Source organism: Malus domestica, chromosome 04, assembly GCF_042453785.1.
Source record: "Malus domestica chromosome 04, GDT2T_hap1".
Lineage (NCBI taxonomy): Eukaryota > Viridiplantae > Streptophyta > Magnoliopsida > Rosales > Rosaceae > Malus > Malus domestica.
The window spans coordinates 14,784,936-14,857,024 of record NC_091664.1 but is presented as its reverse complement, the minus strand read 5'-3'; the positions used below and the strand labels follow the sequence as shown (position 1 = coordinate 14,857,024).

Genomic DNA, 72,089 nt, shown 5'->3' with positions numbered 1-72,089 from the left:
ACTTCTCCCCCTTTTCACGCTGCTCCGCGTGTCACACTGCCTTTTCTTTCTGGCAGCAAGGCTGCCTTCTTTCCTTGTCAGTCCTCCTTCCTTTTTCACGTTTTTTTTTCTCTGGCCTGCGTCTCTGCGAGCTGCCAAGAGGCAGCTCCCTCTCTCCCCTCTGTCTTCGTCTCTACATACCTCCGATTTTCTTTTTATTTCCTCGGATCCCGTCTTTTCTTTCCTTCCGCTGCCCTAGCTGCCAGCTGCCATGTTTGGATTCCTTCCTTTTAATTATGCCGTGTCCCTCTTCCAGTTTTCTGCCTTCTTTTTCCTACTTTGACTCCCCCAGCGTGCTGTCCACTTTGACTTGCTGTCCTCCCCGCACTCCTCTCTTGGATTCCCTTTATTTTATTCTTCTTTCTTCTCTTCCTTTGCAAACATCATAATAATGAGAGGGACAAACATTGTTTATAAAATGTAAATTAGTATTATCATGTGACAATAAAGGGTAAATTTGCATAACAGATCCTATAAACACAAAAATAACGTAAATAGCTCAAAAATATAAGGAACTAACCAAGAAAAGACGAGTGAATTCGAAGTAAAAATATATATAAATATGATCCGATCAAATACCCCCACACTTAACTTTTGCTAGTCCTCGAGCAAAACAAAGAAAATAAGAACAAGAAGTAACAAGAAAAACATTAGCTTCCCCCTATGTGACCCTCATAGAATTTCATTTAAGAAAACAAATCATCAAGAACCATAGCTAGCATCAAGAAACTAATCCAAGTTTATATTCCTTATTCAAATATTAGCAGTAATCTTTGAATCATCCTTGAAGTGTAGTGTGTCAGATAGCCATGCTAATGCAATTTCAAGTTTTTATTTTTAAAATCATCATATGCAAACTAGTAACCTTCTCACGGGATATACACTCAATCACATATGTGTTTAGTTTTAATGTGTTTCGCTCAAAGAATCAAATGTGAAATTTCTACCATAAGCTTGCATAAAGATCTCATCTCCACAATCATAATTGCAAAACTTAAATCAAGAGGACTTTTATTGGACGTAATGAGGTTTAAGGAGAGGGTTATTGAAATGAAAGAATAGGTAAACACAAGTTCCAAGCTACAAGCAGTTCTTTTGTTTAGATTTATAAGAACTCAAGCTCTCCAACAATTCTTCTAACACCTCCAACCACACCCTTAAAACTGAAACTTTAAAAACTTTTATTTCATTTGTATACAATCTTTCTTTTTCTTCTCTTTTTTTTTTTTTTTTTTTTTTTCTTTCTTTTTTTTTTTTTTTTAAATACAAACATGAAATACCCCCACACTTATTCTTTTGCCAAACACCTTCAAAGTACTGCACAAACGTTTCTCATAAAACAATCTCACATTGTTCACTAGCTTGCTTGGAAAGGGTAAGGAAAAATGTTTCAGGTATAAGGGTAGACATATCTGGTGATAAGAAATAAAAGGTTCAACAAACACGGCTCAAATTGGCAAACTAATGATATCATTTTTCTTTGGGAAACATGGTTATTTGGGCCATAGTGGTAAACCTAATGCCTCTATCATTTCCAAGTTCATGCAATCAATGACAAACAATTCGAAAGATCGTTACGCAAGTTCTAGAGATGTATCTCACATAAGTTCATCACACATAAAAAAAAATAGGAGTGTATGAAAAATGCACACACTTTCAATAGGCTCAAAAACTCACATAGGATGTATATGGTCACTAAATTCACATATGAAGCTTTAAGTCATACTTTAGTTTCACATTAACAAGGCTATGTGCATTTGGTTTTTCAAAGATGGTCAAACATGTACAAAACTAACAAGAGAATTAGGAATTTCACCAAACACATGTTAACTAAGTTCTTGATGATCATGGTTCAAATTTTTGATCCAATTATATCATTGGGTCGGGAAACTAACAAAAATCTGATTCAGAACAATAAGGGAAACAAGACAATATTTTTGGATTTTTAAATTTTCCGATTTTTTTTTATTTTTATTTTTTATTTTTTATTTTTATTTTATTTTATTTTTTTTAAGAAAACAAAAACTAACAACACAGAAACAAATGAAATTCTAGAGATTTCTACCCCCACACTTAAACTTGACATTGTCCCCAATGTCAGAAAACACTATAACGCAAAATAAAAATAAAATAAAATAAATAAATAATAAGAAACAAAATAAAGCAATTGGACTGAAAACTTCCCTAGTTTGCAGTAAAATCAAGCGATGACCCCCAAGCTAAAATTCTGCAATCAACTTCAAGGGTGGAAATAACCAAAAGTTCCTGCAAAGAAAAGAATTAATTCAGTTAAGTACGCAAGAAAATTAATTAAAAAAAAAATTGCAAACGAAAAATTGAAAATTACGATAAAAGATAATGAATAAAACTAATAAGTAATCATTGGTCGTGCTTGTTGACTTTCCACAGCTTTCCTCTTGAACAGGGTGACACTTAGCTTTTCACTTGCAAGTGATGATTTTATGATATTGTACGGCGAAGCTTTGCTCTTTGGTTATGTTGCAGTTCCTTATTTGTTCTCCAAGCAGATGTGGCAGCTTCTCTAGTTCTTCAGTTCGGACTCCTTGTGCTGGGTTGATTGTACGAGCTGCATTCTTCTCTGCTTGTTTCTTCAGCACGGCGGGCAGGCACGAGGCAAAGGTGTTGGTCCTTATTTCTTTCTTCAATCTTTCCAAGTGCCCACCTCTTGCTTTCTTTCTCCTTGTCCCTAGCTGAATTGTCTCCACATGCTTCGAGGTATCATTTTCACTTCCCTTACTGTCCCCCAGGCAGATGTGGTAGACGAAGAGAAAGCATAAAATGATGAAGATGAGTACTCGAGAGCAAGGCTAGGTAAGCAATCAGGAAGGGGTTCCAGGCAGTTGGCTCCAGATCGGAAGATTGATACCAAATGCTGGCTGATTGCTCTCTTTCTCCTTGTCGGAAAACAAAGACAAGGAGAAGGACATGGAGAAAGCATGATATGAGATACTCTTGCTTTCAACCTTTATGATATGAAATACTTTTGCTTTGAATGGGTTGTTCGCAGGAGTATCCCAAGGAATGAGGAACACAGAGTGACTCGAGAGGATTCTTTGGGAATGCATTTTCGGAGATGAAGAGGTGTTGAGAGGGTGTGCTGAGAGAGTGTGCTTTTGCTGTGGAAGGCGAAGGTAGAAACTTATAGGACTTGCCTTCACAACCGGAACTGTTCTCTCACTCATTGTCGGCAGCCGGTGGATGGATGAATAGTACAAATTACGCGCTTTCTGACAAAGTTGCCCGTAATTTCCGCAAAGCAGATTCCTCATTGATATCTGGAATCGGCGCTTCGAGCTCTGAGCATCGTCGATTGTAGAGGTAGCATGTGACACGTGCGGATAAATCTGGAAAAGAAGATTTGCCCGTGGGTTGAAGCCCAGCTTTTGAGAAAGCTAGCGTGTCTTTAACTGTTGAATTTCCCTCTTCGATTTCTGAATTGGTGCTTCGACAAACTGCCCGAGATTTCCGCAAAGCAATTTGCGTGTGACAAGTGACGACACGTCTGGACAATTGATCCTTTGAAATCCGGGGTTCGGCTCGTGGTTTCTGAGCAAGCCCAGCCTTTAAGAAATGAAACGCCTCTTTTGAGAAAAGAATCCGGCTTTTGAGAAAGGAAACTCCTCTTTTGAGAAAAGAATCAGACGTTTGAGAACGGAGCCCCGACTCTTCGATTTGCGAGAGGACGCTTCTCTGAGGAGCGCCTCTTTGATTTCTTCTTTTTATAGAGGCGTTAATTTTGTTCCACAACACACTTGAGCTCCCTCCTGTAAACACTCCCTTCTTGCACTTGTTTAATCTTGATTTGTCCAACTCTCTTCTTTCTTCACCACCTCTGAAAAATGTCTGGCCCTTCCGATCGTCGTTTTGACTTGAACCGTGGTGAAGAGGCAGCTCCGCCTTCACCAGACAACATATGGCGCCCATCTTTCATATCCCCTACCGGTCCTCTTACCGTTGGGGATTCGGTGATGAAAAATGACATGACCGCTGCGGTGGTGGCCCGAAACCTTGTCACCCCCAGAGATAACAGACTGCTCGCTAGACGATCTGATGAATTGGCGGTTAAGGAGTCTCTGGCTCTTAGCGTGCAGTGTGCCGGTTCCGTGTCCAACATGGCCCAACGCCTATTTGCCAGAACCCGTCACGTTGAATCCTTGGTGGCTGAAATACAGAGTCTCAAGCAAGAGATTAAAGGGCTCAAGCATGAGAATAAGGAATTGCACAAGCTCGCACACAGCTATGCCACCAGCATGAAGAGGAAGATTGACCAGATGCAGGACACCGATGGTCAAATTTTACTTGATCATCGGAGGTTTGTGGGTTTGTTCCAACCGCATCTGCCTTCGTCTTCTGGAGCGGCACCGCGTAGTGAAGCTCCAACTGATCAACCTCTGCTGCCTCCTCCTTCTGTGGCCCCGCCGACTGCTGAAGCCCCGCCTACTACCGAAGCACCACCCGACCAATGAATACTATTAGTTTACATTATTGTAAAATATTTGTACTTTTTTTTTTTTTTTAATTTTTTTTTTTTTTTTTTTTTAAATTTTTAAATTTTTTTTTTTTATGTATTTTTTTTTTTATCATTAATTTTAAATTTTATCTTTTTTTTTTTTTTTTATATAAGTAAATTAATGTAAAGAGACTTTGGTTATGTGACAGCCCGTCCCTAATTTTAAGAATTTTCAAAGTTTTAATAAAGGATTTTACAAAAATGCCCTTTGAGGCACGCACATCATTCGAGGTTAATCGTTGTGTCGGGCCATCTAAGATTTTTTTTCTTGACATATCCTCGTAGTACTCGTCGTTACGGACGCGTGGGCGCAGACGGTTCGTGATTTGGAGTTATATCGAAGAAGTTATTAACGTTTGAAATTTGGAATTTTAAGGAATTATAATTTTAGTAAAATATAGAAATTCTTTTATTAAAATTTGGATGGCCCAGATTAAAGGATTTTGAAATGGATGGCTGGGATGAGAAAAATGAAAGTTTTGTGTGGGTGTGTGCGTGGGAAGAACCAGAAAACAGAAAAGAGGAAGAGAGATTGGGCAAAAACTGCCCAATCGGAGAAGAAGGAGAGAGAGCGAATCAGAGGCAGAGAGGGGAAGAAACTGACCAATCGGAACAGGGAAAGGAGGAAGGGAGAGAGGGTGAGAAGCGGAGGAAAAGAGGAAATGGGTTGGGGAGAACCCGTGGGTCGTTTCGACCCGGCGGTGCCCACGCCCAAATTCGATGGATTTCGTCCAAATTTCCGACGAATTGAGTCAAGGTACCACTCCTAATCATCATCTAGGCCTTCCCTCTTTACGTTTCACCCCAAGAATCATTGAATTTCGTTGTGATTTCGCGAAGAACACCCCTACGGGTGCCGCGACCCTTTTGTTTAAATTCTCCAAATTTTGAAATGTTTTCTTTCAATTACTAACACCTTTAGCATTCCTTTAGGACCTAGAACAAAGCCCAAGAGGTAATTGAGGCGTTGGAACAAGTTTGAAGGTCGAATTGGAAACACCCAAATTCTAGGGTTCTTCACGGTTTTGGTGAAATTGAAGCACTTCCAGGCCAAATTGGCCTTGGTCTCAGGTATGAAAGTTGTTCTACTCATTGAGATCTTCAAATCTGCAAATTTTGGTAATTTTTGGAAATAGTTGAATTTTCCGGCGAGCCGGGGGCGGCCAACCGCCACCCGCGGCGGCCCGCGCGGCGGCGCGTGGCCAATGGCCCGCCAATGTCATTATTAGCTTGTGATTAAGGTTCTAGGTTCTGTTTTGATAATTGATGGACGTAAATTGAATAATTGAACCTAAGTTGGTTACGATTCGTGGTTAGATGAAAATGTGAATTGACGATCCGACCGTTGGATCGTCATCAAACTTTGATACGTTGTAATACGTAATATCTGAGGATTATAGGAACTTACGGATTGGGAATCCGATTTACGGATCTTCTGGAATTGAAGTTGTAAGTTCATAAAATAGAATGTTAACCGTCACTTAGTTTTGGAAATTGACGAAGATCCGACCGTTGGATGGTAATGAAATTTTAGGATGTTGTCCTAGAGGTATATTGTGGACCTCTGGAAGTTACGGATTTGAAATCTGAATTGCAGATCATCCGGATCAAACTACGTAGTGACGTGTCTTATATAAGTTATGTATTCTATCGGCAGAATTTCTGAGGTTGGATTTGATTGTTGTTCTAGGCGCTAATCGTCATGACGCCTTGATGTACGGTGCTAGGGAGTTGTGGGCGAACTCCAGGTGAGTGGGCAGTTTTGTTTTCGTATTACCTATATACTATTGTTTTTCCCAGAAAAAAATGCTTTTATGCGAAATTATGTTTTGAAAATGCCATGCATAGAATTATTTGGAAAATGTGAATTTCATATGAGTTATATGATTGATATATGATGCATACATGTTGCATGGTGCTGTGGAGGCACAGGTAAGTCAGGTGAGTTCGTTTATTCATTGAATTGTTGTTGTTGAGATGTTTGAGCTCATAATCTGCACCCTAAGTGTTAGTGCTTATATTATTCACCACACCGCACGCTCGCCTTGGATCCAAGTAGGTGGATGTCGTACAGACCATGTGAGGGTTCCGACATGCCAGTCGTACAGACCATTAGAGGGGTTCCGACTGGTGGGTGACCTTAGATATGCGCGCTGATGATATGATGAGAGAAGCACTAGAGCGTATTTTACACCTTTCATCGTATAGACTACCTTACGTAGTTCCGAGTGATGTGCAGAGTAGGGCCGTATAGGTCACTGTGGTGACTCCGGCTTAGTGAGATATTGAGCTATTGAATTAATCGTATAGGACCAACTGCAGGGTCTCCGATTGATTCCTTATTTCACCTGATTTATATTTTGATTTATGGCATGGCATGTTTTTCTTGAAAAATGTTAAAGATTTGGGATTCAAGCTTTGAGATTTCATATGGTTATATATCTATATATATATATATATATATATATATATATATATATATATTTCTGAAAAGTGTTAAAGGTTTGAGATTTGAGCTTTTTGCTTATATATATGTTATATATATGCTATTTTCTGGGAAAGTATACAGGTTTTACGGTGAGGGGTTATAAATGTTTTAAATGAAAAGTCTTCGAAAAACTTTGTTTTACTGACCCACTCAATTTTGTTTTGCGCCCCTCCAGGTTCAAGTTAGCAGAGCTTTGGTGGCCACGAGGAATCCAACGGTGTTCTGACAGAATTCACAAAAGTAGGACTCACCCTCGGGTGTGTTATCTTAGTAATTGGAATTTTTTTTAAAGCTTCCGAACTGTGTAAATGGTTACGTCACTCTCACGTGACGGCCAGCACGCCCTCCTTCGGGACGGGGTGTGTCAGGTTAACCTTCCCCCACACTTAAACTAAATAACACAAACTCACAGAAATCAACCAAATAACACAACTAACTAAACAAAACAAAATGAAAGCAGTAAAGATAAGGGTGGAAGAATGCAAAGCTGATTGGGTTAGTGATTCCAAAGTCTCCCTTCGTTGAATGCTTGGGTTGCCTCCCAAGAAGCGCTTGATTTAACGTCTTTAGCCGGACGCATCTTTCCTTTAAATTTCCCTCGGCTCCATTTGAACCTAAAATCAAAGAAAGAAAAATAAATCAAATATCAAAAGTAAAATACACAAACACCAATATAAACATAAACAAAAACAAAAATAAAAGGATTAGCAAAGTTGCTAATCCCCGGCAACGGCGCCAAAATTTGGTGTGAGAATTTCTTGACACACAAATTAAACCCTCTTTTTGACAATTGTAGTATAGATGTAAGTAGGGTATCGTTCTAGGCCGGGGATTAGGAGGGATTGCTAATCTATTAAATTAACTTAAAAATATTAAACAAGACTCAATGATACAAAACTAGGCTAAAAACTCTAATAACTCGAAACACACTTAGGATGACTCAAAATAATGAAAATGATCTGATTAGACACTAGGAATTGAAATGGACGGAAATTGAATTAAAAGACTAACAACAATGAAAACTAACTAAATAATATAATTTAATAATGGATGGGTGTTTGGTTTTGATGAAAAGTAAATTAAACTTAATTAAATTACAGAATTGACAAAAACATAAAATTAAGGTAAAATGATAAATGACGGATTAGCTAGAGGGTTCTTCTCCACACATGACACATATGCAACCTAAATTGATTTTCAGTTGTTCTTTCAATAAATTGTGAATCTCAATACTCCAGATTAACCGTGAACAGCACTTTTTTAATCTTCAAGTTTTCCTTAAGTTATTGAATTGGACGGAAAAACGCATACAACAATTCAAAACATTCTTCAAAAGTCCCCTACGTGAAAAGCACAATAGCGATACAATCAAAGATCATTAAACTTTGTGAAAACTATAAGCATTGACGAGGCATTCGTAACTATGAAAAGCATGATACTCTTGCCAAGAATTTACTTAACGTGATTGTGACTAGCAACCTTTACTACTTGTGAAAATAAGTTCATAACGATTAGGTGAAATTCACTTATATTCTAGCATCAAATTCATGCATGTAAATTAAGCGTGCACTCTCAACCAACATACACAAATCAGTTTTTATACGAACGGATAAGTAAATTGAAATCACAACTTATGAAATCACAACCGAAGGTAATCAATTCATATTACAAATATATTCATGGTTTCGAATTAACCTCTAACCAACATAAATTTAATTACACATTATTAAAAACAGAAATAAAATAGAAGTTGGAAAGATTAAACCGAAAGAAGGGATCTGCTGCGTTCGTGCCCTCTGTAACCACTTCAGCCCTGCCTGACTTTCTTCCTGATGCTGTCTGCGAGCCGCCCAAAGGCAGCTCCCCCTCGCGTCACTCCTTCGCGTCTCACTCCTTCTTCTCGTCAGGCAAGGCTGCCCAAAGGGCAGCTCTCTGCCTTCTCACTATGCCGCTTCCTGCTTTCTGCTGCCAAATGGCAGCCTCTGCCTCCTCTTCCGTCCGTCTCCGCACCAAATCTCTCTTATCTCTCTTCCACGCTGCCCACGCTGCCCAAGGGCAACCCTCCTCACTGACCTCTCTCACGTGTCCAGCTCCCACACCTTTCACACTTCTCCCCCTTTTCACGCTGCTCCGCGTGTCACACTGCCTTTTCTTTCTGGCAGCAAGGCTGCCTTCTTTCCTTGTCAGTCCTCCTTCCTTTTTCACGTTTTTTTTTCTCTGGCCTGCGTCTCTGCGAGCTGCCAAGAGGCAGCTCCCTCTCTCCCCTCTGTCTTCGTCTCTACATACCTCCGATTTTCTTTTTATTTCCTCGGATCCCGTCTTTTCTTTCCTTCCGCTGCCCTAGCTGCCAGCTGCCATGTTTGGATTCCTTCCTTTTAATTATGCCGTGTCCCTCTTCCAGTTTTCTGCCTTCTTTTTCCTACTTTGACTCCCCCAGCGTGCTGTCCACTTTGACTTGCTGTCCTCCCCGCACTCCTCTCTTGGATTCCCTTTATTTTATTCTTCTTTCTTCTCTTCCTTTGCAAACATCATAATAATGAGAGGGACAAACATTGTTTATAAAATGTAAATTAGTATTATCATGTGACAATAAAGGGTAAATTTGCATAACAGATCCTATAAACACAAAAATAACGTAAATAGCTCAAAAATATAAGGAACTAACCAAGAAAAGACGAGTGAATTCGAAGTAAAAATATATATAAATATGATCCGATCAGGGAGACCCTCAATGCCGTGGGATTTGGGCAACCATACCAACAAAGAAATGATCCATTTTCTAATACATACAATCCTGAATGGAGGGATCATCCAAATTTCAAATGGCGAGAACCCTAACAAGGCCAACAACAAAGCACATTTAGGCAACAACCCCCGGGTTTCTATCAAAAGCCGTTTGCACCAACTCAACCCCAAGCACCACCTGCCCAAAACAAATCAGGTTCGTCCATTGATAATGATCAAAATTTTCAATTACTAACTTCTGTGGCGCAGAGTATGCAAATTAAAGACAATAAAGTGGACGAGTTGGAGAAGCAAGTAGGGCAGATTGCGGAGTTTGTGGGCCAATTCCGAGAGCAGGGTAAGTTGCCTAGCTCAACCGTTGTGAATCCGAAAGGCGGCTTTGAATCTGCCAAGGCAATCATGCTAAGGAATGGAAAACAAGTGGGAACAGCCCTTCAACCATCCAAATCAGCCCCAAATGAGGTGGAAGAGTTAATAATTGAGGAGGAGGAGCAAAGCATGCCCACGGCAAGGGAGGAACTCCCATTGCCGCAAGTCCCCATGGCTCCTAAGCCATCCAATATGTCCAATAAAGGTAAGAACGTGTCCAATTCCATTCCTACTAATGATTTTCCTTTGAATGTCCCTTTTCCTAGTAGGTTTAAGCAAACAAAGAAAGAGGAAGCTGAAAAGGACATTCTAGAGACATTTAGGAAAGTTCAAGTCAATATCCCTCTTTTGGATGCAATTAAGCAAGTACCAAGGTATGCTAAATTTTTGACAGAGCTTTACACCACTAGGAAGAGGATTTCGACCAAGGAGGTTGTAAAGGTAAGTGAAAATGTCTCAGCCATCTTGCAACGCAAACTACCCCCTAAATGCAAAGATCCGGGTAGTTTTACAATTCCTTGTGTCATTGGTAATACTAGGTTTGAATCTGCCATGTTAGACTTAGGTGCATCCATAAATGTCATGCCATATTCGATTTATGCATCTATGAACCTAGGAGAGTTGAAAAATGATGGTGTGATAATACAATTAGCCGATAGATCTAATGCTTATCCGAAGGGAGTTTTGGAAGATGTTTTAGTGCAGGTTAATCATTTGATCTTTCCGGTGGATTTCTAGGTGCTTGAGATGGATGAATCAGACCATGCCCTGTCATTGCCCATCCTCCTTGGAAGGCCATTCATGAAAACGGCTCAAACAAAGATTGATGTGTTTAATGGAACATTGACGATGAAGTTTGATGGGGAAGTTATTAATTTCAATCTTTCTAATTCTATGAAATATCCTAGTGAGAATCATTCATGTTTTGCTATTGATGTAATTGACTTTTTGGCGCAGGACCATTTTGACAAATTGAACGACGATGCACTGATAGGAGCATATTTATGCACCTTAGTTAGCTTGTTCTTGTGCATTTAAGTTGTTTTTCCTTAGTTAAAGTAGTCTTTTAAGCTAGTTTTATGTGTTTTCAGGTTTTAAGGGCAAAGTATGCAAAAGGGTGCATTTTGGAGCCTGTTTGAGCAAATTAGAGCTTGGAATGAAGATCATATGCTTGGAGCCATGAGGATGGACGAAAATGAAGATTTGAAGATGATGATTCCTACTTGAGCAAGGATTCCTAGTTGAAGTAAGAAAGTCCCTAATTGAAGATGGAATCCTAGTTGAATTAGGATTCCTAGTTGAAATAGGTTTCCTAGTGAAATTGGGATTCTTAGAAGATGAAGTTCCCTACTCAAACAAGGTTTCCTACTTGAAGTAGGAAAGTTAAATCCAAATGGCATCAAGTTTCAGCAACAAAGAAGTTTTCCAAGTCCAAGAAGGAAAAGGAATCCAAGATGAAGAAGGATTGACAAAGACAAACTTTCCTAATCCTAATGTACAAAGATTTCAGCTGCAAAGAGGAGTCCTAAACACTTTAGGACGCCTTATCCCTTCACAATCAGCCTTATCCCTTAGTGCCGCACCTATTCCCTTCTAGAAATCTGATTTCCTTGCCTTGCAAGGCTTTCTAGAAGCCTTATCCACCTTATCTCTTACCTGCCGCACCTAGGAGGCCTTTTCCTTTGCAAAATCTGATTGTTTAAACCTATTTCCTTGTGGATTTGGGTTATCCAAGTCCATATCTGATTACCCTAGGGTTTTAAGTGCCTATATATACTCATATTAACTCCTAGATCAGATCACCACCTCTCATACACATCAATTCACGCCAGAAATCATTCCTTGCTCTCTGCCGCACCTTTTCATCACCATAGTCCATAATTTCTGCCCAAAAACAACCCTAGCCGCACCACCCATCAACCCTAAACACCATCACACATCCCCCATCCATTCTACACCACAAATAACCCCAAAAAACCTGTCTAAAGTTCTCTGCCGCAGCAAGGAGGAAGGAGGATTCTTGGATGCACTCGCTGCCACGTTGGAGCATTCTAGGTGTTTTCTTTCCTTTGATTTTAATGTCTAAAATTTATGTATCTTTGCTTTGCGAGTATGAGGAACTAAACCCCCCCTTGGCTAGGGGGGATTCGAAATACATGTTTATGCTTGCGATATGATTTGATTACTTCTAATTGCGTTTCATAAGTTGTGAATTCAATTTACTTATCTATGTGAATTACATTGATTTGTGTGTGTTGGTTGAGAGTGCACGCTTAATTATCATGCATAAATTGAATGCTAGGATATAAGGAAATTTCACCTAATCGTTATGGACTTATATTCACAAGTAGTAAAGGTTGATGATCTCAATCGCGTTAAGTAAATTCTTGGCATAAGTTGCATGCAATCATAGTAACAAGTGCTTCGTCAATGCTTATGGTTTTCATAGAACTTAATGATTCTTGCTTGTATCTCTATTATGCAATCATGTAGGGGACTTGTGGGGAATGCTTTGGGTTGTCGTATGCAATCATCCAATTCAATAACGTTAGGAAAATCTGAAGGTTAATTTAAGCGGACCTAATTAACTTGGGGCGTTGAGAATTCATGGTTTATTGATAAGCAATTGGGAATCGTTTTGTATGCAAGTATAACATGTGTGGAGATGAACCCCTTAGCTAGCCTTCCATCCATTCATTTAAACCAAATTCGTTTTAAAATCTGTTCGTTTTACAAAGTTTTGTTTTGTTTTCAAATTCGTCCAAAATCAATCCCCCTTTTCTTTGTTGAGTCATATTAGTTAGAAGTCAAGTTAGTTTGTGTTTTTAAGTGTTTTGAGTCAAGTTAAAACCTAATTTCGTCCAAGTTTGTGTCTAGTGTTCAAAACTGCCCAGATTGTGTTTTTAAGGCAGTTTTGAGTGTTTTGGTGCTGTTTTGAGTCTTTTGGTTTGTTTTAGTGTTTTAAAGTTTAGTTTTGTATTCTTTGAGTCTAGTTTAGTGTTTTAAACTTGTTTTTACGTATTTGAGTCAGTTTTCAAGTGATTTTGCAATCCCTCCTAATCCCTGGTCTAGAACGATCCCTACTTACATACTTTGCTACAATTGATAAAAAGAGGGTTTAATTTGAGTGCTAGTTAATTTCAATCTTTCTAATTCTATGAAATATCCTAGTGAGAATCATTCATGTTTTGCTATTGATGTAATTGACTTTTTGGCGCAGGACCATTTTGACAAATTGAATGACGATGCACTTGAATTGGTCATTGCACGAGGAATGGACAAGCAAAACGTTGAAGCAACAACCATGGGAACCCACGGCATGCATGGACACTCTTTTGCCATGCCCCCTAGTGATGAGGTCATTGAGATGGTGGCTGCCTTTGAGTCATTGCCACCACAAACTGGTAAGTTTTTGGACCCAATTTTAAGTTCAGTTTCGGCTAATAAGATGCTTCCCTCAGTTGTGCAGCCACCTACACTTGAACTTAAGCCATTGCCTAGTCACTTGAAGTACGTTTACTTGGGAGAGGATGAGACATTGCCCGTTATCATCTCCACTTCACTCACGGCACAAGAAGAAGGTAAGTTAGTGAGGGTGCTAAAGGAGTACAAACAGCAATTGGATGGACGTTGGTCGACATCAAAGGAATTAGCCCCACAACTTGCATGCATCGCATACTTTTGAAGGAGGGGTCTAAAACATCTCGCGAGGCTCAACGCCGACTCAACCCTCATATGATGGAAGTTGTGAAGAAAGAAGTCATCAAGCTTTTAGATTGTAGAGTTATCTATCCAATCTCAGATAGTAGGTGGGTTTCACCCGTTCAATGCATTCCGAAGAAATCCGGAGTGACGGTGGTAGCAAATGCGGAGAATGAACTTGTGCCTACTTGCATTCAAACCGGTTGGCGAGTGTGTATCGACTATAGGAAGCTAAACGCCACTACAAGGAAGGATCACTTTCCCTTGCCATTCATTGATCAAATGCTTGAGAGGTTAGCCGGTTACGCTTTTTATTGTTTTCTTGATGGTTATTCTGGTTATAATCAAATTGTCATATCACCCGAGGACCAAGAAAAAACCACTTTTACATGCCCTTTTGGTACATTTGCTTATTGTCGCATGCCTTTTGGTTTATGTAATGCACCTGCCACATTTCAAAGATGCATGATGAGCATATTTTCTGATTATGTTGAGAAAATAATTGAGGTTTTTATGGATTATTTTAGCATCTTTGGTGATTCGTTTGATGGTTGTTTGCATAATCTTAGCTTAATTTTAAAACGTTGCGTTGAAACTAACCTTGTTCTTAATTGGGAGAAATGTCATTTCATGGTTAAACAAGGCATAGTTTTGGGCCATATTATCTCTGAAAATGGTATTGAGGTTAATAAGTCAAAGATAGATCTTGTGCGTCACTTACCCTCTCTTACTTCGGTTAAAGAGGTTCGTTCTTTTCTTGGCCATGCAGGCTTCTATCGTAGGTTCATCAAAGATTTCTCAAAGGTGGCACAACCTCTTTGCCGACTCCTACAAAAAGATGTGACGTTTGAGTTTAATGAGGCATGCACGGCATCATTCAACCAACTCAAGGAGTTGTTGACCACGACACCAATCATTGTCCCACCGGATTGGAGCCTACCTTTCGAGCTTATGTGTGATGCGTCCGATTATGCTTTAGGAGCTGTTTTGGGACAAAGGAAGGACAAGAGGCCGCATGTCATCTACTATGCCTCACGGACGTTGAATGATGCGCAGTTGAACTATTCCACTACGGAAAAAGAACTTCTTGCCATTGTTTTTTCTTTAGATAAGTTTAGATCATATTTAATTGGTACTAAAGTAATTGTTTTCACTGACCACACAGCTTTGAAGTACTTGCTCACTAAAAAGGAAGCCAAGCCGCGGCTAATTCGTTGGATGTTGCTACTTCAAGAGTTCGATATTGAGATTCGTGACAAGATGGGAAGTGAGAACGTGGTGGCTGGCCACCTAAGTCGCATGGTGCATAATGAGGAGTCCCTACCCATTGCCGAGACATTCCCCGATGAACAATTGCTGTCCATAAAGGTAAGTGAGCCTTGGTATGCCGATTTGGTTAATTTTTTGGTGTCAAAACGAATTCCTAGCACTTTCACTAGGCACCAATGTGATAAGTTAAAGCATGATGCACAGTTTTATGTGTGGGATGATCCATATTTATGGAAATTTTGCCCGAATCAGATTGTACGTCCATGTGTGCATAATTCTGAATTTCATTCTATTCTACGCTTTTGTCATACATATGCATGTGGTGGGCACTTTGGCACGCAAAGAACAGCCCTCAAGGTATTACAATGTGGATTCTATTGGCCTAGTATATTCAAGGATGCTAGAACTTTTTGCTTAACATGTGATAAATGCCAAAGAATGGGTAACATAGGTGCTAGGGATCAAATGCCACAAGTTTCTATCCTTAATGTTGAAATTTTTTATGTTTGGGGAATTGATTTTATGGGTCCCTTTCCTTCCTCGTATGGTTTCATGTATATTTTTCTTGCGGTTGATTATTGTCGAAGTGGGTGGAAGCTAAAGCCACCCGGACCAATGATTCTAAAGTGGTTGCAGATTTTATTAGAACTAACATTTTTGCAAGGTTTGGAATGCCACATGTCATCATAAGTGATGGAGGATCTCACTTTTGTAACTGCACCATTGAGGCGTTATTGAGGAAATACAATGTTAACCATAAGGTTTCTACACCTTACCATCCTCAAACAAATGGCCAAGCCGAGGTTTCCAACCGTGAGATCAAATAAATTCTAGAGAAGACCGTTGGGCCTACAAGGAAGGATTGGAGCTTACGGTTAGATGATACACTTTGGGCATATCGTACGGCGTACAAGACACCCTTTGGAATGTCCCCATTTAGCCTCATCTATGGCAAGCCATGCCATCTCCCCGTTGAATTGGAACACAAAGCTCATTGGGCCGTCAAGAAGTTCAATATGGACTTAAATGTCGTAGGAAGTCATAGGAAGTTTCAACTAAATGAACTTGATGAGATAAGGCATGAGGCGTATGAGAATGTTAGCATTTACAAGGAGAAGACCAAAGCTTTCCATGATAAGATGATTGGAGGCAAAACATTCTCCATAGGGCAGAAAGTGCTATTGTTCAATTCCCGTTTACGGTTGTTTCCCGGTAAGTTACGTTCTAAGTGGATTGGACCGTTTGTTATTACTAATGTTTTTGTTCATGGTGCAGTCCAAATCCAAAGCTTGAAAACGGGACATGAATTCAAGGTGAATGGGCACCGATTGAAGCCCTATTATGAGCACTTTGAGGAGCAGGCCGTGGAGGACATCTCCCTGCATGCCGTGGGCTCCAATGAGAAGTGAATGAGTTCTTCGTCCGGCTGCACGACGTTAAAGAAAGCGCTTCTTGGGAGGCAACCCATGCATTCAACAAAGGAAGACCAAGGAATCACTCCAATTCCAGATTTGCGTTCCTCAACCCTTCTCTTTGTTGTTTATTTCATTTCTGCCATGTTTATTATGTTAGTTACTGTTTGTTTGTTTACTTGTTATTTGTGTTAGTTTATGCTTGAAACATTGAGGACAATGTTTGATTTAAGTGTGGGGGGGGGGGAGGTAACCAAAGTGTTTTGATGCAAATTCATAGGGTTGTATCACCCATAATTTCCAATGTTGTTCCTTGCTGTTTTTAGGTTGTTTTGATGCATTTTAGTGTGTTTTACATAAAAATCCGAAAATCCCATAAAAAATTTGAAAAAACCAAAAAGAGTCGTTTTAAAGTTGTTTTGTGTAGTTGTTTGTGTCTTAGGGTACCTTCCAACACAATGATGAGGATTCGGTTTTTAATTGCATGATTGTTAAAGAGAGTTGTAAACATGGATGAAAGTTTGATTTACTCTTTGGTTTATGCTTGGTTGTGGTTATAACTTATGAATTCATATGTAATCACAAAGGAAAAATTAGTTTTTGTAACATGCTTGAAGGAAGGAACTCAAACTAACGCTACAACCTTGTGAGACTTGAGCCTAAACGTTTATTTGGAGAGTTAATAATCTGTGCATTGTTGTTTTCTAAAGTCGTTGCATGATCTCATTATTCTTTGCTTGGTTACTACTTAGAAGGCGTTTCATCATTTAGTTCCAAACACTAGAACTCATGCCCATTTCATTCAAAGCATGCTATTGATTTGCATAACACATATTCAAGATGAAGTTGTGTAGTGACCACCATTTAAGCCAAATTGTCGTGTCCCCCATGTTCATTTGTTTTGTAGGTTTTAACCCCGTTGAGCCTTATTTAGCCTATATTGTTTGTTAACCCACATTATCCTCACCTAGCCTAGATTAGGACCATCCATACCCTTGTTCTTGAAGCATAGTAAAGCATGACTCAATATGAATTCCTTTTGATCAATATTTTGCAGAAAACAAGTGTGGGGGAAGGGATGTATGTGAGTGCCTAAGTCTTTCATGTGGGACGGGTTAGAAAAGAAAAAAAAAAGAAATTTCATGGAAAATAGTATAGGGTGTGTAGTTAGAAAATCTGAGTGAAAATTGAGTGCATATCTTGTAAGGAATTGAGAAATTCTTTAAGGCATGTTACTACATTCAAAACATCGTTTTAATTGGTTAAATATGAACTAGTAAGTAGTGACTATGATTAAGTATGTGTTTAAGTGTGAAGATGACTAAAATCTATGGGAATGATGATTTTTAATTTGTCATGTGCATTGGAAATCCCTAAGGTAAACGTTGGAAGGTTCAAGTTTTGTTTGTTTGTTTTGTTTCGTTTTGTTTTTCTTTTGTTCTTTGTTTTGCTCGAGGACTAGCAAAAGCTAAGTGTGGGGGAATTTGATAGGAGCATATTTATGCGCCTTAGTTAGCTAGTTCTTCTGCATTTCCATGGTGTTTTCTTAGTTAAAGTAGTCTTTTAAGCTATTTTCATGTGTTTTCAGGTTTTAAGGACATATTATACAAAATGATGCAAATTGGAGCTTTTTGGAGCAAAAGTGAGCTTAGAGCGAATAGCACATGCTTGGAACAAAAGGTTTGGAAGAAATTGAAGATTTGAAGATTTGAGGATTCCTAGTCCAAGAAGGATTCCTAGTCCAAGAAAGAGTCCTAATTGAAGAAGGATTCCTAATCAACGAGGGATTCCTAGTTGAAGATGGATTCCTAGAAGAATGAAGATTCCTACTCAAACAAGGTTTCCTACTTCAAGTAGGAAAGTTAAGCCTAGAAGTTGCTATTTTGGGTTGATCTTTCCCAAACCTAAATGGCCTTAAGTTTCAGCAAAATTAGAAGATTCCTAAGCGTTGGAAGACACAAAGAAAGGTTGGAGAGCATTTCCTTATCCTTGTCGTGGGTTAGGGCCTGTTTCCTTTTGGTTTTGGGCTTCTAGAAGCCCTATCCTTATCCCTTATCTGCCGCACCTTTAGGCCTTTTCCCTTGAAAATTCTGATTGTTTAAACCTTTTTCCTTGTGGATTTCGGTTATCCAAGTCCATATCTGATTACCCTAGGGTTTTAAGTGCCTATATATACTCTCATTCACCCCTTGGCTGAATTACCACCTCTCATACACAACAATTCAGGCTAGAAATTCATCCCCTACCTTTGCCGCAACCTTCCACTACCATTGTCCCAAATTTCTGCCAAAAATCACCCCTTGCCGCACCACCCATCCATCCTAAACACCACCATACATCCCCCATCCATTCTACACCATTTAATAACCCAAAAACCTGTCCAAAGTCTCTGTGTCGCAGCAAGGAGGAAGGAGGAATCGTGGATGCACCTGCTGCGAAGTTGGAGCGTTTTAGGTGTTCTCTTTCCTTGGATTTCAATGTTTAAACTTATTTATCTTTGCTTTGTGCGTATGAGGAACTAGACTCCCCCTTGGCTAGGGGGGGGGATTCGAAACCATGTTTATGCTTGCTATATGATTTGATTACTTCTAATTGCATTTCATAAGTTGTGAATTCAATTTACTTATCTATATGAATTAAAACTGATTTGTGTGCGTTGGTTGAGAGTGCACGCTTAATTTTTATGCATAAGTTTGATGCTAGGATATAAGGGAATTTCACCTAATCGTTACGAACTTATATTCTAAAGTAGTAAAGGTTGTTGATCACAATCATGTTAAGTAAATTCTTGGCATAAGTTTCATGCAATTCATAGTAACGAGTGCCTCGCCAATGCTTATGATTTTCATAGAACTTAATGATCTTTGCTTCTATCTTTGTTATGCAATTCATGCAGGGAACTTGTGAGGAATGCTTTGGGTTATCGTATGCAATTCATCCAATTCGATAACTTTAGGAAAATCTGAGGGTTAATTAGTGCAATTCACGGTTAATCTGGGGTGTTGGGAATTCATGGTTTATTGAAAAGCAATTGGAAATTGTTTCGTATGCAAGTGTGACATGTGTGGAGAAGAACCCCTTAGCTAGGTTTCCATCCATTCAATTTAACCAAATTCGTTTTAGAATCTGTTCAAATTACAAAGTTTTGTTTTTGTTTTCAATTTTCATCAAAACTCAATCCCCATTTATTTTAAAGTGTTAGATTAGTTAGAAATCAATTTAGTTTGTGTTTTAAGTGTCTTGAGTCAAGTTATAACCTATTTTCGTCCAAATTGTGTTTTGTGTTCAAAACGGCCCAGAAAGTGTTTTTAAGGCAGTTTTGAGTGTTTCTGGGCTGTTTGGAGTCTTTTGGTTTGTTTTAGTGTTTTAGAGTTTAGTTTTGCATTCTTTGAGTCTAGTTTAGTGTTTTAAACTTTGTTTTTACGTTTTGAGTCAGTTTTGAAGTGATTTAGCAACCCCTCCTAATCCCCGGCCTAGAACGATCCCTACTTACATACTTTGCTACAATTGATAAAAAGAGGGTTTAATTTGTGTGCTTATATATTTCGCATCAGAAGCCAATGAGCTCCCAAAAGGCCTCACGCTAGGTAAAGATGAGAATATACATATAAGGCTTACATGATCCACACCCATGGGAGATGTGAGATGTTACAATCCACCCCCCTTAGGGGCCCGAAGTTCTCGTCGGCACACATTCGGCCAAGGATTGGCTATGATACCAAATTGTCACATCCCGGCCTGAGCCCCGACCACATCCCGGGCTCGACTCCATCGTAGCACGATATTGTCCGCTTTGGGCCTCGACCACGCCCTCACGATTTTGTTTTTGGGAACTCACATGAGAACTTCTCAGTGGGTCACCCATCATAGGATGGCTCTCTTGCGAACTCGCTGAATTTCGAAGTTCCGATGGAACCCGAAGCCAATGAGCTCCCAAAAGGCCTCGTGCTAGGTAGAGATGAGAATATACATATAAGGCTTACAAGATCCACACCTCTGGGCCATGTGAGATGTTACAAAGAAAACCTTAACAACAAATTTGTTGCTGTTGTAACTTAATTTAAAATTCTTGAATTCTCGTATTTGTTTGGTTAATTCTGTTGATACATAAGAGATAATCTTATCAACAGTCCATCACGTGTGACAAACATATGCTCAATGATTAAATAAGGTTGTAAGTACTATGTAGATAGGACAAAATTCTTTCCTATTTTGTTTCTTATTGTAAATAGGGTTGTAAGTAAATTTCTATATGTACGTAAATAATATTGCCTATCGTATATATTTATAACTATCTACATATTTTACACAATTCTAAAACATGCAGCATAGCATGGGCACTTCTTGCTAGTTACTTATATGCTCAAGTGGTTGGTTTGGAAGAGCTTAAATGTTGGCAAGTAAATGATAATTGCGCATATATGGCGCGTTGCCTCGAATGTTGGTTATCCAATTACTCCAACAACTTTTCCTATGTTTGTGAAGAATCTTTTGCATTTTTTTTTGGTGCACGAGTTTACAAGGATTTTAATATGAGCCGTTCAAATGCATCCAAGGGCTATTATGATGCCACGTATTAAATGAAATCAATTATATATATATATATTTTTTTTTTTAATCTCTAATCTTCAATTTTAGAGTATCTCGAATGTTTGTCCTCAAATGAGTCCCTACCACCATATTACCCTTTAAATGAGGAACAAAAGTCTCTAAGAGTATTTCCACCACTAAAAAGTCCCCTAGGCAATAGTCAATTCAATCCACCCAAATGAATAGTAACTGCCTATAATGAATTGTAATTGTCCAAGTGCATTTCCACTCCTAAACTGAATTGCTTAGGCAATTCATATTTAAATATTATTAATTTTTTTAATAAAATCATAAAAAATAATTTTATTTTTAAATTTCAAATAGGATTTTTAACCAATCTTGTCACACCATGTGTCATTATTCAAAAGTACAATTGTTGTGGATAGATTTCCGAAATTACATAAAGTACTAAAAATAAATACAAAATTACATAAAGTACTAAAATAATAAATACGAATTACAACGCAATGTAAATGGAAAATTATAGGTGTCGATTTAACAACAAATTTCCTAGTAATCACCATACCAATTTGTGGTTCTAGGATCTGTGTTGCTAGGACCCTCTCTATTTGTTTCCTCGTTTCTTGCACACCTCCTTCGCACCACGTCCTATTTTTCCGATGTCCAAAAATATTTAGAATTCGGAAACATTCCTTCTAGAGGCTTGTTCGTAGTGTCATTATCTTGTTGAGTCATCCTTTCTTCTTTAAGCATCTCCCTTTCTTGTTTAAGTGGTTCCCTTTGTCTCTAATTAGCCACATCATGTCTCTCAGTAGCCGTGATAGGAGCATATTTATGCGCCTTAGTTAGTTAGTTCTTATGCATTTATGTTGTGTTTTCTTAGTTAAGTTAGTCTTTTAAGTTATTTTCATGTGTTTTCAGGTTTTAAGGACAAAGTAAGCAAAAAGATGCAAATTGGAGCATTTTGGAGCAAAATTGAGCTAGAATGGAGCTTATGCATGTGGAGCACAAAGAATGGACGAATTTGAAGGATTGAAGAAGCTAGGAATGTGTTTCAAAGTTGAAGAATTGAAGATGCAAAGTTTCCTAATTGAAGTAGGAAAGTGCTTAATTGAAGATGAAATCCTAGTCAACAATGGATTCCTAGTTGAAGTTGGATTTCTAGAAAATTGAAGATTCCTACTCAAACAAGGTTTCCTACTTGAAGAAGGGAAGTTAAAGCCAAAGAATCAGCTCAAGTGAAGAAACCTTATCCAAAACATTATCCATAACCTTATCTTAGCTTATCTTATCCAAACAAACCTTATCCTATCCTATCTTATCCTAATCCTAATCCACCTATATTTCAGCTGCGAGGGAGGATTCCTAACTATATTAGGATGCTTAAAATCAGATTTCTAGAAGACCTAATCCTTTCCTACAAAGGTGGCGCCTAGAACCTTTCTAGAAGACCTTTGCCTTGCATTGCAATTCAGCCACTTTCCCTCCAATTCTTGCCGTGAGTTTTCACCCAATTCCCTTGGGATTTTGGTTTCTAGAAGCCCTTATCCTTTCCTAGTTTAGTGCCGCACCTTATCCTCCCATTCCCTTTGGATTTCTGATTTGTTTTCCTTCAAGGATTGTGTGTTATTTTCCTATGCAAATTAGGCCTTTAAATCCTTTTCCTTTGCTACCTAGGGGCTGTGATTTTCAGCCTATAAATACAACCCTTTGCCGCACCATTTAGTGACCACCCCTACCATATTTTCACTACACCATTCACCCAAACATCCCTCTTGTGCCGTGAGTTTGCAAAGGAGAAGGAAGGAGTGATAGGAGCATTTTTATGCGACTTAATTGGCTTGTTCTCATGCATTTATGTTATTTTTCCTTAGTTAGTTTAGTGTTTAAAGTCATTTTAGTGCAATTTCAGGTTTTATTGTCAAAGTATGCAAAAAGGAGCAATTTGGAACATTCTAGAGCATTTTTGGGCCAAGATTGGATTGTGCAAGCATGGAGGCATGAGGAGGGACGAATTTGAAGATAAAAGAGGCTATGAACATGCTAAAAATCTGGTGAAACAAATACAAGTTGCAAGAAGGGATAAATTTCTAGAAGGATTGACCAAAACTTCACTCAAAACCAAGAAATTCTTCAATGCCGTGGGCATTGATTCACTTTCACCAGAAATTTGAGTGATGATGCAATGCTTAAATCACCATGACATGTGAGTGGATGATGCAATGCTTAAATCACCATGACATGTGAGTGGATGATGCAATGCTTAACTCACCATGACATGTGAATGGATGACTCAATACCTAACCCACCAACAATTCCCACTCTTGCCGTGCTCACCTACTCAATTCCACCAGAATTTTGTGTTAAACAAGTCCATCCTTTTCCTATAAATACCATGGCAGCAACCTCATTCAAATCATCCAGAAATTAACCATTCTCCAAGCCTTGCCTTGCCTCTCCCTACATATCTAAACTCCTTCCCATCCATTCCTCCACATAACCAACCCTTCAAAACATCACTCCAACCTTGTGTTGCAACAAAGAAGAAGAGGAAAGTTCTTGTACGTGCTTGCTATCCAACATGGATCGTTGGAACGTTTAGGTGTTTTCTTTCTTTTGTTTTCAATGTATAATTCTATTTATCTTTGTTTTGTGAACATGAGGAACTAAACCCCTATTTAGTTAGGGGGAAGTTTGAAGCCATGAACATGCTTGTGATATGAATTGATTTCTTCCAATTGTGATTTGATAAGTTGTGATTGCAATTCAATTATCTATTTTCTTCATAACTGATTCTTGTTTGTTTATTAAGGATGCATACTTAGTTTTCATACATGAATTAGATGCTAGAATATAAATGAGTTTCACCTAATTGTTACAAGTTTATATTCATGAGTAGTGAAGGTTGCTTGTCACAATCGCGTTAATTGAATTCTTGACAAACGTATCATGCATTCATAGTTACAATTGCCTCGTCAACACTTATGATTTTCATTGAACGTAATGATCTCTGATTGTATCTCTATTATGCATTCATATAGGGGACTTTTAGAGAATAATTTGGATTGTCGCATGCATTCATCCAATTCAATAAGTAAAGGAAAATCTGAGGGTTAATTTGTGCATCACGGTCAATCTGGGGTGTTGAGCATCATAGTTTATTGAAAAGCAATTGGAAATCGATTCATGTACAAGTGTGTCATGTGTGAAGAACGGACCTCTAACTAATCCATCCATCATCTTATTTCTCAAATTCGTTTTATAATCTGCCTACTTAAAAATCTATTTAAGTTTTAGTTTATTTGTTTTACTTTCAACTTCACCAAACCCAAATCCCCCTTTTACTTTCTTGTTTTAAAAGTTTTTGGTTTACATTTTTAACTTTGTTTCTTTTTGTTTTTGAGTCAGTTTAGAGGTTTTAGCAAGCCCTCCTAATCCCCGGTTTAGAACAATACCCTACTTACACATATACTACAATTGTCAAAAAGAGGGTTTAATTTGTGTGCTTATAATATTTCGCATCAAGGAGACTCTTGGAGCCGTGCATGCCATTCAAGGAGCTTGGATTGTTGGAGCGTTTCTAGGTGTTTTCTATCTTTATGTCAATGTTTAAATTTATTTATCTTTGTTTATTTGCGAACATGAGGAACTAATTTCTTTATAGTTAGAGGGGAATTCAAAGCCATGATCATATGTTTTATATGACTTGATTTCCTCCAGTTATGATTTCATAAATCGTGAATGTGGTTTACTTATCTATTTGATTGATAACATGTTTATGTATGTTGATTGAGGGTCGACACTTAGTTTGCATGCATGAATTTGATGCTAGAGTATAAGGGAATTTCACCTAATCGTTATTAACTTATATTCATAAGTAGTGAAAGTCGCTAGTCACGATTGTGTTAAGTAAATCCTTGGCAAGAGTAACATGTGTATTCCATAGTTATGAATGCCTCGTCAATGCTTATGATTTCCATTGAACTTAATGATCTTTGATATGTGTCTCTATCATGCGTATTCCATAGTTAGGGTCCTTGATAAGAATAATTTGGTTGTAATGCGTATTCCATTCAATTCAATGAATCTAGGGAAATCTGAGAATTCATTGGTGCAATCTAGTTAATTTGGGGCATTGTCATTCATGGTTTGTTGAAAGAGTAACTGGAAATCGAGTCGTATGCATATGTTTCATGTGTGGAGAAGGAACCCTCTAACTAGCCTTTCACCATTCTTTTTCATCCAAAATCGTTTTTGTTAAGTTTGTTTTCAAAGTTTATGTTTTAACTTTCAATTTCACCAAAACAAAATCCCCATTCATTAAGTCTTGTTTTTAGAGTCAAAACCTGTTTTCTTTTGGTCTTTTGAGTCTTTTAAGTTCTATTTTCGTCCAAATCACTTATTAGGTCTAGAATTGAGTTTTTTTTTATTGTTTCTTGCTGTTTTGAGTGTTTTGAGTTAGTTTTGAGTCTATAGAGTCTAGTTTAGTGTTTTTGAGTCTTATTTGTGTTGATTAGCATCCCTAGTTAATCCCCGGTCTAGAACAATCCCTACTTGTATCATTACTACAATTGTCATCAATAGGGTTTAATTTGTGTGTCAAGTTAATTTTCACATCAAATTTTGGCGCCGTTGCCGGGGATTAGCAAACTTGCTAATCCCTTGGGTTTACCGTGTGTTTTGTGTGTCTTTTACTAGTTTTCTGATTTTATTTTGTTTTCTTTGTTTAGGTACTAGTTTATGACTCGGAGTACCCATCCGGTTCGTGAACATATCTTGAATTTTAACGACGATTTTGAACGAGATTTGAGAAGAAGAAAGAGGAGGCATCCGGAACCTAGTGAACCTAGTTCAAGTTCAGAGGCCGAATCTGAATTTGAAGAAGAATTTGAAGAAGAAGTCATGGCAGCGGACAATTGTACAATTAAGGAGCTCTCGGCCTCGGGGTTGGCAAATGCAACACCTCTTTGCATTCAATATCCCGTGGCTGCCCAAGGCAAGACCAATGAGTTTGAATTAAAGTCGAGCTTGTTACATTACATTCCTAAATACCATGGGCTTTCCATGGAAGATCCAAACAAGCATCTTAAAGAGTTCGAAGTAGTTTGTTCCAGTATGACACCCGTCAATGTTGATGAGAATATTCTGAAGATGAAGGCCTTTCCATTCTCTCTCTTGGAAAAGGCCAAAGATTGGCTTTACGAATTAGCGCCCGGAATGGTCACTTCTTGGGAAAGCATGAAGATGGCGTTTTTAGAGAAGTTCTTCCCCACTTCGAGAGTCATTCTCTTAAGGAAGAAGATTAGTGGCATTCAACAAAGCCAAGGAGAGTCCTTTCCGGCATACTATGATCGTTTCAAGGCTCTTGTCGCCTCATGTCCTCAACATCAAATGAAAGAAGAGCTTTTACTTCAATACTTTTACGAAGGACTTCTTCCAATTGAGCAACAAATGCTCGATGCTTCAGCGGGAGGTGCATTGGTTGACAAAACACCAATGGCTGCAAAGACTCTAATTGCCAACCGAGCGTTAAATGCACAACAATACAAAGGACTTGGGCAAAGAGACTTCCCACGGCAGCAAGTTAATGAGGTAAGTTCTCCATTCGACATTCAATCTCAATTACCCAACCTCACTTCCATTGTGTCTCAGATGGCCGAAGGGATGAAGCTACAAGGACCAAGTGTTTATGGCGTGTGTTCTATGCAAGGACACCTCAATGATCAATGTCCTCAACTAATAGAGAATTAAGGATGGGAGAGTGCTAATGCCGTGGGCTATCAAGGTCAAAATCAGCCACGCAACGATCCATACTCCAACACTTACAATCCAGGTTGGAGAGATCACCCAAACTTCAAGTTGAGGGAACCTCAGCAACCTCAACAACAAGGAGGATTTAGGCAGCAACCTCCGGGCTTTTATCAAAAGCCATTCGCACCAAATCAAACTCAAATACAATATGCCCCAACAAATTCAGGTACGTCCTTGGATAATGATACAATTCTTAAATTACTCACCACTTTGTCTCAGGGCAAAGAGAATCAAACCAAAGCAATGCAAAACCAAGACAAAAGGGTGGATCACTTGGAGAAGCAAATTGGGCAGATTGCGGAGTTTGTAGGACAGTTTCGAGACCAAGGAAGACTCCCTAGTTCAACCGTTGCAAATCGAAAGGGGGGATTCAAAACCGCCAAAGCAATCACATTGATGAGTGGCAAACAAGTTGGAACTGAACCCCAAGCATCCAAATCAAGTCATAAAGAGGATGAAAAGTTGTTGTTTGAGGAGGAAACACAAACCACACCCACGGCAAGGATGGAACAACCTTTGCCGCAGCCATCTTGCATTCCCAAACCATCTAATTCGACCAAGGTAAGTTCTAACCCGAATTCTTCTAGTTCTATTCCACTAAACGTGCCTTTTCCTAGCAAGTTGAGGCAATCCAAGAAGGAGGAGAACGAGAAAGACATTTTGGAGACGTTTCGGAAAGTGCAAGTCAATATACCTCTTCTTGACGCAATTAAGCAAGTACCAAGGTACGCCAAGTTTTTGAAGGAACTATGTACAACAAGAAGGAGAATTTCAAACAAAGAGGTTGTCTAGGTAAGTGAGAATGTTTCCGCTGTTTTGCAAAGAAAATTACCCCCTAAATGCAAAGATCCAGGTAGTTTTACAAATCCATGTGTTATAGGCAATACTAAGTTTGAACATGCTATGTTAGATCTAGGAGCTTCAATTAATGTCATGCCATACTCAATATATGCATCTATGAACTTAGGAGAGCTTAAAAACGATGGTGTTATAATTCAATTAGCCGATCGTTCTAATGCATATCCGAAAGGAGTTTTGGAAGATGTTTTGGTGCAGGTGGATAACTTGATATTCCCAGTGGATTTCTACGTTTTAGAGATGGAGGACTCACCAAATGTCACCCCATTGCCGATTTTACTTGGGAGGCCCTTCATGAAAACAGCACGCACCAAGATCGATGTGTTCAAAGGGACGTTAACAATGGAATTTGATGGGGAGATTATTAATTTTAACATTTCTGAAGCTATGAAATTTCCTAAAGATGATCATTCTTGTTTTTCTATTGATGTATTGGATGAATTGGCGCAGGATTATCTTGATATGTTGGAAGACGATCCCCTTGAAATAGCAATTGCACAAGGAATTGGAATGAAGCCCAATCTAGCCGTACCTAAGGAAGAACATGCCGAGCTTGTGGCTGCCTTTGAATCATTGCCACAACATCGTGGTAAGCCTTCTAACCCAATTCCAATTCCCGTTTCCACTAATACGTTGTTACCTTATGTGATTCAGGCCCCCGTTCTTGAGCTTAAACCATTGCCGGATCATTTAAAGTATGTATTTTTGGGAGATGAAGAGACGTTGCCCGTCATTGTCTCCTCATCACTCACGGCATTAGAGGAGGAAAAGTTGATTCGGGTGTTAAAAGAGCACAAAACAGCCATTGGATGGACATTGGCCGATATTAAGGGGATTAGCCCTACAACATGCATGCATCGCATATTTCTAGAGGAGGGGGCTAAACCAACTCGAGAGGCTCAATGCCGACTCAACCTTTCAATGATAGAAGTTGTGAAAAAGGAGATTATAAAGCTTCTCGATTGTGGAGTGATTTATCCAATTTCGGATAGCCGTTGGGTCTCACCGGTTCAAGTTGTCCCAAAGAAGTCCGTGAAGGAAAATTTTTGTCCTAGCTAAGAACAAGTATGAACATTTGAATACACATGCAAGCTATTAACACTTTAAAGTAGGCATGCATCCAAAAACAATTCATAAAACCCATGACTTTCAAAGCCTAGTATATGGTGAACCAAAATAAACTCTTTAACAACATTAAAGATAAGTAAAGATTTAGAGTTTCTTTACCCTTGAAGCTCATCCTTGTTTACACAAGGGATTCACCCAAGTGGAGGGCCTTCAAGTCACCTCCAAGATCCTTGAATCTTCCTTGTGTTTTCCTCCCTTTTAGTGCTCCTTTGAAGATTTGAGGAAATGAGGATATGTTCTCCAAAACATCAAAAGTTTGATGTCTCTAAGTCTCTTCACCAAGGATGTATCTTGTGAAGATGATATGGATGACTTAGGGAAGAAGAGATTGCTAGATGTCCCTCCCCTTAGTGGCCGGCCTCTTGGAAGAAAATGGAGAGAAAATGTTTCACCCAATTTCAACTAGAAAACCCTAAAGAGAAAATAGCTATAAAGTTGCTTTTATAACCTTTTCTTTGGTGAGTGGCAAACTTGCAATTAAGCAAGCTTTCACCATCCACCCTAATGGCCGGCCATCATATTGTTGTTGGGCTTGTTGCTCATTTTGTTTTAGTTGTCATACAACTTAAACATAATGGGCCTTTTGGACCAAAACGCTTTTGGGCCCCGAAACCCAAAACCAACATATAAGCCCAATACGAACCTTTCGTAAAATTAATTAACTAATTAATTAATCTTGACCATTCTTCAATTAAACCATTTAATTGCTTATCCATTTCATTTAATTTCTTCACATACATCCTTACTCGGTGTACGATCCATTAGGTTCCATTTAGCGAGGCAGTGGGCGATGTTACTCTTAACGATCGATTGTGAATTGAAACCACATTTCTATTCTCCCTTTGATGATTAGTGTTTGCTAATCATTAGGGCTTCCAAAAACCATGAGTGACGCCTAACAGAATATCATGGTTACCCAAGCTAAGTAGAATTGGTTGGAGAACCTATCCAGTTACAACTATAATGCAATAAGGTTCTTCTCTAATACAATACTCTTAATCACATTGTTTAAGTGATAGTTTGTTTCATGTCTACTATCCAATGTGATACTTTCCTATATGATTCCCTTGAATATGATTTGGAACAAACTTCCTAAGTCATATTCATTTGCTTTGGCCAAAGACTTTAGAATCATATCTTAAAGTATTCTCCTTCCACCTTGGAAGGTTAGAGATCCCTTGTTGTGCATTCATATGCCTACATGACTAGATAGCTTGACCCCAACAATGCCGTGGACATTCCGATGGAATGTCGTTTGACATGATCAAAGATCAAGGACCTAACCATTAGACATCTATGATGCCTCAGGTCAAAGGACTACTTTGCATATTGCAACTTTAGAGTTTATACATGACATGTATGTTCGAACTCTCTTTTGATTGTAGTTCAGTGTACTCGATTACTCTTTCGAGCACCTATGTGTTTGTCTCAGTGTCCAACAGCAAATGACTTGAGACTAGTCATACTCACGCTTGAGTCAAGACAACACATACTAACCTTAGCAGATTGTCAATGCCCAATTGGCAATCCTATGGCTAGGAACGTTTTAGGAATGAAGATAAGAGAAAGGTCTCGATAATCTAACTCACTTAGATCACTTATCTCTTAGAACAAATACATTCCTTGGATTCTCTTTTTGCTTAAACACATAATACAATAAATAGTGATTAACAATAAGATTTGCCCTCCATTAAACATATAAAAGTTTAATACATTAAGTATTCCAAAAAGCTATTACATTAAATGAGTGGCTTTGTGGGCATACTTCCAACAATCTCCCACTTGCACTCAAAGCCATCCTCCCATGTATCTAATACCCATCTTATCCATATGACGGTCAAGCTGGATTTGAGACATTGGCTTTGTTAGTGGATCTGCTACGTTATCTGCTGAAGCAACTTTGAGAATGTTGACTTTCCCCTCGGCAGCATATCTTCTAATGATATTAAAGCGTCTGTCAAAATGCTTGTTCTTTTGATGTGCCCTGGGTTCCTTGGCTTGAGCTATCACCCCACTATTATCACAGTACAAAGTTACTGGTGATGTAATGGTTGGAACCACCCCAAGTTCAGTGATGAACTTCTTCATCCAAGTCGCTTCTTTGCCGGCTTCAGCTGCAGCGACATATTCAGCCTCTGTTGTGGAATCAGCAATTACACTTTGTTTCTTGCTCTTCCAACTGACAGCCCCACCATTCAGAGTGAATACATATCCGGAGTTGGAACTTCTATCATCGACGTCAGATTGGAAATCTGTGTCTGTATAGCCTTCCACTCGTAACTCTGCCGCTCCTCCATATACGAGGAACATGTCCTTAGTTCTTCTTAAGTACTTAAGGACCGTCTTGATAGCTGCCCAGTGTTCTGATCCTGGGTTAGATTGATATCGACTAGTAACGCTCACAGCATATGCGATATTAGGCCTTGTGCATATCATGGCATACATGAGACTTCCTATGGCGGAAGCATAAGGAATACAACTCATTTGCCGTATCTCTTCAGGAGTCTTAGGTTCCATGGCCTTAGAAAGGTGAATTCCATGTCTCACAGGAAGAAAACCTTTCTTAGATTGTTCCATTTCGAACCTACTTAGCACCTTATCAATGTACATAGATTGGGATAATCCAATTAATCTTCTGGATCGATCACGATAGAGCTTTATCCCAAGTACATAAGATGCATCTCCTAAATCTTTCATGTGGAAGGTTTTGGACAACCACACTTTTACACAAGAAAGTATTGCAGTCTCATTCCCGAATAGTAATATGTCATCTACATATAACACTAGGAATACTACTGCTTCCCCAACGAGCTTTTGATAAACACAATTGTCGTCTTCGTTTTGAGTAAAACCAAACGTTTTGATTTCAGTGTCGAAACGAATGTTCCAGCTCCTGGAGGCTTGCTTAAGTCCATAAATGGACCTTTGAAGCTTGCATACCTTAGTCTTTTCAGACTTGGACATGAAACCTTCGGGTTAAGTCATATAGAGCTCTTCCTCTAGGTAGCCGTTCAGAAAGGCCGTCTTCACGTCCATTTGCCAGATCTCATAATCATGGTACGCAGCTATAGCAAGCAAAATCCGAATGGACTTAATCATGGCTACAGGAGAGAAAGTTTCTTCATAGTCAATCCCTTCTCTTTGCCTGTAACCCTTGGCTACTAGTCTAGCCTTATAAGTCTCCACGTTCCCATCAACGCCTATCTTCCTCTTGAAGACCCATTTGTTTCCAACAGGTACAATACCTTCTGGAGGGTCTACAAGAGTCCAGACCTGATTTTGATACATGGAATCCATCTCGGATATCATGGCCTCTTGCCATCTCTTTGAATCAATGTCGGACATTGCTTCAGTGTAGTCTCTAGGATCCTCCTTTGTTTCATTGTCACCTAGAAGGTACAATTCATCAAAGTCATTGTCTAAGCCATACCTCTTAGGTGGCTTACTAACCCGTTCAGATCTACGTGGAGCTAGGGGTTCAGGAACAGGGTTGTCAACTTGTCGAGTGCTTGTTTGTGGTTCATCATTAATCTCATTAATTTCCATCTCTTTGCTTATAGTTCCTTTGAGAACAAATTGTTCCTCTAGAAACATAGCAGTTATGGCGACAAAGACTTTCTAGTCGTCAGGATGGTAGAACTCATATCCCATAGTTTCTCTAGGATATCCCACAAAATAACATCTTACTGATCTCGCTTCAAGCTTAGTAGCTTCAAGCTTCTTGACATATGCTTCACAACCCCAAATCTTAATGTGTTTAAGACTTAACTTTCTTCCATGCCATATCTCATAGGGCGTTTGTGAAACTGATTTGAAAGGTACTCTATTAAGCAAGTAAGCTGCTGTGTATAGAGCGTATCCCCAGAATGTTACTGGTAGATCAGCAGAACTCATCATAGAATGAACCATGTTCATCAAGGTTCGATTTCTCCTTTCAGAAACTCCATTAAGTTGTGGAGTTCCCGGTGGAGTCCACTGTGATTTTATTCCACACTCTTTAAGATAATCTAGGAACTCATTACTCAGATATTCACCCCCTCGATCCGATCTTAGGATCTTTATCTGTTTCCCAGTTTGCTTCTCAACTTCATTCTTGAATTCTTTGAACCTTTCAAAGGATTCTGACTTGTACTTCATAAGATACACATAGCCAAACCGAGAGTGATCGTCGGTGAATGTGATATAGTAGGAGAAGCCTCCTCTCGACGTAGTAGACATAGGTCCACATACGTCAGTGTGGATTAACCCTAGAATTTCAGTGGCACGCTCTCCTTTTCCAGTAAATGGAGATTTGGTCATCTTCCCTTTCAAGCAACATTCACAAGTACCCATCTTGTCATTACCTAATGGGCGGATATATCCGTCTTTCGACATCTTGTGAATCTTATCAAGGTTCACATGTCCAAGTTTAAGATGCCACATCTTTTCTTGGTCAACTTCTTCTCTAGCCTTTTTGGGTTTTGAGGTATTCCCGCTTGCAATACAGTGCATCCCACTATTCGTCTCTAGGTGAAAAAGTCCCTCTATCATATTACCATGAGAGATAATACGACCGTTCAAGTATAAAGTGCAACTCATTTTGTCAAACAATACTGAGTGCCCATCTCGTAAAAGCTTAGAGATGGAAATCAAATTCTTTATACATGAAGGAAAATATAAACAATTTTTAAGTTCCAGGACTTCCCCAGAGGGTAGGTTAAGCATGTAGGTGCCTGTTGCTTTTGCAGAGATTTTAGTGCCATTCCTAACTCCCACAACCATCTCCCCATTGCTCAATGGCTTGCTTCCCACTAGTCCCTGCATCGTATTACAGATATGTTGACTAGCGCCTGAATCAAATATCCAGGAATTGGAGCTCACTGTAAAAGAACTCTCTATGATAGAAATAGTCTCTTCAAAAGTTCGTGTCATAAGGCTCGCAATGCGCACCCTGTATTTCTTCTTCCAACGTTCATCCTTTCCACAATGAAAGCATGTTCCTTTGGATTTCTTTGCCTTCTTCTTATGCAACCTTTTCCTTATCATTGCATTCTCACTCCCACTGTCCCTTTTGAAACCTTTTTCAAATTTACAGCACATGTCAATCATCTCTTTCAAAGAATGATCGAATCTATTCACTTTATAGTTTACAATAAACTTAGTGAAATCATCCGAGAGAGATGCAAGGAAAAAATCTTGGCCCATTTTCCCATCGATGGAAGTTCCTAAACTTTTAAGATCTTTAAATATCTTTTCCATCTTTTGTCCATGTTTATGGACCGATGCCCCCTTTGCCATTTTGGCATTCATTAGACTACAAACATTTGAGAATCGTACATTACTAGTCTCAATGTCATGCATCTTATGCAAACTTTCAACCATGGCACAAGAAGTGTCCATGTGCTTATGTAGCTTCATAAGCTCCTCACTAAGTGAAGTGAGGATTAAGCATTTGGCTTGTAAGTCATCCTCATAATGTCTAACATAATTTTGACACTCCTCCTTTAAAGCTAGTTTCGTAGGAGGTACATGAAGAGGGGATTGCTTAAGCACATACAATATGTCTTTCACCTTTGAGACATTCTCAATGTGGTGATACCAAGCAAGGAAACGTTGGCCCCTAAGGCCCTTTTTGTCAAGTATAATGGTGGGTATAATTTTAGGATTGTTGTTCACTACATAACATAACAGAAATCGTATTAGATTGTTTGTTTAAAACTATTTAATTGGGTCTTTGAACCAAATAGCACCACCCACTATTTTTGGCAAATTCCACATCCCTCAATAGAATTTGAGAGTTATATTGAACTCTTCGCGGGGTATGGGAGACTCACCATTACCAAGCCCACCTCACGATGATACGATATTGGTTAGCAAAAATAATGATGAGAGAATAACGCTTTATTCATTTACAACTCTTGTAATTACCCATCCGTTTGGCCTCTAGAGAATGTTGCCTCACGATGATACGATATCGGCTCCATTGCACTTAGTTAAGTTATTCCCACCATGCTTAGTTTGTGAAGGTGTTCAAGAATAGCCTCACAATGATATGATATCGGCTATCCTCGTTGCCTACACTCACCTCATCATATGTATATGGATTCCTCCTGGATGTAAGCACATGCTTTGTACTTCCCCATGATAGGGTGAAGCCGGTGCATGAGTCACAAATGCTTGGAGCCCACCACGGTGGAAGGCCTACGAAGAGATGTTCAAAACATCTCTCGCTTATCAACTTAATATTTGTTTTGAGGGAGTAGTTTTGGGCTACATCAAAACATTTTAATCACATTAAAAGAACTTGGGCCTATCACAACCATTGGTCCAAGTTAATATGAATTAGTAGTTTATAATACTCCCACTATTTCGAAGAAACAAGCGAGACTATATAGAACTACTAACGAATGCATTGCATCCTCATATGGACTATATAGTCATATTAGGTTTTAGGATGATTATGAACCGATTGATTTGATCCAACACGAGCCTTGTGTTGGACCTTGGGTTTAAGGTAGATAGTTGTTGATTTTAGTTACGCGTTTAATCCAATTAAACCGTTATTTCCTATTGGGCGTTGGACCCAACTATTCCATTTGCATACATATAAACAAAAGGAATACATGAAATAATAATAAGGGCTTATGCCCTTTTACAACACAAATCAAATGATGGACTTATGTCCATTTACAACAAATTGAATTAATCAAATTACATTCAAATCTATACTACTAAAACCCAAACATTCATAATGTAAAGCGGCCAATCACATAGCTCAATTATCGAGGCCTTTGGTTCATAATCACCCATTTTCTCAATTAATCACATTAACTAAGAAAACAGCTTAAACAATTGGTTTTTGGATCCATAGAATTGATTTAAATGGAACTATATGAAATGAAAATCCAATTCTCATTAAAGAGACAAAACAATTTTGTTCTCATTTTATTTGGGCTAAAAGGAAACTATGACCACAACAATTGGGCCATAATGCAAATACAAAAACTTTTGGGGTCACTTTGTAAAAACACAATAGTCCACAACTTCATGTAATTACAACTAGATCCCAAAATTTTATTAATGTAAAAACATCATTAAAGGATCAAAACAATTTGACCTTTAGAGTTTTTAGGCCTAAACGTAAAAACGTAAACTTTTGGGCCAAAATACAAAAACACAAAAGTATCAAAACTTTATGTAATTGCACAAAAGGGCCCAAAAGTACCCTACTTGTTAGGGTGGCCGGCCAAAGGGAGTGAACAAGTGAAAATTTTGAAATTTTTTAAAAAGTTTTTGCAAGTTGATTAAAGCACTTTAGCAAGTGGATTGGTTGGTGAAGAAAGTCTTTGCAAACTTTAAAGACTTGTAAGAAAATGTAAGAAAATGTTTTGTAAACATTAATGACATTTTCCTTTCTTCACCCTTAAGTTATAATACAAAATTAATAAACCAAAACTTTATGAAAAACATAAAACCTTTAAATCAAAACTTCAAAACTTTTTGTTCTTGGCAAGAACATGAAGAACAAACATGAAAAACTCATAAGAGCTCCATGAATGTTTTCACTCAACAAAAAAACAAATTTTCACTACACAAAAGATGGCTAATGTCCTAGGGTACTTAGGGGTTCCAAAAGTCACCTTAAAACCATTTTAACAAGACAAACATGAACCCAAAAGATCACCCTTTGGATTTGGCCGAATTTCCCAAAACACATGGCACCAAATTTTAGTTCCAATATTCATGCTTGAATGAAATACATCTACAACATTTGAGATGCTAAATTTTCTAGCAAAATTTATATATTCAAAAGCAAGAACAAAGCTTGTAACATTTACAACATTTAAATCACAAAATATGAATATCACAAAACCCAAAAGGAATCACCATACACTAGGCCTAGGCTCTGATACCACTTGAAGGAAAAATTTTGTCCTAGCTAAGAACAAGTATGAACATTTGAATACACATGCAAGCTATTTTGGAGACGTTTTGGAGACGTTTCGGAAAGTGCAAGTCAATATACCTCTTCTTGACGCAATTAAGCAAGTACCAAGGTACGCCAAGTTTTTGAAGGAACTATGTACAACAAGAAGGAGAATTTCAAACAAAGAGGTTGTCTAGGTAAGTGAGAATGTTTCCGCTGTTTTGCAAAGAAAATTACCCCCTAAATGCAAAGATCCAGGTAGTTTTACAAATCCATGTGTTATAGGCAATACTAAGTTTGAACATGCTATGTTAGATCTAGGAGCTTCAATTAATGTCATGCCATACTCAATATATGCATCTATGAACTTAGGAGAGCTTAAAAACGATGGTGTTATAATTCAATTAGCCGATCGTTCTAATGCATATCCGAAAGGAGTTTTGGAAGATGTTTTGGTGCAGGTGGATAACTTGATATTCCCAGCGGATTTCTACGTTTTAGAGATGGAGGACTCACCAAATGTCACCCCATTGCCGATTTTACTTGGGAGGCCCTTCATGAAAATAGCACGCACCAAGATCGATGTGTTCAAAGGGACGTTAACAATAGAATTTGATGGGGAGATTATTAATTTTAACATTTCTGAAGCTATGAAATTTCCTAAAGATGATCATTCTTGTTTTTCTATTGATGTATTGGATGAATTGGCGCATGATTATCTTGATATGTTGGAAGACGATCCCCTTGAAATAGCAATTGCACAAGGAATTGGAATGAAGCCCAATCTAGCCGTACCTAAGGAAGAACATGCCGAGCTTGTGGCTGCCTTTGAATCATTGCCACAACATCATGGTAAGCCTTCTAACCCAATTCCAATTCCCGTTTCCACTAATACGTTGTTACCTTATGTGATTCAGGCCTCCGTTCTTGAGCTTAAACCATTGCCGGATCATTTAAAGTATGTATTTTTGGGAGATGAAGAGACGTTGCCCGTCATTGTCTCCTTATCACTCACGACATTAGAGGAGGAAAAGTTGATTCGGGTGTTGAAAGAGCACAAAACAGCCATTGGATGGACATTGGCCGATATTAAGGGGATTAGCCCTACAACATGCATGCATCGCATATTTCTAGAGGAGGGGGCTAAACCAACTCGAGAGGCTCAATGCCGACTCAACCTTTCAATGATAGAAGTTGTGAAAAAGGAGATTATAAAGCTTCTCGATTGTGGAGTGATTTATCCAATTTCGGATAGCCGTTGGGTCTCACCGGTTCAAGTTGTCCCAAAGAAGTCCGTGAAGGAAAAATTTTGTCCTAGCTAAGAACAAGTATGAACATTTGAATACACATGCAAGCTATTAACACTTTAAAGTAGGCATGCATCCAAAAACAATTCATAAAACCCATGACTTTCAAAGCCTAGTATATGGTGAACCAAAATAAACTCTTTAACAACATTAAAAATAAGTAAAGATTTAGAGTTTCTTTACCCTTGAAGCTCATCCTTGTTTACACAAGGGATTCACCCAAGTGGAGGGCCTTCAAGTCACCTCCAAGATCCTTGAATCTTCCTTGTGTTTTCCTCCTTTTTAGTGCTCCTTTGAAGATTTGAGGAAATGAGGATATGTTCTCCAAAACATCAAAAGTTTGATGTCTCTAAGTCTCTTCACCAAGGATGTATCTTGTGAAGATGATATGGATGACTTAGGGAAGAAGAGATTGCTAGATGTCCCTCCCCTTAGTGGCCGGCCTCTTGGAAGAAAATGGAGAGAAAATGTTTCACCCAATTTCAACTAGAAAACCCTAAAGAGAAAATAGCTATAAAGTTGCTTTTATAACCTTTTCTTTGGTGAGTGGCAAACTTGCAATTAAGCAAGCTTTCACCATCCACCCTAATGGCCGGCCATCATATTGTTGTTGGGCTTGTTGTTCATTTTGTTTTAGTTGTCATACAACTTAAACATAATGGGCCTTTTGGACCAAAACGCTTTTGGGCCTCGAAACCCAAAACCAACATATAAGCCCAATACGAACCTTTCGTAAAATTAATTAACTAATTAATTAATCTTGACCATTCTTCAATTAAACCATTTAATTGCTTATCCATTTCATTTAATTTCTTCACATACATCCTTACTCGGTGTACGATCCATTAGGTTCCATTTAGCGAGGCAGTGGGCGATGTTACTCTTAACGATCGATTGTGAATTGAAACCACATTTCAATTCTTCCTTTGATGATTAGTGTTTGCTAATCATTAGGGCTTCCACAAACCATGAGTGACGCCTAGCAGAATATCATGGTTACCCAAGCTAAGTAGAATTGGTTGGAGAACCTATCCAGTTACAACTACAATGCAATACGGTCCTTCTCTAATACAATACTCTTAATCACATTGTTTAAGTGATAGTTTGTTTCATGTCTACTATCCAATGTGATACTTTCCTATATGATTCCCTTGAATATGATTTGGAACAAACTTCCTAAGTCATATTCATTTGCTTTGGCCAAAGACTTTAGAATCATATCTTAGAGTATTCTCCTTCCACCTTGGAAGGTTAGAGATCCCTTGTTGTGCATTCATATGCCTACATGACTAGATAGCTTGACCCCAACAATGCCGTGGACATTCTGATGGAATGCCGTTTGACATGATCAAAGATCAAGGACCTAACCATTAGACATCTATGATGCCTCAGGTCAAAGGACTACTTTGCATATTGCAACTTTAGAGTTTATACATGACATGTATGTTCGAACTCTCTTTTGATCGTAGTTCAGTGTACTCGATTAATCTTTCGAGCACCTATGTGTTTGTCTTAGTGTCCAACACCAAATGACTTGAGACTAGTTATACTCACTCTTGAGTCAACACAACACATACTAACCTTAGCGGATTGTCAATGCCCAATTGGCAATCCTATGGCTAGGAACGTTTTAGGAATGAACATAAGAGAAAGGTCTCGATAATCTAACTCACTTAGATCACTTATCTCTTAGAACAAATACATTCCTTGGATTCTCTTTTTGCTTAAACACATGATACAATAAATAGTGATTAACAATAAGATTTGCCCTCCATTAAACATATAAAAGTTTAATACATTAAGTATTCCAAAAAGCTATTACATCAAATGAGTGGCTTTGTGGGCATACTTCCAACAGTCCGGAGTCACTGTGGTGAAGAATGCCGAGGATGAGATCATGCCAACCCGTATCCAAATAGGTTGGAGAGTGTGCATTGACTATAGGAAGCTCAACAACACCACAAGGAAGGACCACTTTCCATTGCCATTCATTGATCAAATGCTTGAAAGGTTAGCCGGTCATTCTTTTTATTGTTTTCTTGACGGTTATTCAGGATATAATCAAATTGTCATAGCTCCAGACGACCAAGAAAAAACCACCTTCATATGCCCATTTGGTACTTTTGCTTACCGTCGCATGCCATTCGGTTTATGCAATGCACCGGCCACGTTCCAAAGATGCATGGTAAGTATCTTTTCAAATTTTATTGAGAAGATTATTGAGGTATTCATGGATGATTTTAGTGTCTTTGGCGATTTGTTTAATGGTTGCTTGGAAAATCTCACATTAATCTTAAAACGATGCGTTGAAACTAACCTTGTTTTAAATTGGGAAAAGTGTCACTTTATGGTAAAACAAGGCATAGTTTTAGGGCATATCATTTCTGAAAGGGGAATTGAGGTTGATAAATCGAAAATAGATCTTGTACGCTACTTACCCTCTCCAACTTCGGTTAGAGAGGTTCATTCTTTTCTTGGACATGCAGGATTTTATAGGCGATTCATCAAGGATTTTTCAAAGATTTCCACACCCTTATGCCGACTTCTCCAAAAGGACGTGTCCTTCGAATTCAACGAGGAGTGTGAAAAGGCGTTCAAACACCTCAAGGAGATGCTAACTTCGGCCCTCATCATTCGGCCACCAGATTGGAGCATTCCCTTCGAGCTTATGTGTGATGCGTCTGATTATGCTCTAGGCGCTGTTTTGGGACAAAGGAAGGACAAACAGCCACACGTCATATATTATGCCTCTCGGACCTTGAACGACGCTCAATTGAATTATTCCACAACGGAAAAAGAACTTCTTGCTGTTGTTTTTGCTTTAGATAAGTTTTGTTCTTATTTACTTGGTACTAAAGTAATAATTTACACTGATCATGCAGCGTTGAAGTACTTGCTCACGAAGAAGGAGGCTAAACCAAGGCTTATGCGATGGATGCTTCTTCTCCAAGAGTTGGATATCGAAATCCGAGACAAGAAAGGAAGTGAGAACGTGGTGGCTGATCACTTGAGCCGTTTGGTGCATGAAGAAGATGCCGTGCCTATCCCAGAGACATTCCCGGATGAGCAATTGATGTCCATTGAGGTTAGTGTGCCATGGTATGCAGATTTAGTTAATTATTTGGCGTCTAAAGTCATTCTAAGTGAGTTAAATAAAAACCAACGTGATAAACTCAAGTATGATGCACGAAATTATGTGTGGGATGATCCTTATTTATGGAAATATTGCTCTGATCAAATCATTCGTAGGTGTGTGCATGATTCTGAAATTCTGTCCATTTTAAACTTTTGTCACACTTATGCATATGGAGGTCACTTTGGCACTTAAAGGACTGCACGTAAAGTACTTGAATGTGGTTTTTATTGGCCTACTATCTTTAAGGATGCTAGAACGTTTTGCATAGCATGTGATCGTTGTCAGCGAACTGGAAATATAGGACCAAAGACCAAATGTCGCAAAGCCCCATCTTTCATGGGTCCTTTTCCTTCATCTCATGGTTTTGTTTATATTCTACTTGCGGTTGATTATGTTTCGAAATGGGTGGAAGCAAGAGCCACCAGTACTAATGATTCTAAGTGGTTGCAGATTTTGTTAAGACTAACATATTTGCAAGGTTTGGAATGCCGCGGGTACTTATAAGTGATGGGGGCTCCCATTTCTGCAATCGAACCATTGAGGCGCTACTCAAGAAATATAATGTCACGCATAAGGTGGCAACACCTTATCATCCTCAAACAAGTGGGCAAGCGGAGGTTTCAAATAGAGAAATCAAGCAGATTTTGGAGAAAACCGTAGGGCCAAACCAGAAATATTGGAGCTTGCGCTTGAAGGATGCATTGTGGGCGTATCGTACAACCTACAAAACACCAATTGGAATGTCCCCATTTCGGCTAATCTATGGGAAACCATGCCATCTTCCGGTTGAATTGGAGCACAAAGCACATTGGGCCATCAAAACATTCAATATGGACATTGATGCCGCAGGACTTCATAGAAAGCTTCAATTGAATGAGCTTGAGGAAGTTAGGAATGAAGCTTACGAGAATGCTCGCATTTACAAGGAGAAAATGAAGGCATTCCATGACAAGATGATTCATAGTAAGACGTTCTCTATCGGGCAGAAAGTGTTACTTTTCAATTCTCGCCTTCGGTTATTTCCTGGTAAGTTGCATTCTAAGTGGATTGGTCCTTTTATTGTTACTAATGTTTTTTCGCATGGTGCAGTTCAAATTCAAAGTTTGAAGACGCAACAAGAATTCAAAGTCAATGGACATCGTTTGAAGCCATATTTCACAACTTTTGAGGAGAAGGCCGTGGAGGAAGTATCCCTCCATGCCGTAGGCCCTATTCAAGCTTGATTGGAGGCATCGTCCGGCTGGAAGACGTTAAAGCAAGCACTTCGTGGGAGGCAACCCATGCGAATAAAGAAGACCTAGGAAGCTCGGGCATCACAACCAGATTTGCATTCCTAAACCCTATTCTTTCTTGCTTTTACTTTGCCATATTTGTCATGTTTGCTAGTTGTGTTATTTGCTTACATTTGTGTGCGTCTATGCTTGAAACATTGAGGACAATGTTTGGTTTAAGTGTGGGGGGGGTAAACAAATGTTTTTGTTGAAAAATTCGTAGGATTTTACCACCTAACTTTCAAAAGTTGTTTTTCACTGTTTTTAGTGTGTTGTGAAGCTTTTTAGTGTGTTTTGACATAAAAATCCGAAAATCCCATAAAAATTTGAAAAATTGTTTTGAAAAACCCAAAAAAGAGTCGTTTTTGTGTGTTTGTTTGTGTCTTAGAGTACCTTCCAACACAATGATGAAGATTTGGTTTTTAATTGCATGACGGTTAAAGGAAGTTACAAACATGGATGGAAGTTTGATATGCTCTTTTGTTTATGCTTGGTCATCGTTGTTGTTTACGAATTCACATGTAATCACAAAGAAAAAATCAGTTTTTGTAACATGCTTGAAGGAAGTAACTCAAACTAACGCTACAACCCTGTGAGACTTGAGCCTAAACATTCTTTGGAGAGTTAATAATCTGTGAATTTGTTGTTTTCTAAAGTCGTTGCATGATCTCATCATTCTTTGCTTGGTTGCTACTTAGAAGGCGTTTCATCATTATAGATCCAAATATTAGAACTCATACCCATTTCATTCAAAGCATAAAATTGATTAGCATAACATATAACAAGATGAAGTTGTTAGTAGTTACCACCAGAGCCAAAAAGCCTTCATACCATGCATTTGTTTTGTAGGTTTACCCTTTTGAGCCTTAGTTAGCCATTTTCTTTGTTAGCCACATTACCCTTACCTAGCCTAGATTTGGACTATCCATACCCTTGTTCTTAAAGGATAATAAAGCATGACTTAGAGGGAATTCCTTTTGATCAACATTGTGCAGAAAAATAAGTGTGGGGGAAGGGAAATTTTGTGTGCCAAAAGAAGTAGAAGGGCACGGGTTAAAAAAAAAAAAAAGGGAGCAAAATTCGTAGAAAAAGAAAAAATGAAGAAAAAAATGTGAAAAGAATGGAAAAAGAGTTGAAAAGAAGTGAGAATTACCTCACATGTGTTGGTTGTTGAAGAAAGGGTCCAGAAAATTGAATTTGACCCTAAGTATTGCATGAATCCTACCTTGTGTTTAAAAGTTGATTTCTGCGCTCTAAAGTGAATTCTAAGTGTCAATTTCATTACTTTGCTTATTATTCTTTAAGAATGTTTGTTTATCCTTACCTTTCTTTGTTAGCCAATACCTTAGCCCCGTTACAACCCTTTGCTTCTATCTTGATTGTTATGTGTTTCAATATGTGGAGTTTGGAATTGGTATGAGCATATGACATCCTTGGTTCTCACATCTAAGTAGTAGCATTCCATTCATGAGATCATATCTAAATGCTTATTAACTCCAGAAAATGCTTTCTTTGTTATACATATATGTGAGCGTTCGTTTTCATATTTACATCAATCTTCTCACATATAACTAGTAAAGGGTGTGTAGCTAGAAATTCTGTGTGAAAATTGAGTGCATATCTAGTAAGGAATTGAGCAAATTCTCTAAGGCATGTTACTACATTCAAAATCATGTTTTAATTGGTTAAATGTGAACTAGTACGTGGTGACTATGATTAAGTATGTGCTTAAGTGTGAAGATGACTAAAATTTGTGGGAATGATGATTTTTAATATGTCATGTGCATTAGGAATCCCTGAGGCAAACGTTGGAAGGTTTAGGTTATGTTTTGATTATTTTGTTTCGTTTCGTTTTTCTCTTGTTTCTTTGTTTTGCTCAAGGACTAGCAAAAGCTAAGTGTGGGGGAATTTGATAGGAGCATATTTATGCGCCTTAGTTAGTTAGTTCTTATGCATTTATGTTGTGTTTTCTTAGTTAAGTTAGTCTTTTAAGCTATTTTCATGTGTTTTCAGGTTTTAAGGACAAAGTAAGCAAAAAGATGCAAATTGGAGCATTTTGGAGCAAAATTGAGCTAGAATGGAGCTCATGCATGTGGAGCACAAAGAATGGACGAATTTGAAGGATTGAAGAAGCTAGGAATGTGTTTCAAAGTTGAAGAATTGAAGATGCAAAGTTTCCTAATTGAAGTAGGAAAGTGCTTAATTGAAGATGAAATCCTAGTCAACAATGGATTCCTAGTTGAAGTTGGATTTCTAGAAGATTGAAGATTCCTACTCAAACAAGGTTTCCTACTTGAAGAAGGGAAGTTAAAGCCAAAGAATCAGCTCAAGTGAAGAAACCTTATCCAAAACATTATCCATAACCTTATCTTAGCTTATCTTATCCAAACAAACCTTATCCTATCCTATCTTATCCTAATCCTAATCCACCTATATTTTAGCTGCGAGGGAGGATTCCTAACTATATTAGGATGCTTATAATCAGATTTCTAGAAGACCTAATCCTTTCCTACAAAGGTGGCGCCTAGAACCTTTCTAGAAGACCTTTGCCTTGCATTGCAATTCAGCCACTTTCCCTCCAATTCTTGCCGTGAGTTTTCACCCAATTCCCTTGGGATTTTGGTTTCTAGAAGCCCTTATCCTTTCCTAGTTTAATGCCGCACCTTATCCTCCTATTCCCTTTGGATTTCTGATTTGTTTTCCTTCAAGGATTGTGTGTTATTTTCCTATACAAATTAGGCCTTTAAATCCTTTTCCTTTGCTACCTAAGGGCTGTGATTTTCAGCCTATAAATACAACCCTTTGCCGCACCATTTAGTGACCACCCTCTACCATATTTTCACTACACCATTCACCCAAACATCCCTCTTGTGCCGTGAGTTTGCAAAGGAGAAGGAAGGAGACTCTTGGAGCCGTGCATGCCATTCAAGGAGCTTGGATTGTTGGAGCGTTTCTAGGTGTTTTCTATCTTTATGTCAATGTTTAAATTTATTTATCTTTGTTTATTTGCGAACATGAGGAACTAATTTCTTTATAGTTAGAGGGGAATTCAAAGCCATGATCATATGTTTTATATGACTTGATTTCCTCCAGTTATGATTTCATAAATCGTGAATGTGGTTTACTTGTCTATTTGATTGATAACATGTTATAAGGGAATTTCACCTAATCGTTATTAACTTATATTCGTAAGTAGTGAAAGTCGCTAGTCACGATTGTGTTAAGTAAATCCTTGGCAAGAGTAACATGCGTATTCCATAGTTATGAATGCCTCGTCAATGCTTATGATTTCCATTGAACTTAATGATCTCTGATATGTGTCTCTATCATGCGTATTCCATAGTTAGGGTTCTTGATAAGAATAATTTGGTTGTAATGTGTATTCCATTCAATTCAATGAATCTAGGGAAATCTGAGAATTAATTGGTGCAATCTAGTTAATTTGGGGCATTGTCATTCATGGTTTGTTGAAATAGTAACTGGAAATCGAGTCGTATGCATATGTTTCATGTGTGGAGAAGGAACCCTCTAACTAGCCTTTCACCATTCTTTTTCATCCAAAATCGTTTTTGTTAAGTTTGTTTTCAAAGTTTATGTTTTAACTTTCAATTTCGTCAAAACAAAATCCCCATTCATTAAGTCTTGTTTTTAGAGTCAAAACCTGTTTTCTTTTGGTCTTTTGAGTCTTTTAAGTTCTATTTTCGTCCAAATCACTTATTAGGTCTAGAATTGAGTTTTTTTTATTGTTTCTTGCTGTTTTGAGTGTTTTGAGTTAGTTTTGAGTCTATAGAGTCTAGTTTAGTGTTTTTGAGTCTTATTTGTGTTGATTAGCATCCCTAGTTAATCCCCGGTCTAGAACGATCCCTACTTGCATCATTACTACAATTGTCATCAATAGGGTTTAATTTGTGTGTCAAGTTAATTTTCACATCAAGCCGCTACATGGTTGAGCGCCCAACATTCCGTGCCATACAGCATCGTCGGCCTTATTGCCCTTTTATAAAATTTTCCCTTGAGCTTCAGTGGCATACGGCGGTCACACAACACGCCAAATGCACTCTTCCACTTCATCCATCCAGCTTGTAGTCTATGGTTGAGGTTTCCATCTAATTCTCTGTTCTTTTGCAAGATAAATCATAGGTAGCGAAAGCGGTCGCTCTTTTGTACTTCCTAATCTTTGATCTTCACCCTTAACTCATTTAGGCCTCCATTTGCACTGAACTTGCACTCCATATATTCTATCTTTGATCGGCTTAGGCGAAGACCTTTAGATTCCAACACTTCTCTCCAAAGGTTAAGTTTCGCATTTACCCCTTCCTGAGTTTCATCTATCAACACTATATCGTTTGCGAAAAGCATACACCAAGGAATATGATCTTGAATATGTCCCGTTAATTCATCCATTACCAATGAAAAAAGGTAAGGACTTAAGGATGAGCCTTGATGTAACCCTACAGTTATGGGGAAGCTTTCGGTTTGTTCTTCATGAGTTCTCATGGTAGTCTTTGCTCCATCATACATATTCTTTATAGCTTGGATATATGCTACTCGTACTATTTTCTTCTCTAAAATCCTTCAAAGAATATCTCTTGGGACCCTATTATACGCTTTTTCCAAATTTATAAAGACCATGTGTAAATCCTTTTTCCTATCTCTATATCTTTCCATCAATCTTCATAAGAGATAGATTGCCTCCATGGTTGAGCGCCTTGGCATGAACTCGAATTGGTTGTCTGAAACCCGTGTCTCTTGCCTCAATCTATGCTCAATGACACTCTCCCAGAGCTTCATTGTATGACTCATTAGCTTAATACCCCTACAGTTCATGCAATTTTGTATGTCACCCTTATTCTTGTAGATAGGCACCAGAGTGCTCTTCCACCACTCATTTGGCATCTTCTTCGTTTTCAAAATCCTATTGAAAAGGTCTGCGGGCCATGCTATATCCATCTATCCCAAGACTTTCCACACTTTGATCGGTATATCATCTGGGCCCATTGTTTTTCTATGCTTCATCTTTTTCAAAGCTACAACCACTTATTCCTTTCTGATTCGGTGGTAAAAGGAGTAGTTTTTACACTCTTCTAAGTTACTCAACTCCCCCAAAGGAGTACTCATTTCATGTCCTTCATTGAAAAGATTATGAAAATAACGTCTTCATTTGTTTTTTACCACATTCTCTGTAGCAAGAGCCTTTCCATCCTCATCCTTGATGCATCTCACTTGGTTTAGGTCATTTGTCTTCTTTTCCCTTGCTCTAGCTAGTTTATAGATTTCTAACTCTCCTTTTTTGGTATCTAGTCGCTTATACATATTGTCATAAGCCATTAGCTTAGCTTCTCTCACAGCTTTCTTCTTCTCCTGCTTCGCTATTCTATACCTTTCACCATTTTCATCGGTCATATCCTTGTATAAGGCTTTACAAGATTCCTTCTTAGCCTTCACCTTTATTTGTACCTCCTTATTCGACCACCAAGATTCCTTTTGGTGTGGAGCAAAGCCCTTGGACACTCCTAATACCTTTTTTGCTACTTTTCGGATACAACTAGCCATGGAATCCCACATTTGGCTAAGTTCCCCCTCTCTATCCCACACACATTGGGTGATTACTTTCTCGTTGAAAATGACTTGTTTTTTTCCTTTTAGGTTCCACCATCTAGTCCTTGGGCACTTCCAGTTCTTGTTCTTTTTTTTCTCTCTTTTGATATGTACATCCATCACCAACAAGTGATGTTGATTAGCCAAGCTCTCTCCTGGTATAACTTTGCAATCCTTACAAGTTATACGATCCCCTTTCCTCATTAGAAGAAAATCTATTTGTGTTTTTGACGACCCACTCTTGTAGGTGATCACATGTTCTTCTCTCTTCTTAAAAAAGGTGTTGGCTAAGAGGATATCATATGCCATTGTAAAATCCAAGATGGCTTCCCATCCTCGTTTCTTTCCCCAAAACCATGGCCACCATGAAAACCTCCATAGTTGCATGTCTCCTTGCTCACGTGTCCATTTAAATCTCCTTCTATAAATACCTTCTCCGTCTGAGCAATTCCTTGCACCAAGTCTCCAAGATCTTCCCAAAATTTCTCCCTCAAACTCGTATCCAACCCTACTTGAGGTGCATACGCACTAATCACATTGATGAGTTCTTGTCCTATTACAATCTTGACTGCCATAATTCTATCTCCTACTGATGTGAAAATTTCTTGACACACAAATTAAACCCTATTGATGACAATTGTAGCAAAGATGTAAGTAGGGATCGTTCTAAACCGGGGATTAACTAGGGCTACTAATCTACTTAAATTAAACTTCAAAGCACTAAACTAGACTTAAAAACACAAGAATAGACTCTAAACTGGCCTAAGACACTCAAATCTGCAAAAGTAGATGGAATTGACTCAATTCTAAACCTAACAAGTGATTTGGACGAAATTAAAACTTACTTTAACTCAAAAGACTAAAAGAAAACAGATTATGACTTAACTAACTCGAAACACACTTAAAAGACTCAAAACAGCACAATACTAACAATTAGACTCAAAAAAGATTCTAGGGATTAAATTGGACGAATTTAAGACTAAACTAAGACTCAACCAATGTTTATGGACTAATTTTAACCTATATTGACTCAAAACACTCTAAAGAACCTAATTAGGGCAGATTCTGACCTACACAAAATAGAAAAGGGGGTTTGGTTTCTGACGAAATTGAATTAAAACTAAACAAATTGCAAAACAAAGTAAACTAAAACGAAATTGAGATGAATTCAAGGGTGAAAGGCTAGTCAGAGGATCCTTCTCCACACATGAACATATGCAACATAAATTGATTTCCAGTATTGTTTCTTTAAACCATGAACGACAATGCCCCAAATTAATCGTGAATGCACAAATTAACTCTCAGATTTCCCTAAATTCATTATTGGATGAATGCATGCGACAACCCAAATCATTCTTCTCAAGTTCCCTATATGAACAGCATGATAGAGATACATTCAAAGATCATTAAGTTCCATGGAAATCATAAGCATTGACAAGGCAATTATAACTATGAACTGCATGATACTCTTGCCAAGAATCTACTTAACACGATTGTGACTAACAATCTTCACTACTTGTAATTATAAGTTGCTAACAATTAGGTGAAAGTCCCTTATAATTTAGCATCAGATTCAAGCATGCAAACTAAATAGGCCTCTTTAATCAACACACAAGAATAAGTTATAAATTAAATAGATAAGTAAATCGCAGTCATGTTTTACGAAACAATAACTGAAAGGAATCAATTCATATTAAATATATGTCCATGGCTTCGAATTCACCACTAACTAATAAGAATTTAGCTACACATGTTCATAGCAGTTGAAAGCAAATTGAAATAAACATCGAAACTAAAGCGAGGGAAGAAAGAACTCTTAGAACTCCTAAGGATGCAGGTGGCTTGTGCACAAGGTCCTCCTTCATCAATGGAATGCACGGCAAGGATCTCCTTCTTCTCCAAAGGGTGCGGCAGAGATGTATCTTGATGTAGAATGATGTTTTGTGATGTAGAATGGTGTTTAGGGTTGCGACACTAGTGTTTCTGAATGGTATGAGGGGTGGTGACGGATTTAAGCTTAAAACACATATATATAAGCAAGGCAAAACCATAGGGTTAATCAGATTTAGGTTATGAATCAGCACATTAAGAGAATTAGGGCCCTAGGGTGCGGCACAAGGGTTTAAATCCACTAAGGAAAGGGTTTGGCCCAATTAATTTCAGAAAAGAATTTGTATAACCCAAATCCACAAGGAATAAGGCCTAATAAAACAGAATCCACAAAGGAAAAGGGATAGAGGAGTGTGTCACTGATTTGGAGGGAATGGGAATTGCTTGCAAGGCAAGGCAAAAGCCTTCTAGAAGGGAAATAGGCGCCACTTTTGTAGGGATTATAGAAACAATGTGTTTTGTGGCTGATTTGGGATTTCTAGAAGAGAATGCTTCTAGAAATAGGTTCTAGAAATATATATTTAGGTCCCCTTGCAGCTAGGATTAAGGCATGATAAGATTAGGATAGGATAAGATAAGATAAGATAAGATAAGGTTGGATAAGGTTTTGGATAATGTTTCCTTTTTTGAGCTGATTCCTTATCTTCTTTGTCTTGAATTTAATTTCTTCATCTTCTTATCAGATTCCTAGCCTTTTGAACTCCAAATTCGTCCATCCATCTTGGCCCATACATGTGCTATCCAATTAGTGCCCAAAACTGCTCCAAAATGCTCCAAAATGCACTTTCTTGCTAACTTTGTCATTTGGACCTACAAACACACGAAAATAGCTTAAAACACTATAATAACCACAAACTAACTATAAAAGTGCAAGAAAACAAGCTAACTAAGTCGCATAAATATGCTCCTATCACCTACCCTCTTGACATCTACAACATCTTGGGTCAGAGTCTTGTCCACGATGATGCCAACACCGTTTCTCGTTCTATTTGTGCCCAAATACCAAAGTTTAAAACCTGAGTTTTCTAGATCTTTGCCTTAAGACCAAGCTACTTAGTTTGTTGTAGGCAGATAATACTTATCCTTCTCCTCACCATAACTTCCACTACTTCCATAGATTTTCCCGTTAAGGTTCCTATATTCCACGTTCCTAAACGCATTCTACTATCTTGAACTCTACCCTTCTCTCCTACCTTCTTCATCCTCCCCCGTCTAAAAGGATCAAAGTACTTCTTTTGTGCGTCCTGTGTAAAGTTGATAGGAGCATATGGTTCCAAACAACTTTGAGTGGAATCGTTCAAAAGGAAGTTTCTATGACCCCCTTGCTCATTTAACATTGCATCCGGATGCCGATAAAGATACAACGACCCTTGCTCACTTATCATTGTGCTCGGGCCACACAACGCGCCACTTATGGATGACACCCTAGCTTTAGCGCGATTTTATTTTGTATTCATTTTCATAAGGATTCATAACCTAGGAGTGCCGACTGTTGACTACCGCACCACCTAAAAATGCAGTAAAATTAAATCTGCAGTTTGAGATGGGCGATTGTACCACACCATCTTTGATATAAATAAACACTAAGTTAGTAATCAGGAGCTACACCAAACAAGAAATAAAAAATATAAGTAATTGTTATATTGAGAATTAGGAGCAGGCACGATACTAGTTGATCTTAGTGAGGGTACATTAAGCAGGTGAGGCAGAGAAGGAAGAAGAACAGAAAAATCCTTGGAGGAAGCATTTTTTTGGGCAAAGGGAAATAAGATCTGGTTAGGGTTAGAGAGTCGTACTGATAACGTGTTATAAATAGGCAAACATTAGAGAGGTAACCTTTGGTAAGGACAGGAGCGAAGCGGGTGCAATGTATCACGCTGTTTAGTTTCGTAACTCTAACACAAAAGGATTGCAGGTAAAGAGAGGAAAAGAGGGATACTGATATTATTGCTTTCACTTCTTTTCTTTTCTGTGTATTGTGATCACACGCAGAGTGCTCTTTATATAGAGTCACATCTGTGACAAACCAAAAAGTGAAATGATTGCGCTTTTGAAAACATCACACAACAACAATTACATTACTATTCTCAAGTCTTCCTCACTTTTAGTTAAAGAAAATGGGCATTCATTCCCACAACTTTTACAACAAAGGATTAGAAATAAGGTATTAACATCACCTAGTGCTACAGTGTAATACTGTTTTTCTTCCTTTTATAAGTTCAAATCTTGTAAATGACAAGCTTAATAAAATTTATTTTATTCGTCCTTATTGTGAATATATTGTCGGTGTTCCTTTCCAAAAAAAAAGGTATTATCAATTAACTACTCCACAGCATATGCTTGGCAGCTTGTGCAGTTTTGGATCAAGCATGTATATTACTTGTGAAAGCATCTTTCATACTCCCAAAGAATCCAAAAACACAAATTGGATCAAATGTTACAAAATCAATATCATCTCACGTATCTAGATTCGTATTATGTGTGCTCTTGTGTCACCATATTCCAACCGCCTTAATTGAAAGGAATGCACACACACTAAAACTCCATCTCATATTTTTCATCTAGATTTGGACACTCCAAAATTGCGATTCCAGCCTCCCTATTCACCTTGTCCAGTTCAGCTTGCCACTCCATGAGTTTGGCTTGCCAGAGGGATGGAAAAACACGGACGCAGTTCCCTCAAGAAACTTGTTTTGGAACTTCTTTGGTGCAGTTGCGAAGCTGCAGCAACCAGTTGAGCGGTTGCTCGAGACTCTCAAACCGAATCCGAGCTGCATATTGATATGAGCTTTTTGGAGCAAAATTGGGCTTGGAATGATTATCACATAATTGGAGCCAAGGTTTGGACGAATTTGAAGACTTGAAGATGATGATTCCTACTTGAACAAGGTTTCCTAGTTGAAGTAGGAAAGTGCTTACATGAAGGAGGATTCCTAATCAACGAAGGATTCCTAACCAACGAAGGATTCCTAATTGAAGATGGATTCCTAATCACATGAGGATTCCTAGAAGAACAAGGATTCCTCCTCCAACAAGGATTCCTACTTGAAATAGGAAAGTTAAGCCAAGGTTTCCTACTTTGGTTTGATTTTTCCTAATTGTCCCTAAAAGTTCCAGCAATTATGAAGACTTTCTAAGCATTCTAAGACACAAAACAAAAGCCTAGAACCCTTTTGAACCCTTGCCTCACCTCCCTTTGCATTTCCTCTTCCTTATTTCCTGTTTTTATGCTTTAAAACACCTTCCTTTTGTGTTTTAAACCCTAGCCGAATTTCCCTTGCCCTTTCCTTTAATTTTCTGATTTATTTCCTAATTCTAGAATCCTTAGACTTAATTTCTGATTTCCTAATCAACCTAGGGTTTTAATTTCTGTTTTCCTTTAAATAAACCTCCTTGTTGCAGCCACAAAACATTCCACACACATCCATACAACTCCATTCACGCCAGAAACCTTTCCCCTACCTCTGCCGTGCCCAACCTTCACCCAAATCCATATTTTCTGACCCCAAACCCCCCTAGCCGTGCCATACACCCATCCTAGACACTTTTCCACCACTCTACCTCATCCAAAACCATCCTAAACCATCTCCATACCTTGTGCCGCAGCAAGAAGGAAGAAGGAGTGCCCTTGAATGTGCTTGCTAGTCTATTGCAGATTGCTGGAACTTTTAGGTGTAATCTTTCTTATGTTTTCAATGTTTCAATTCAATAAACCTTGTGTTGTGAGTATGAGGAACTAAACCCTCTTAGTTGGGGGGTGATTCGAAACCATGTATATGCTTGCAATATGATTTGATTACATTCAGTTGTTATTTCATAAGTTGTGGATTCAATTCGTTCATCTACTTGATTGATAACTTATTTGTGTATGTTGATTGAGAGTGCACGCTTAGTTTTCATGCATGAATATGATGCTAGATTATGAGGGAGTTTCACCTAATAGTTACAATCTTATAATCATAAGTAGTGAAGGTCGCTTGAAAACGATCGCGTTGAATGAATTCTTGGCACTAGTTTCATGCTCATCATAGTAACGAATGCCTCGTCAACACTTATAGTTCTCATTGTGCTTCATGATTCTTGATTGTATCCTTATTGTGCTCATCACGTAAGGAACCTTTGAGGAATGCTTTGAATTGTTGTATGCGCTTTCCCATCCGATTCATTAACTTAAGGAGAACTTGAAGGTTAATTTAAGCGTATCTAATTAACTTGGGGTGTTGAGTTTCATAATTTATTGGAAGAACAACTGAAAATCGTTTTGTTTGCAAGTGTGTCATATGTGGAGAAGAACCTCCTAACTAGCCTTTTATCCATCCTTTTCATCCAAAAACGTTTTACAATCTGTTTTGTTTTAAAGTTTCTGTTTTGTTTTCAATTTTCGTCCAAAACAAATCCCCCTTTATTTTGAAGTCTTAGATTAGTTAGAAAGTGTTTTGATTTGTGTTTCTAAGTGTTTTGATTCAAGTTTTCATCCAACTTCGTCCAAGTTCTTGTTAGGTTCTCAAAACTGCCCAGAAAGTGGTTTTTAGGCAGTTTTGAGTCATTAGGTTGCTATTTTGAGTTTTATGTTTGTTTAAGTGTTTTAAACTTTAGTTTTGCATTCCTTGAGTCTATTTTAGTGTTTTAACCTTTGTTTTTATGTTTTTAAGTCAGTTTTCAAGTGTTTAGCAATCCCTCCTAATCCCCGGTCTAGAACGATCCCTACTTACATCTTTACTACAATTTGACAAAAAGAGGGTTTAATTTGTGTGCTTATCTATTTCGCATCACATATTAGGCGACAAATATCTGGCATGGACGGCTTACACTGCAAAAAAATTCGCAATACCAAGGCATTTGTTTGATGGGACTAGTTGCTTCACTCTCTTGTGCAATCATAATATACTAAAGTCCAAGGTCCTGGATAGAATTTCCGGATTGGAGGAACCTTTTTTGGTGCCGGGTTTGCGTGATGAGATCGAACTGACTCCATCCCAACTTCCGGGGCACTTGAATGCGGCTTCCCAAGGTTTCAGAAGTCTCTACCAAGAAATTGAGGAATCTGAAAAATGAGCCTTTGGGGTAGTTGTCAATACCTTTGAGGAGTTGGAATCAGAATATGTGAAAGAATATAGAAAGGTTGGTGGAGCTAAGGTTTGGAGCATCGGCCCTGTGTCGCTTTCCAACGCAACGGATTTGGACAAGGCTTAGAGAGGAAACACTGCCTCACTTGATGAAAACAAGTGCTCGACGTGGCTCAATTGATGCCTCACAGCACAGTGGTTTACGTATGCCTTGGAAGCCTCAGCCAAGTCGCAACCCTTCAATTGGTAGAGCTTGGTTTGGGATTAGAAGCGTCGAACCGGCCTTTCATTTGGGTGACTAGAAACAAAACTGAGGAATGGGAAAAATGGTTAGAAGAAGATGGATTTGAGGATAGGACAAAAGGGAGAGGCGTGTTGATCCATGGTTGGGCTTCACAAGTACTTATTTTGTCACACCCTGTAGTTGGGGCATTTTTGATGCATTGCGGTTGGAATTCAACGTTGGAAGGGATTTGTACTGGGATTCCAATGATATCTTGGCCTCTGTTTGCGGAGCAGTTCTACAACGAGAAGCTCATAGTGCAAGTGTTGAAGATCAGTGAGAGCGTAGGGGCGAAAGCTGTAATTCCACTAGGGGAACAAGGTAAATCCGAGATGTTGGTGAAGATGGGTGAGTTTAAGGAGGTCGTAGACAAAGTGATGGACAAGGAAGGAAAAGAAGCAGAAGTGAAAAGAGAAAGAGCAAGAGAGCTTGCAATTTTGGCTAACAAAGCTACAGAAGGGGGAGGATCTTCTTACCTTAACATGAAACTACTGATTGAAGATATAAGATCCTACAAAACTAGCAACGTTCATTTAGGCTAAGAGTAATGGAATCGTATTTTTTGGTTTGTAGTGCTCAAGCATGGCAATAATCATGTGCTTCATTACTTTGGTATTTTACGGTGTATTTTAGCCATTTTCTTGTGTGTCAGTCCCCTATTTTTTTTTTGAACAAACGATATTATGTACACTAAGAGGGTGTCGGTGACTTAGCCTGACAATGAGCTACCAATAAAGTGGTTTAAATTCGTTTTTAACGATAATTGAACTTAAAACTTCTCACTTACCATGTCTTTTAGCCATTTCCTTGTTTGTTAGTCCCGCATTTTCAGTTTTCATTGATTGCACTGGTGGACTTAAGGATTTCAATGTCGGTTGGGCTGAACTTACTACGAAACTTAGTAAAATAAAATATCCAAATTTAGGCAAAATTTCACCGGTTTCGTTTCGTTGATTAAGGGTGCACACTTAGTTTGCATGCATGAATTTGATGCTAGAATATAAGGGAGTTTCATTATCGTTATGAACGTATATTCATAAGTAGTGGAGATTGCTAGTCACAATCATGTTAAGTAGATTCCTGGCAGGAGTATCATGCTCATCATAGTTACGAATGCTTTGTCAATGCTTATGATTTTCACAAAGCTTAATGATCTTTGATTGGATCTCTATTATGCTGTTCATGTAGGGGATTATTGAAGAATAATTTGGTTGCCGATGCGTTATCCATCCAATTCAATGACTTAAGGAAAATCTGAGGGTTAATTAGTGCTGTTCAGGGTTAATCTAGGGCGTTGAGGTTCATGGTTTATTGGAAAAGCAACTGGAAATCGTTTTGTATGCAAGTGTGTCATGTGTGGAGAATGACCCTCTAGCTAGCCAATCACCCATACTTTTCCCCAATTTCGTGCAACTTTGTTTCAGTCTTTAAATTACTTGTTTTTACTTTAATTTCGTCCAAAACCCAATCCCCTTTACTTTAGTGTGTCAAATTAGTTAGAATCTGTCTTAGTTTGTGTTTTTAAGTTTTTTGAGTCAAGTTAAAATCAATTTTTGTCCAAAGTCATTCCTATTGTCCAGTTTGAGTCTATTTAGTTGTTTTAAGCTGTTTAGAGTCTTTTAAGTTTGTTTTGAGTCATTAGAGTCTAGTTAAGTATTTTTAAGTTTATTTTTGTATTTTTGAGTCAGTTTAGAGTAGATTAGCAATCCCTCATAATCCCGGGTTTAGAACGATCCCTACTTGCATCTTTACTACAATTATCAACAAGAGGGTTTAATTTGTGTGTGAGTTAATTTTCGCATCAATTTTTTTGCGCCGTTGTCGGGGATTAGCAACTTTGCTAATCCCTTGTTGTTTCTTTTTGTTTATTTTCGTGTGTTTTTATTTTAGTTTCTGACTTTGTTTTGTTTTCTTGTTTTTAGGTACTAGTTTATGACTCGGAGTTCTCAACCAGTTCATGAGCATATCTTTGACTCTGACGACGATTTTGAGCAGACTTTAAGAAGGAAGAGGAATCGGCAAGAATCTAATCCACCTAGCCCTGACCCCATGCTTGAAGAAGAAGAAGTAGAAGAGGAAGAAGAGGCCACGATTCAGGTATTGAAGGAAGCATAAGTCATGGTAACGGACAATTGAACAATCAAGGAACTTTCAGCTTCGGGATTGGACAATGCCGTGCCTCTATGCATTCAATATCCCATGGCAGCTCAAGGTAAGACCGAAGAGTTCGAGTTGAAGTCCAGTTTGTTGCACCACATTCCAAAGTACCATGGGCTGTCCATGGAGGATCCAAACAAGCATTTGAAGGAATTTGAAGTGGTTTGTTCAAGCATGACCCCAGTTAACGTCGATGAGAGCATATTGAAGATGAAAGCTTTTCCATTCTCACTAATGGACAAGGCTAAGGATTGGTTGTATGAATTAGCACCGAGAACCATCACATCTTGGGAGAGCATCAAAAGAGCATTCGTAGATAAGTTCTTTCCAACATCAAGAATCATTCTTTTGAGGAAGCGGATTAGTGGCATTCAACAAAATTAAGGAGAATCCTTTCTAGTGTACTACGAACGTTTCAAGGCTCTTGTTGCATCATGTCCTCAACATCAAATGAAAGAAGAGCTTCTCATTCAATATTTCTACGAAAGACTTCTTCCCATTGAACGACAAAAGCTAGACGCCTCAGCGCGTGGTGCTTTGGTGGACAAAACCTCAGTTGCTGCAAAGACTTTAATTGCCAACCACCCATTGAATGCACAACAATATGAAGAAGTTGGACAAAGGGAGCCCTCACGGCAGCAACCCCAAGTGAATGAGGTGAGTACAATTTCTGAAATTCAATCTCAGTTAGCTAACCTCCCTGTTCTTATGTCACAGGTTGTTGATGGATCTAAGATGCAAGGTGCTGCCATATGTGGAGTGTGCTCGATGCAAGGACATCTGAATGACCAATGCCCTCAATTGATTGAGAATGGAGGATGGGAGACTGCCCATGCCATGGGCTATCAAGGCCTAAATCAGCCACGCAATGACCCATACTCCAACACTTACAATCTGGGCTGGAGAGATCATCCAAACTTTAAATGAAGAGAGCCTCAACAACCTCAACAACAAGGAGGATTTAGACAGCCACCTTCCGGGCTCTATCAAATGCCATTCATTCCACCATAACCTCCAATACAATATGCCTAATCAAACCCAGGTTTGTCCTTAGATAATTATACACTCCTTCAAATACTAACCTTTTTTACTCAGGGACAACAAAATCAAGCTAAGGAGATGGGGGAAGTAAAGAAACAAATTGGGCAGATTTCAGAGTTCTTGGGGCAGTTTAGAGAAGAAGGGAAACTACCTAGCTCTACCATCGTCAATCCAAAAGGAGGCTTTAAATCTGCCAAGGCGATAACATTATTACGTGGAAAAGAGGTAGGAACTGATCCACAACCATCCAAATCAAGTAAAAAAGAGGACGAGAAGTTGCAATTTGAAAAGTAGGACCAAGATAAAGCCACGGCAAGAATTGCACAAACCTTGCCGCAGCCCCCTAAACCCTCTTTCCCTCAAGGTGGGAATCCACTTGATTAAAAATTAACATTTAACTGTTCGATTTAAATTCCTAAGTTTAACAGAATTAAAATTAACTTATAAAGATAGCATACACGTGAAATATGAATTGAAATTACGAAATACGTAATGAATAGTAAAATTCTGGGGATGGGATTTCACAGTACACGTCACGGAACGACGGTCAATGAAAGTTAAACATCTTCGCCTCTATGGGCATTTTTGAAAAATCACTCTTTTAAAGATTATAAAATCACAGAATTAGGGATGGGTTATCACAAGTAGAGATCGTTCTATTTCGGGGATTAGAAGGGATGCTAATCAACACAAATTAAACTCATGAAACTGAAAACTAAGTTAAACTAACAATAAAACAATGACTGGGGGGATTTTGGACGAATTTAATTAAAACAAAAGTAAATGGTAGCAAGTAAATTAAGTTGTGAATGAAATATGGATGAAAGAATAGCTAAAGGATTCTTCTCCACACATTAAACATATGAATACAAATTGATTTCTAGTTATTCTTCCTATAAACGAAGAATGACAATGCCCCAAATTAATTGTGAATACCACTAATTAACTCTCAGATTTTCCTAAGTTCAATGAATTGCACTCAACAGCGCAACCAAATTATTCTTCTCAAGTTCCCTAATTATGAAAAGCATGATAAAGATACATCTCAAAGATCATTAAGTTCTGTGAAAATCATAAGCATTGACAAAGCATTCGAAACTATGAAAAACATGATACTCCTGCCAAGAATTTACTTAACTCAATCATGACTAGTGACTTTTACTACTTACAAATATAAGTTCATAATGATTAGGTGAGATTCCTTTATATTCTATCACCAAATCCTTGCATGCAAACAAAGTATGCATCCTTAATAAACATACAAGAATAAGTTCTCTATAAAGCAGATAAGTAAATCACATTCATATTTTATGAAACAATAACTAAATGTAATCAATTTATATAAAACATATGATCATGGCTTTGAATTCACCTCTAACGAAAAAGAAATTTAGTTACACTTGTTCATCATAACTGAAAAGCAATCTAAAATAAACTGACACACCCCGAGAGATCGAGGCATGCTGGCCGTCACGTGAGGGTGACGTAGCCATGTGCACAGTGCGGAAGCAATAAGGATAAGAAATATACGAATAAATAAAAACCGAAAGCTATTAATGTGTGCTAATAAACAAAAAGTACTAGGAGTGAGATACAAGAGTAATTATTCCTAATCAGAGCATAGAAGGTCTAGGTGCAGTCCAGTAAGACAAGTGCTAGTTATATAGTACCAGAAGATATCCTACGAATAATTTATTCTGTCAGAACTGCCGAGATCCTCAAAGTCACCAACAACAAGTCTACCTAAAACTTGGAGGGGTGCAAAATAGAAAACGTGAGTGGGCAAAAACAAAGCTTTTCAAAAATCGTTTCATTATCAAATGCTCTAACCCTTTGCCGTAAAACATGTATAATTTTCCCAGAAATAGAATATGATATATATATATATATATATATATATATATATATATATATTCAAGTCATGCTTCACATAACCATATTCATTAGTATGCCATGCCAAAACATAATATAGAATAAGTCACTCAGGTGAGAATAAATTCATGGAAAATAACATATTAGCCAGAACCCCTGTAGAAGTTTGTACGGCTAAATTCATAGCTCATTAGTCAATCTAGCCAGAGTCACTACAATGACCTATACGGCACTACACTGCACACAAGTCGGAACCACTAAAAGGGTCTGTACGACAAGACTGGGTGTAATATAATTATGCTCAATACTACGCTCTTATGATAGTTGGGTGATAAATCGCTAGTCACCTACGAGTCGGAACCACTTATGATGGTCTGTACAACAAGACTGTGTACCTAAATTGGATCCAATGTGAGCATAGGGTGACACACCCCGCCCTGAAGGAAGGCGTGCTGGCCTTCACGTGCGAGTGAGGTAACCATTTGCACAGTGCGCCCCTCCAGGTTCTAGTTAGCAATGTTGGTGACTCACAAGGATTTCCAAGGCGTTCTGACAGACTACTTAAATGTAGGATTTACCTTTTGGTGTTGTAATTTAGTAATGGTCCTACTTGACTGCACCAAGTACTTATGTTCTGATTATGTGTGTTTCACACTTAAGCTCACTCTAGCATGTTAGTTGGATATTATTGCTAGTAGTTGGTTTTTATTCCTTCGTTTTTCTTTTACCTTTTTGCTTCCCCGTCGCATTTTTGGTTACGTTACGCCCACGTGACGGCCAACACGCCTTGATTCTAGGATCGAGGTGTGTCATAGGGTGCGGGAAGTGACATTACAAACAGGCCTGGTCTATATCTCTGGCTAAATCACTAACACCCGGGTGCATGTTTATAAGCTATATGCTTCTCAAATAATCACAACCGTTATTCGCATTCACAATTCATAAACTCACCTGGGCTTACCTGAGCGTCCATAGCACCATAATTATATATATGCATACAATTCTAACTCATGGTTTAAGCATAAATAAATAGGCATGGCATTTTCAAAGCATAACTCATTTAAATTCATTTTCTGGGAAAATATCAAGCATATACGTATATACTTAAAACCAAAAGCCCACTCACTTGTAAGTCGAAGGATCGTAGCGCCCGAGTCGCCCTTGACTGCGCTCGTCCTCGGGATAAGTCTCCCCTATATGTGAAACAACTATAAAAACCTTAATTTAAAGCACATAACCAATACTAGCTAATAACTTCTGATACATTGCTTAAATGAGGTATATAAATATACCATTGTGATCTACACAACTCCATGAACATCCCCATATTTTTAAAATAATTTTTTGGTGTCCCACATGCCGCCACTCGCTGGCAAGGGCACGACAACATGCGCGGCCACACGCAGGGAAGCTGTTAGGAATCCTTTAACCCCGTTAGGAATATTCCGTGGAATATTCTGTTAAATAGTAATGGAAGCTGTTAAACTAACCAACGCTGTTAGGAATATTCCGTTATCCCCTACCTTCGAACTCCGGCGACCGTCACTGTCGCCAGAAACTTGAAAAATCTTAGAATCTTTATATCTCCGTCGTTTCTTAACCAAAACTCATGAAATTGGTCTCAATTCAAAGCTCATAACTAGAAGAACACACCCTTACCAATTTCAAGGCTTGAAATCCATGAAAACTCACCAGAGAGAGCTCGATAATTCCGGCCAAATTTCAAACTCTCCAAACTCGACTTCCCGATAATTCGTATAAGCTTAAAATCCCCTAAAACATCCATAATTACGACCCCATGAACAGTACTCCAATCAGGGGTGATGGTTTCTCGGGTTTTTAAGGGTTTGACTGTTTAAAAATGGCATATATGAACTCAGGGACTTGCAAGGAGTTCGAATCTTACCTTCTAGACATCGATCTGTGCATGAAATGTGAGTTTGGTGTTCGTCCGTATGTTGTGTACGGAAATGGTAGGAAGGCCGAAAGAAGGAGAAAGAGATAGAGAGAGCACAGGGTGCTTTTTGTGTGTGTGTGTGTCCTCACTTGGTCATCAACCAAAACAACCCAAAAGTTTAATTTTTACTTGAGTCCAAAACTTAGGAACTCAACATAATAGTCTACATCCCAAACGCATGTCACACACATCACAATCTAAGGGTAAAATCATCATTTCACACTGTCTAAACTAAATATTTCGAGACGGGCTGTGACAATCTACCCTCCTTATAAAATTTCATCCTCAAAATTATACACAACGAATACATCCACTAATAGTCATAAAACAAGCGTGGATACATCTCTCTCATCCTATCTTCTATCTCCCAAGAAGCCTCTTCCACTAAGTGATTTATCCATAATACTTTCACCAAACGCGCTATCTTATTCCTCAGCTCCTTATCCTTCCAATCCAAAATAGTCATTAGCTCCTTATCATAAGACAGTCCAGATTAATTTCCAAAGGTTAAAGAGGTATTACATGAGAAGGATCTGAGACATAATGTCGAAGCATCAAAACATGAAACACATCATGCACTCTTGATAACTCTGGAGGCAACTCAAGTCTATAAGCAACCTCACCGACTCGGTCGGTGATAATATATGGTCCAATATACCTAGAACTTAGCTTGCCTTTCTTTCCAAACCACATAGCACCTTTCCATCGTGATAGTTTTAGAAATTCCCAATCATCTACATTATACATCCGGTCAGTGGCATGCTTGTCTGCTAAGCTCTTTTGTCGATCCTGGGCCACTTTCAGGTTAGACTTAATTACCTGAATATTCTGAGTAGTTTCATCCACAATCTCCGGGCCTACGAAAACTCTTTCACCAACTTCTGACCAGCATAATGGCGTTCAACAAGACTTGTCATAGAGTGTCTCAAATGGTGCCATACTAATACTCGAATGGTAACTGTTGTTGTAGGCGAACTCCATCAAATCTAAACAACCATGCCAACCATCGCTAAACTGTAGCACTGAAGATCTCAGCATATCCTCTAATGTCTGAATAGTCCTATCAGATTGTCCATTTGTTTGAGGATGATATGTCGTACTATAAAGTAATCTCGTACCAAGAGCTTCCTGGAATACTACCTAGAACTTGGAAGTAAATCTAGGATCCCGGTCTGAGATAATATCAACTGGAACTCCATGGTACTTCACAATCTGAAGGAAATTTTGTGAAAAACATGTTCATTTGAGCAACATCTATGACATGCAATTAACATTTAAAGGCGGAATCATGCTTGTATGCACTCAAAACAAAACATTACCCATGAAATTCAAAGCCTAGTAGTTATGTAAACAAGACTCAACTCAAGAACAAAGTGAGTTGAGAAATTTTATACCTTTGTTGATTCCGCTTTGCATAAGCAAAGGCTAATCACCCAAGGAGAGGGCCTTCATTCCTTGCTTCTTAGCTCCATGGATTTCTTAGATAAGGATGGTTGAAAAGATTCTCCAAGTTCCCAAAGTTGAGAACCTCTAAGTCTCCACACCAAGGTAGGACTTGAAGAAGAGATGAGTGACCTAGAGGAAGTAAGATTGCTAGCTAAAATTCTCTAGGGTGGCCGGCCTCTTAGAGAGAAAAGGGAGCTTGTGTTCTCATCTTTTCTCCCAAAAGAAACCCTAAGGATGAAATGGCTATAAAGTTGCCTTTATACCACCTCACAATGGAGTGGCACACTTGCAATTAAGCCAAGTTCACTACCCCTCTCTATATGGCCGGTTTTCCCAAGCCTTTGGGCTTTTTTGGGCTTCTTGAATTTTGTTTCTTAAGTTGTGATACAACTTAAGCTAATGGGCTTGACGATTCGAAGCCTAATTTGGGCTTTAAGGCCCAAAACTAACTAGAGGTTTAAAACGAACTTATTCGTTTGATTAATTAACATATTAATTAATTCTTGCCATAAACAATTAAACCATTTAATTGTCCTTACTCATCTCCATCAAATCCTTCAAGCATTACCTTACACGGTGTGCGATCCATTAGGTTCCTTTTAGCGAAGCAGTGGGCGATTAGAACTCTTTCAAATCGATTGTGAATTGAAACTTACTTTCAATTCTCCCTTTAGTGATTATACACGTTTAGGGCTTCTACAAACCATGAGTGACACCTAGCAGTATGTCATGGTTACCCAAGCTAATCAGAAGAGGGGGAGAACCTATTCAGTTTAGGATTACAATGCAATACGGTCTTTCTCTAATACAATACTCTTGACCACATTGTTTGGTTTGATAGTTTATTCATGTCTACTATCCAATGTTATTCATTTACTTATATGATAACCTTGAATGTGATTTGGAATGACTTCCTAAATCTCATTCATACTCTGGCCAGAGATTCTTAATCATATCATAGAGTATTCTCCCTCAAACAGTTTGAAGGTTAGAGATCCCCTATTGCGCATTCACTTGCCTCCATGGCTAAGTGGCTTAACCCCAACTATGCCGTGGACACCCCCGGATGGAGTGACTTTGACATAGTCAAAGATCAAGGACCTAACCACAAGACAACTATGATGCCTCAGGTCAAAGGAATACTTTGCATTATCCCAATCATGAGTTCTCATATGACATGAGTATGAGAACTCCTTGTTGATCGTGTTCAGTGAACTCATTCTCTATTGAGCACCTACGTACTTGTCTTGGTGTCAGTCACACCAAAGACTCGAGACCAGTCACTCTCCCTAATAGAAGACATAGCACGTACTGATCTTAACAGACTGTTAATGCCCAATTGGCAATCCTATGATCAGGAATGTTTAGGATATGTATACGAAAGAGAATGGTCTCATGAATCTAACTTCTTTAGATCACATTCTCCCAATTACATATTCCTTAGACTTATCGTTTAAGCGTATAACATTTATATGAGACGACTTCAAACAATAATCTTTGCTCTTTTAAATTAAACTATATTAGTTTAACATGTGAAATGTCCGTAAAGTATCATCATATGATTGGTTTTAAGACACATTTCCAACAATCTCCCACTTGCACTAGAGCCAATCAGCTTGGCCATCAATGATGATACCTCTTCTGTAGTCATTTCAAAAATGGCTGAGTAGTAGGCCTAGACAATGGATATCTATATGTTATCCATAGAAGCAACCTTGAGAATAACGACGTCACCATTATACATGATCCTTAATCATGTGGTTTAGTCTCTCATTTGAGTTCGGATCATGATAAGACCTTGATTCCCTGGCTTGAGCTATCGCCCCATTAGTGTCGTAGTGTTGGTACACTATAGACACTTTCTGGTTAGAACCGAATAGAGAGTTCATGAATGAACTTTCTCATCCAAACAACATCGTTGTAAGCTTCTATATGGCAATATATTTTGCATTCACAATGGAACACGCTAAAGTCATTAATTTTAATGTTTCCATCCAAATATCTCTTTAGTCATAATAAAGAGATATCTAATTATCTCTTCATTCATAATGAAGAAACATCCAATGATGGATTAGATTCATAATTTAATACATTTACGCTTCCATTACGTTACTCTAATTCTTCCTCATACAATATGAAATACATAAATCACCTTTCTGCGTATACATAAAGGATTCTATTTACGCATTATTTCTTTTGGAGTCAAAGAGTACGTTCCCTTTGAGAAGAGCTGCCTCCTAGTCTCTCTAGAGTTGTTCTTCTGATTGAAGTTTATCATCATATGAGAAACTTCCTAGCATCTTTTGTCTATCATTAGGGCTTGATATAATCCAATTATATTCTGAAATCTATCATTATAGATTTCCATCCCATGTTTATAGACTATGTCTCCCATATACATTCTGTCGTTATAGAATGTTTAAAGTCATAACTTTAACAAAGAAGTATTCTTTTCATTTCCAAAATTAATATATCATATATGTGTGTGTGTGTGTGTATATATATATATATTCAAATTTAGGAACATGATTAACTCCCACTAATCTTTTGTAAACCTAGTAAACAAAAGATTCATTTACATCTTTATGAGAAATTGATTTGATATTTCTTTCATAAGATGCTTATAGCTCCCACTAGCTTTCTAAGATTCATGATGGATGGATCTCTACAACTTACATGTCTTGTAATTCATAGTTTCAGACATATATTATCAAGACTATCTTAATAATGGTTTCAGAAACCCATATTATGTCCAAACATTGAATCACCATTTAGTTGTAGCTAGCAATCTTTGAATTAATTGAAACCAAGACTACGTCAAAGATGGTTTCTTCCAAGTCAATCATTCTCTTTGATTGTAGTCACCTTAAGCTACCAATTAGCTATGAAGGTTTCATTATTTCGGGTCAAATGGTACTTTACCATTTCCTTGAGTATATGTCGTATATACACTCAATGTAGTCATAAGGATTTTCATTCTTATTTCTTTTGAATTAAGAGGTGTAACCCTATGACATAGTCATAAAGTTCAAACCATTTAACTGAGACATTTTATAAATCCTTCTCGACTACCTTGGAGCTTGTGGTGTTGGAACTAGGTTGTTATATTGTAGGATTACAATGAACTACCTAACAAAACAACATTTGTTAGTTGGTTTATAGAAGTGATATCCAAAGGTTAATTTAAGGATATCCACACGATAATTCTCAAGCAAATATTGCTTATTAGCACACAACCCCAAATCTTAACACGGTTAAGACTTATCTTTCTTTCCAACTACATCCTATGGAGTTATGAAAATTTTGGAAGATCTTCTAATTGACAATCATATTGTCTTAGAAGTATATATTTCCTATATATGGGTAATTGATAACATCCAACAAACTAAATCTTATTCAAGTTCATTCTTCTCCTAATGGAGAAATCCATTATCTTATGATGCTTCTTTCCTTGATATCTTTCAAGGAAACTGTTCTAAAGTGTTACCTTTCCTTGGATCAAATCTAAGAAGGTAAATACTTTAGATGTCTTACTCATCAACTTGCATTCTTGAATTCTTTGAAACCTTTTGCAAAGTATTTGGACTTGTGTTTATTCAAAAGAAACGATAGTCCAACTGAGAGCGATCTTCGGTGAATGTCATACAACATGAGTAGTATTATGTTGTGGACAAGTGCCACTAACGTCTAAGTGAATTAACCTCAACAACTTTGTGATTCTTTCTTCCTTTCCAAAAGAATAAAGATTCAAACATTTTGCCTCTATACAATTTTAACAAGAAGGCATTGGATCCGGATTTAACGATCCAAAGCATCCATCTATGACCAACTCGTAATTTATGTTTTAGAGGTATCACAACTCAGTTGGGATTAGTCACTACCTTGTAACCTTTTGGGTTTTAAGCATCGTTATATTCTAAACAGTTAACACTACCATATCATCTCTACTATAGAGATAATCAATTAGATTACAATAATCTAATCATTCATTAATAAAGAACAATGTTTTGTCAAACAAAACATTTATCCATTTCTCATACGGAATTAAGTTCCTTTATTCAATTGGAATGTAAAGACAATCTTTGTTTTTCCATTTTCTTTGGTAGTTCATATGAGGAAGTAAGTACTACCTGCTTTCGCAGAGATCTACATTTGATTCACGTTCCAAATGTGAAGTACTTTCTCTTCTCTCATTAAACTTCTACTTCTTATTAGCCACACTTTTACAACGATTGTAAAACATAGTTACTAATACGGAATCAAGCATTCAAGTAAAAGAACCAACTATTTTGAACTATTCAAGAACAATTTACAACACATTCGAAATGTGTGTTCTTGACACTTGCAAGACATTTCTTACAAATACCCCTTCTAATGTCCATCATTTCATAAAGAAAGTTTGTTCCCTTGGAGTTATTTCGCCTTCTTCATTTGACTTCTCCTTTAACTACAATAGTCATGGTCCCTAAACTCCCAATATCTCTCTTGAAACTAATTTCAATTGTGTTATACACATCAAACAATTTGGAGAGCGTGTGGTTATTGTTCACTATATAGTTTACAATAAACTTAGTGAACCATTTGGATAGGGACACAAAAGTGAAGTTCTTGCCTAGTTTCCGTCTCGTGAAGTGGTTTAACACTTCAACACTCAATGATTCAAAATCATTATAAGTCCATGTTGATGGACTATTTTTGTCAACTAACCATTATGTTCTAAACATAATTACAAACTTTCAAGAGTGTTCAAGGCAACTCTTATTTCTTCATACAACAATCTGTAAGTGAAGCATCATGGCACAACAATTTGTAAGTGAAGAATCATGGCACATAAATGTTGGAAATGTGCCCTAAAACCAATCATATGATGATACTTTACGGACATTTCACATGTTAAACTAAACTAGTTTAATATCAAGGGAAAAGATTATTGTTTTAAGCCGTCTCATATAAATGTTATATGCTTCAACGATAAGTCCAATGAATATGTAATTAGGAGAATGTAATTTAAAGAAGTTAGATTCATGAGACCATTCTCTTTTGTATACATATCTTAAACGTTCCTGATCATAGGATTGCCAATTGGGCATTGACAGTCCGTTAAGATCAGTACATGCTATGTCTTCTCTTAGGGAGAGTGACTAGTCTCGAGTCATTGGTGTGATTGACACCAAGACAAGCATGTAGGTGCTCAATAACGAATGAGTCCACTGAACACGATCAACGAGAAGTTCTCATACTCATGTCACATGAGAACTCATGGTTGGGATAATGCAAAGTAGTCCTTTGACCTGAGGCATCATAGTTGTCTTGTGGTTAGGTCCTTGATCTTTGATTATGTCAAAGTCACTCCATTCGCGGGTGTCCACGGCATAGTTGAGGTTAAGCCACTTAGCCATGGAGGCAAGTGAATGCGCATAAAGGGATCTCTAACCTTTAAACCGTTTGAGGGAGAATACTCTATGATATGATTAAGAATCTCTAGCTAGAGTATGAATGAGATTTAGGAAGTCGTTCCAAATCACATTCAAAGTAATCATATAAGTAAATGAATCACATTGGATAGTAGACATGAATAAACTCTCAAACCAAACAATGTGGTCAAGAGTATTGTATTAGAGAAAGACCGTATTGCATTGTAATCCTAAACTGAATAGGTTCTCCACCTCTTCTGATTAGGTTGGGTAACCATGACATACTACTAGGTGTCACTCATGGTTTGTGGAAGCCCTAAACGTGTATAATCACTAAAGGGAGAATTGAAAGTAAGTTTCAATTCACAATCGATTTGAAAGAGTTCTAATCGCCCACTGCGTCGCTAAAAGGAACCTAATGGATCGTACACCGTGTAAGGTAGAGATTGAAGAAACAAAGGAGATGAGTAAGAATAATTAAATGGTTTGATTATTTATTTATGGCAAGGATTAATTAATATGTTAATTAATCAAACGAATAAAGTTCGTTAAAAGACCACGGGTTAGTTTTGGGCCTCAAGGCCCAATGGGCTTCGAACGTCAAGCCCATTAACTTAAGTTGTATGACAACTTAATTCACAAAGGCCCAAAAAGCCCAATAGAACCCTATGGCCGGCCATTTAGAGGAAGGGTAGTGAACTTGCTTTAATTACAAGTTTGCCACTCCAATGAATAAAGGTATAAATATGACTTTATAGCCAAAATTCATTTAGGGTTTTCTTTTGGGGAAAGGATGAGAACACAAGCTCTCTTTTCTCTCTAAAGAGGCCGGCCACCCTTGGAGGGATTAGCTAGTAATCTTTCTCTTCCAAGGTCACTCATCTCTTCTTCACATCTTACCTTGGTGTGGAGACTTAGAGGTTCTCAATTTTGGGAACTTGGAGAAACCTATTCTTCCATCCAAATCCATGGATCTAAGAAGCAAGGAATGAAGGCCCTCTCCTTGGGTGATTAGCCTTTGCTTATGCAAAGAGGAATCTACAAAGGTATAAATTTCTCAACTCACTTTGATTTGAGTTGAGTCTTGGTTCACCAATCTACTGGGCTTTGAATTTCATGGTTAATGTTTTGTTTTTAAGTGCATACAAGCATGATTCCGCCTTTTAATTGTTAATTGCATGCTATAGATGTTTCTTATATGAACATGTTTTTCACAAAATTTCCTTCAATTAAGTGTTGGTGCGTAAAATAACTTAACACACAAATTAACCCTCTTGTTGACAATTGTAGTATGGATAAGTAGGGATCGTTCTTAAACCGGGGATTTGGAGGGATTGCTAAAACACTCTAAACTGACTCAAATCTGTAAAACAAAGTTTAAAATACGAAACTAGACTCAAAGAATGCAAAACTAAACTCTAAAACACTAAGACGAACCAAAAGACTCAAAATAGCAAACAAACACTCAAAACTGCCTAAAAACCACTTTCTGGGCAGTTTTGGGACTCTAACACAACTTGGACGAATTTTTGGTTTTCTAATGACCTAAAACACCTAAAAATATATTCTAAGACAAGTTCTAAGTAATATGACTCAAAGAAATAAGGTGGGGTTGATTTTGGACGAAATTAATTAAAACAAAACAAGAACAAAGTAAACAGATTTTTAGACAAAGTTAAGTAAATTGATGGGTGATAGATCAACTAGAGGGTTCTTCTCCACACATGATACACTTGCATTCAACTTTGATTTCCAATTGCTTCTTTCAATGAATTATGAATCTCAACGCCCTAGGTTAACTGTGATAGCACTTTTTTAACCTTCAAGTTTTCCTAAAGTTAGTGAATTGGATGGGAATGCACATGCAACAACTCAAAACATTCTCTAAAAGTCCCTTACGTGAAAAGCACAATAAAGATACAATCAAAGATCATTAAGCTTCATGAAAACTATAAGCATTGACGAGGTAATTGTTACTATGAAAAGCATGAAACGTTTGCCAAGAATTCACTTAACGCGATCGTTTATAAGCGACCTCCACTACTTGCAAACATAAAGTTGTAACTATTAGGTGAAACTTCCTTATGTTTTAGCTTCAAATTCCTATATGAAAACTAAGTTGGCCACCTTAATTAACATACAAAAATAAGTCATCAATCAAACGGGTAAGCAAATTGCATTCACAATTCATGAAATAACAATTAGACGTAATTAATTCATCTTGCAAGCATAATCATGGTATTGAAAAACCCCCTAGCCAAAAGTCTTAGGTCCTCATGTTCACAAAACAAAGGAAAACATATTTATACATTGTAAATATAAGAAAGAGAACACCTAAATATTCCAACGATTCGATGTTGAACGGCTAGAATCTTCAAGTACTTCTTCTTCCTCTCCTTTGCTGCGGCACAGAGACTATGGGCAGGTTTTTGGGTTATTGAATGATGTAGAATGGATGGGGGACGTATGGAAGTGTTTAGGGTTGATGGGTGGTGCGGCTAGGGGTGATTGGTGGCAGAAATTTGGGTGAATGGTGGTAGAATGGTGCGGCTGAAGGTGGTGTTCAGTTTATGGCGTGAATGGTGAGTTTCTGGATGAATGGCCATGTTTGTGGCTGCACAAGGATGTTTATTTAAAGGGATTTTGGAAATTGAAACCCTAGGTTAATTAGGTAAACATAAATTAAGTCTAAAACTTATCTAAATAGGATAGAATCAGAAAACTAAAGGGAATTAGGCTAGGAGCTGCGGCTAGGGTTTAAAACCAAAGGGGAATGTGTTTTAATTGCAAAGAAATAGGAAAGGACCCTCTCCCTTGCAGCAAGGAATAGGAAAGGCAAGGG

General features: G+C 38.1%; 1 protein-coding gene and 1 pseudogene across 1 annotated transcript; both read left to right on the top strand.

Annotated features, from left to right (window-relative positions):
* Positions 1-1,269: 1,269 nt before the first annotated feature.
* Positions 1,270-9,000, top strand: LOC139195277 (uncharacterized). Its single transcript, XM_070820508.1, has 2 exons — positions 1,270-4,707; positions 7,427-9,000. The coding sequence occupies exon 1, from the start codon at positions 3,900-3,902 to the stop codon at positions 4,524-4,526; it is 627 nt and encodes a 208-aa protein (XP_070676609.1). The 5' UTR covers positions 1,270-3,899; the 3' UTR covers positions 4,527-4,707; positions 7,427-9,000.
* A 17,008-nt stretch (positions 9,001-26,008) lies between these two features.
* On the top strand, positions 26,009-55,902 carry LOC103409387 (UDP-glycosyltransferase 73C4-like; annotated as a pseudogene).
* The last annotated feature ends 16,187 nt before the right edge of the window (positions 55,903-72,089 follow it).

What these genes read in the sequence shown, in the direction of transcription:
- LOC139195277 (XM_070820508.1), top strand. Translation starts at nt 3,900, where the DNA reads ATGTCTGGCCCTTCCGATCGTCGTTTTGACTTGAACCGTGGTGAAGAG.